At 30.4% G+C, this 72,089-nt stretch overlaps 3 protein-coding genes, 2 long non-coding RNA genes, 1 other non-coding gene and 1 pseudogene across 6 annotated transcripts; 5 read left to right on the top strand and 2 right to left on the bottom strand.

The window, feature by feature from the left end:
• The first annotated feature begins 12,705 nt into the window (after nt 1-12,705).
• LOC149494716 (uncharacterized) lies at nt 12,706-15,532 on the top strand. The gene is made up of 2 exons (XR_016321662.1): nt 12,706-13,182; nt 15,358-15,532. It is a non-coding gene; the product is annotated as an uncharacterized LOC149494716 (long non-coding RNA).
• Nucleotides 15,533-19,153: 3,621 nt separating this feature from the next.
• Nucleotides 19,154-22,017, top strand: LOC149494717 (uncharacterized). Its single transcript, XR_016321663.1, has 2 exons — nt 19,154-19,635; nt 21,811-22,017. It is a non-coding gene; the product is annotated as an uncharacterized LOC149494717 (long non-coding RNA).
• Nucleotides 22,018-25,977: 3,960 nt separating this feature from the next.
• On the bottom strand, nt 25,978-26,049 carry TRNAW-CCA (transfer RNA tryptophan (anticodon CCA)). The gene has a single exon. It is a non-coding gene; the product is annotated as a tRNA-Trp (tRNA).
• Nucleotides 26,050-27,490: 1,441 nt separating this feature from the next.
• On the top strand, nt 27,491-28,027 carry LOC149494718 (pathogenesis-related protein PRB1-2-like). Its single transcript, XM_089724415.1, has one exon. The coding sequence runs from the start codon at nt 27,491-27,493 to the stop codon at nt 28,025-28,027; it is 537 nt and encodes a 178-aa protein (XP_089580541.1).
• Nucleotides 28,028-47,350: 19,323 nt separating this feature from the next.
• On the top strand, nt 47,351-47,884 carry LOC149494719 (pathogenesis-related protein PRB1-2-like). The gene has a single exon (XM_089724416.1). It carries the CDS (start codon nt 47,351-47,353, stop codon nt 47,882-47,884), a length of 534 nt encoding a protein of 177 aa, XP_089580542.1.
• Nucleotides 47,885-50,761: 2,877 nt separating this feature from the next.
• Nucleotides 50,762-52,559, bottom strand: LOC105645037 (linamarin synthase 1). The gene is made up of 2 exons (XM_089723672.1): nt 52,037-52,559; nt 50,762-51,672 (listed from the first exon to the last, which is right to left on the bottom strand). The coding sequence occupies exons 1-2, from the start codon at nt 52,557-52,559 to the stop codon at nt 50,765-50,767; spliced, it is 1,431 nt and encodes a 476-aa protein (XP_089579798.1). The 3' UTR covers nt 50,762-50,764.
• A 16,237-nt stretch (nt 52,560-68,796) lies between these two features.
• LOC149494720 (pathogenesis-related protein PRB1-3 pseudogene) lies at nt 68,797-69,619 on the top strand (annotated as a pseudogene).
• Nucleotides 69,620-72,089: the final 2,470 nt, after the last annotated feature.

Here is a 72,089-nt window from a genome sequence, read left to right on the forward strand (position 1 = left end):
ATTATAGGTAACGATATTGCTCAGAACTGTATTGAGATAATTCACAGCGGGTGTATTCTTGATCATTTGAATGTGACTGGTTTAGTTTTGATTCCTAAGAAATCCTCCCCTAAATCTATGACTGATTTGAGACCGATTTCCCTTTGCAATTTTCTATTAAAAATCATTACTAAGCTACTTGTAAATCGTCTTCGCTCTATTCTTCCTCTTTTGATTTCGGAAAGCCAGAGTGCCTTTATTGCAGGTAGGAGCATTCAGGATAACTGTATTGTTGCTTTTGAAGCTTGACATGCATTTCATAGGAAGACTAGGGGTTCTGATTTTTCTACAGCTGTCAAAATGGACATCAGCAAAGCATACGACATAATGGAGTGGTCTTTTCTTCGTCAGATACTAACTAAGTTGGGTTTTCATGCTCTATGGATTAATCTTATCATGTCTAGTCTCACTTCGGTCAAGTACTGGATTTTGCAGAATAACAGAGAGTTTGGGCCCAATATCCCCACTCGGGGTTTACGTCAGGGAGACCCTCTATCCCCGTCCTTGTTCATCATCTGTGCTGAAGGTTTATCAAACATGATTCGACTGTCTATTCAGGATGGTACTCTGAGTGGTTTTCGGGTTTGTCGGGGTGGATCAAGGATCACGGATGGAATTATATTTTGTTGGAAACCGATTCTCAGTCAGTTGCAAATGCCATCAACAATGATAATACAAATGACTCGTCTGCTTTTGGTTTGATAATTCAGGACTGCAAATCTCTTTTGTCTGAGATACCAGTCGCAAAATGTAATTTTGTTTACAGGTCTGCGAATGTGGCTGCACATACGTTAGCAGTTGGAACACATTCCGAAGCAGGCTTGGGGGATTGGAATTCTGTACCACCTCCTGCTCTACTTGATTTCTTGATTTCATAATAAAGTTTCTCATTATAACTTCAAAAAAAAAAAAAAAAAAAAAATCTATTAAAGCATACTTTTGGGGTGAGCATGCTACTTGTTTACAATAGGTGACACAGACTAATATCCACTATTTGATTACTTGAATTGTTGTGATCTGTTTGATAAGTGTGAAATTGATGCTCGCTTGCTCATTCATAATTAGTCAAAAGGCTACCGATTGGATAATATGATTATCATATTTGTGATTATGTGGGGTGAGAGGGTTATCTAACCCTACTCATTGAGTTTAGGCACTCTTTCCTGCCTTATAATTTTTTTCCCAAGTCTTGAGAAGCAAAGAAAGTTCCATGGATCTGAATAATTTGAACGCAATTAAAGGAGAGCATTAGAAATGCGCGCGTGTGTGCCTTATAATTTTTTTCTCAAGTCTTGAGAAGCAAAGAAAGTCCCATGGATCTGAATAATTTGAACGCAATTAAAGAAGAGCATTAGAAACGCGCGCGCATTTGTGTGATCTGAGTAATTTGAACGCAATTAAAGAAGAGCATTGTGCGTGTGTGTGCGATCTGAATAATTTGACCGCAATTAAAGAAGAGCATTGTGTAAAAGTACTATAAATAAATATTATTTTGAGATTCCCTCATTAAGCTTTGGAGACACAGGAGGAATTGGAAGAAGTGTAGTGCGTGCGTGCGTGCAAATCCACAATTACATAGAAATAAGGAAAATTAAATGATGAAACTTAAAAGTACTACAAATAAATATTATTTTGAGATTCCCGCATTAAGCTTTGGAGACACAGGAGGAATTGGAAGAAGTGTAGCAGCCTGATCAACCAGTACATTCTTTCCTATGAGGACTATGTCATTAACTAATGGACTAGGAAAAATGGGGATGGTTTAATTAAAAGTCTATCCATGAATTAAACAAAATAAGTATTATTATTATTGGGTAGAAGGAAAGGACAAGTATGTATATGAACAATAGGAATTTCTATAAACTACTAAATATATTTTGAATATTGTGATAAACAGTTATAAATAAGTACTTAGAATCCATTATGATGACATGAATGTCCAAGAAATCTGGAAGCAATGAATGGATTATTGTATTGAAGCACCTAGATTTTATCCTATGAACATAAACCTAAAATTCTAGGGTAGTTCCTTTTTTAGCTCATCGAGTTTTTTGAGTTGGACGTGTCATAAATTCCAATTTAAAGGAACGCCACTTTTGAACCATAAATTATTTAACTCAAGGAAAATTTCATGATTGCTTTACATTTTTTTTTTTTTTATAACATTGAATCATATTTGGTTTAACTATTTTTCGTTTAAGTTGAACTTATATGTATTTTCAAATTCAACAATAATATTTGAGTTAAACCCTTTTGGGATTTAACTCTTGTGAGATGTTTAATGTTTTAAAGTATAAAATAGAAAATTTTAAATTTGAAAATCAACTTTAATCTTTTTGGTTTGTTTGAGATCCAACTTATTTAATTTAAAAATATGGAAGACCAAAATTTCACAAATTTTTTGAAAAAAAAGGTTTGACGTTCGAAGCAACTGTTATTTCTTAACCTTGTGAATGATTGGTAGTTAAAAAGGAAACTCTGAAAGTAGAAAAAATAGTTTTGAATGATTTAAACTTGATTTGCTCACCTTTTTAAAAATCTTTATGATTCTTTGGATTGAGAGTTTCTCAAAATTTAGTTTCTTTTTAATAAAAATGTCATACTTTCAAATTACTATAGAATGATTTGATTTGTAAATCTAGTTTACTCAATTTAAGCATTTAAATCACGATTACGCTCATTAAAAATTTTAAGTTTTGGATGACTATGGTTTCGTTGAGTTACATGTTAAGTTAAACATAAATTTGATTGGGGAAGCGATTTTAATATATTTGAAAAAAAAAATCTATATATGTTATCATGGCCATATCCTTTGTTTGTTTTAACTACCTAGTCTCAATGATGTTATAGTTTAAAATACTATTTTCTTTATATTTTGAGGGCATATCAAATATAGGAACTATTGAGGACCTAGGCGACAAATATAAAAACAAGGGCTCGGTAGGAAAGATTTGTAATAGTCAATGAATATCAATAGTTATGGAATGGTAAAGTGTTAAGAATTCAGGTGTCATGCAAATAAATGGCAAGATAAGAAGAAATGATCTAGCCCTAAGGATATTAAGAAAAACTTGTATAGGGGACTTGCTATTGGAAGAATTATGTTGAGTTTTGTTTTGAAATGTGTTTTTGATAATTGATTTTAACAATTAATTTGATTTCATAAAGCATGATTTGAGTTTTATAGACCACTAGTTTTCAAACAAGTAAGTTTATGTTCTTGTGGAATATACTTTCCTTATCTAAGTATCCTACTTGTTTTGTAAATTAACAAATAAATCAGTTACTTTAGAATCTTACCCATTTAAGATACTTCTATTTCTCTTTGAAATAAAGATTATAACAAAGTCGTTCTATCACAAAAATCCTTTAAATGGAAATTTAAAGTATTTGGAGTACAAAAATCGAATGAATCGACTACTTGAGAAAAATAGAATGACAGAAACTGCATATTTAAATTGTTGCTTAGAAGTTTAAGTTAGATAGCTATTATGTTCTAAACAAATGAGTCTTACAATTATCTTTGTTTTTGAGATTCTACAATAAAAACATTTAACAAGGTTCCTTAACAAGAATACCCTTTTTAATGAAACATTAAAGTATTTAGAGTAAGCAAAGATGTGATTCAATTACTGACGAAAAGGGTTTGCGAAACTAACTACCATTTTATTTAAAACTTTATCCTTAAATTTGATAAATAAATGCTATCAAATTGAAACTGTAATAATTCCAATAGTAGTGACCTTATTTCAGGGATAAATTAAGTTAAAACCTATGATTAGATGTGGGAGTGAACCACGAAATAGGTAATGATGATAGCAGGCAAAATCCAAAGCTCAAGGGAGGATTCCTACCTAATAAGCTAGATGATTCACAACCAATACTATCAAAAAATTTGTAATGGCAACAGGTTTTTGCAATTGTCTCTTGCAAAAAATTTTAGGAAGGGACTTTCCTGAGGATTGTTTAAGTAAGATAATGATAAAATATTTTATAGCTTATGGCAGTATTACAAGTGGACCTTGGGTCTAGCATTTTTAATTCCCTCTTTGATTAGATGAAGTGACATTGACTTTCCGCAGATAGGGAATTTAAGAATATAAATAATCCTATGAACTATCATTAATTAGTGAATGGTATGGATAGCTGCTCTAGTAGACTTGATAGCTATCATCACATCTCGAAGGTAGGCGAACATAAAATGTGATACTTAATCGGTAAGGTAGCACGAACACCAAGTGGGAGGATCCATAATCTAAAAAAAATACTAGCTCAGCTCCACCTGTAAATTGACCACTATCTTAGTGGTATTTTGTGTCTAATTTCTTTACTATCAAACTGCTTTTATTACTCTCTAGATGATCATGGCCAATTCATTTTTCCCTCCCATTTTTAGAGTTTCTCAAAGGAAGATGCATCCTCCAGAAGTAGATTTGAATGATCTTCGATAGATTCAAGAGTATGCGATAGATAATGTCATGTTTTACCTTGTGTAGGTCCTATGACTTAGAGGAGTAGTTGAAGGACTTGCTTTCTTTTTCAAGGATTGTCCTTTTATGATCACATTTACTTTATACCACTGGAGTTGGTCCGTCTTTTCAGAGAGCGTTTGACTTGTCCAACGATGAAGTTCTTGCACGTATGATGTCCCTAATGGACATCTTTGATGCCCGCCTTAATGGAATGGAGTCCATGATTACTGACCAGTTCCAGTCAATAGGGATTATGCATGGGAGCCTCGACTCTCGTATAGACACCATGCAAGGCCAATATCAGGGAATCGCTAACCAACTCCAAACAGTGATTCAATTGATGCAGCCACTTCCACCTCCACTACCTGAAGATTGATTATTTTTGGTTCTTTTTTGTTTGCTTTCTATTTTTATTTTTGTTCCTTTTATTTATGTGTATTAAGTATTTTGGATATTATATTTTCTTGTTTTTAGTGTTTTCTTTTTCATAGCTTTGATAATTTCCAGCACTCGGCTCTTCTCGTATTTTTCCTTCAATCTTATTGTATTTTTCAATACAATGATGGTAATGGTTTCTATACTCTCATATTCTTTTATTACATAATTGATAATATGATAAGTTTGGGGAATTAGTTTTTAAGCTCATTGGAGACAATGTGCTAGATTAAGTTGGGGGAAGGAAAATTTTAGTTTTCTTTGTTTCATTAGTTTAATATGGTTGGATTGATTGTAAGCAAGCTTGAAAATTATCATAATTCATTAAACTGCAATGAATTTAGTTGTTCTTTGAAGCTAGTTGCTATTTAGCTTATTTTAATTTTTTAACATAACATAATACATTGATTTAACCGTTTGTTTTTGAGATTATGAACACTAATTTTTATGAATTTTATGACTTATAGATATGTTTCATTAAAAATTTAATTAATGTTGGCATTCCTAGAACAAATTAGAATTTTCTTTGAGGCAAAATTTTAAATGCTTACATTTAGAAAGAGATGATTTAGGCATTCTTTGTTGAAATTCATATTTAGCCTAGACCACCTAAGTCAGTGTATGACTTTTGCATCCAATCTGAAACCTATATCCAAAGTTCATTGATCACCCATTAAACCAACTTAATTTCCTACCCTAAATGCAATAATGTATAATTGAAGGATTTGTATTTTATCAAAACATAGCAACAAAAGGGAGAAAATTTCATTAATATTAGCAAGTGAAGGAAATAGAAAAACTCAAAGAGAAACACCCCCTAAAAGAAGCAATCAATCAAGAATTCAAGTTTGGAGAATTAAAGCAAGGAAGAAATTTTGAAAGTACGATGAAAAGGTCTTGGCAAAGTATCTCTAATTTTTGAGCTAGTGAAGGAACTTTTAGATTAATCTCCCTTTACAAATAACAAATTTGTTTTGATATAAATGAAAATCTTGATATTATGCATTCTCTGTGCTTTTTGTCTATTTTTTTTATCTTTTTTCTTTGTTTAGCTAAAACTATATCTCTAAAACCCCATTACAACCTAAATAAAAGACCTTTTGATCTTTTTAATTGCATGCATTTCGATTGTGGAGAAGGGAAGACTAATTTTGTCTATGGGAATGTTGAATTTATATTATTAAAACATCTTACTTAAAGGTTAAATAATTTTTGTGAAAATTCATATTCTATTTTGTCATAGGTTGAATAATTATTGGTGTTGAAAATCTTATTAACTTATGCTTAAATTAAGGAATGTGTTTTATTGAAAATTAAATTTTTGCTGAAAAATAATTAGCATAAGAAACACTTGATTTATTCTCATGTTAATGATTTTGATACTTTTGAAATTGTGAATAATTATCCCCAACCATATTAAAACTAGCTTTGTTAGTTTGTTTAGCTTGTATTTTAGTTTTTAGTTTTGTTTTGTTGCTTGAGGATAAGCAATGGTTTAAGTTTGAGGAATTTTAATAAGTGTTATTTTTTATAGTATTTTTAATATAATTTTTATTAGGATTTTTAGTAGTTTTAATTACTTTAGTTAGCTTTTATTTAGTTTTATTTATATTTTTCATCAAAGCTTCCTTGAAACATAATTTGCTTGATCTTAAGGAAATTTGTAAGATTTTGGCACAGAAAAGAGCAAAATAAAGTAGAACATTCAAGCTCTAGCACGCCCAGGCCGTGCAACTCAGCACGCCCATGCTGGAATCAAGGAAAATCAGTGTGGAGACTCAGGCCCTAGCATGCCCAAGCCGTGCTATCTGACACGCTCGTTCCGCAAAAGGACATCAATCCAAAGGCGTGCTTACCTGAGCACGGTCGGTGCTGCATTCCATCAAGAAGACTCAAAGCCTAGCACGCCCAAGCTGTGCTATATGGCATGCCCGTGCCACAGATTCCTCTCTAGACGTGCCCCTGAGCACGACCCATGCTGAACCATCCTTAGAACTCAGAGGCTAGCACGCCCTAACTGTGCCGCACAGCACGCCCGTGCTGCGAATCAAGTTTTATTTTGGGTTGTAAACGCCAGCCAATCCCTACTACTTACATGGGCCCACATAAGATGATTTTCTGATGTGCAGATCAACTTCTAATCCTATTTAGGCACATGGGGGAGTTCTAATTAAGAAGAAATTCAAAGCCTAAACAATTTCCTATTTCCAAAAGGTTTCTTACTTAATGAAGACTCTATTTCCTAAACGAAGTTGGATTTTTTCCCCAAGAAGTCTATATAAAAAGAGAACCAATTCATTGTAAGGATATCTCTAGTTCTATAATCTTTTGTTCTATTATTTTTCTCTTTTTAAGACTTCAAGCGAACAAGAATTGTGTTTAGATTCAAGGAAGCCATCCACGTTATTTGACTAGTTTTTATTTCCAAACTCTTAATCTTGTTTTTAATTTTCATTATTCACATTGATTATGGAATTATTATCAAGTTTAATTGAGTTTTATTTAATTACTATGTCGAACTAAACTCTCATACTGTGGGTCCCGAATATATATGGCACAACCCAAGAGGGGGGGTGAATTGGGTTTTCTAAAAACTGAAATAAATTTTAGAAATTCTAAACAAGAATTAGAATTCTAAGTGCAGCGGAAAAAAACACAGAACTTTGTGAGAGTAGAATATGGATTAGAATCTCCTCACAATGTTCTAATTTTAGATATAGAAAGTCTGTGCAAAGTGCAGCTATTGATTAGAACAGCTTCACACTGACTTGTACAATATCAGAGCTTCTTTATGAAGGAAAGTTATTGAACTCAGAACTTCCTCATAAAGTTTGCAAGACCATATAACACTATGTGAAAGATAGTTATTAGAACTTCTTCATAGAGTCTTAATCAAATGTTAAAGTAACTTTATGATGAAGAGTTATCAGGATTAGAACATCCTCATAAAGTTTAGAAAACAAAATAGAAACCCAAACAGTGAATTATACTGGAAATAGAACAACAGTTAGAACATTGTATATTCACTATATTAGAATACCAGAGTTCTAACGTTTAGAATAGATGAAACTTATTGTCGTTTTAGAACATCTGAATATTAACAATTTCAGCGTTTCTAAAAAAAAATTAAATAAGAGTGTGAAAGAGACAGTATCAACCAAACTTCAGAAATAAAGAGATCAACACCGAGAGTTATAGTGGTTCGGCACTAACTCGCCTACATCCACTCCCCAAGACGCATCTTGAGATCCTCCACTAAGTTATCTCTTTTAAAGGGTAAGAGACAAACCAACAGTACAAGGCAAATAGATCAACAACCTAGATCTACCCTTTTGTCCCACTAGATTTTCCAAAGGTTCTAGTTAACCTCAACCCTTTCTGTTTTTGGTAGAGTACAGAAAACTCAATTCAAGACATTGCTATCCCACACATGGAGAAGGTCGCTTGATAACCTCTATCTCAATAGCTTCTAACCTAAGCTATTACACTGAAAAGTTTAACAAAATAAAGAGCCTGTCTACTGTAGAATACAGATTCTAAATAGACAGAAAGAAACGCCTATATAAGCACAGGAAAAATAGTTTTATCAGATTAGAAGGTCGATTAGAACACAGAACTGTTTTTCAAAATGTAACTGTAAAAATTCTTTTCTTCCTTAAATATGAAAACGTTAAGGTATAGAGATGAAAAGAAAAATGGGGGTAGAGTAAGTTTTGAGAGAAAAAGATTCGTTCAATGAGAGAGAGTGCTCTTAAAACAATTACTCTTACTTCACCAAATGTTTAAGGCGTGAGTGTTCCTTTATATATAGGGAACAAGGAAGCTGTCACTTTTGGAAAGAGATTGAAAACAGAATATCTTCTTTCCTTATTTTAGAAGATGTGAGAATCTTTGTTACCAAAAATTATTTCATCCTTTTTGGTAAGAGAATAAAACCCGATTTTCACTTTCCTTTAGAAAAGATTTTTGACAGCATTTATTTTGGAAAGAATTTATTTGCGGAAAGATGCACTTACCAAAACCGAAAGAGATTTCCCTTTCATTTTAAGGTAAGCGAATAACTTTGAAACACCTTAGATCTTTAAAAATATATTTCCGAAAGAGTAAATGATTTTATTACCAAAAACATTAGAGAAGAAAATCTCTTTAGTTTTTAGGAAAAATAAATCTTTTCGATTTAAAGGAATATTTTCGAAAAAATAAAATAAAAGAATTTATTTTGAAAAAATCTAATTTCCGAAAATACTTTTGAGAGAGAAAAAGATTTTTGTGCTCATATGTAACCTTTCTCTCTATCCTACAAAGTTTCCTAAATGCCTAGATTACTAGGATCTTCGAAATCTTCACTCTCAATGTAGGACTTGCTTTGTATAATTTCTTTCCAAAGAAATTCTGCATAAAATAAAATTAGCACAAATAATATAATTTAAATTTATTTGTTTTGTAATAATCATCAAAATCCGAGATAAGCATTTTGACCCTTGAGCCAACACATACTAGGGATTCGATGTAGCTTAATTTCTTTTCTAATTTATAATATTAGATTTGTTTTTCTTTGTTCAACGTATAATTTATTATTGAACTTAATGCTTCCAGGCAGAGTTTTTCCCCTGGATTGATTTATTTCATTAATCACTATCGGGAGAAGAGTTTTTTATATGAAAAAGGTAATAAATTACATGAAAATAATAACTTGATGTGGAAGCTATAAGGTTTGACTCATGGGAGGTTTTCATAAGTTAATAACCTTAAGTTATGAATTCATAAACAAACCATAAAACTTAATGATTTAATTCATGTTTGATTGTACTATTTGAAGATACGTAATTAGATCGGGTTAAAATAGCTAACAATAAACCGAGAGAGCTTGTTAGTGATTTTAGGGTTGTTTCCCCTACTTGAACAATTAAAATTGATTAACGAACTAATAAATAAATTGGATAGAATTAAGTGAAGTGAAAATCCCTAGTAGTTTTTAATCATTGATTTCTTTAATCAAAATTGCTTTGCTTGATTTCTTTTTATTATCTTTTATTTGTTGAATTTAATTTCTTAAAATAATTTCCCTAAATTTCCGTTTAAATAATAGTATATTAACATAATTTTGGTACTTAGTATACAATCCTCGAGGGAATGATACTTTACTCATTATATATTACTTGTTGTGATTTACACTTGCAAAAATCACTGTCAGTAGTAATAATTAAGTTTTGAAATGTTAAAATCTTATGTTTTAACTCAGATCAAGAGTCTAAAGTTTGTGCTCCACCCTGTGATTTGACTTATAATCACGATTATGATAATTATAACATACTTTAATTATCAGAATTGAATTAGGATAAGCTCTTCCCAAATCTCATTAAGGACAAAGTCAAAAGAGAAGGAGTCCTCAACAGTTAAGCTTAATGCAAGCTTGCAGAGTATTTGATTTCTTCTCGAATCTTTATAACCTGATTCGAAACCTATAGGATGAATTTTCTTTAAGGGGGAAGATTGAAATAACCCAAAATTTTATTTTCATAAGTTTTTGAATTAAATTTATTTAAAGATAATTTTAAATAATATTTTACTCAATGTTCCTAAATCGAACCAAAAGGAAACAAAAGAAAACTGCCTAAACCGGACTCAAGCCATCCAAAAATCAAAAGAAACCTCTCAAACCCTAATCAAATCGAACCAGGCTTGAATTAGACCGAACCGAGGCAAATAACCTATCACTGAATAAGAGAGAGTGCATTTTTCTTCCTTCTCCCTCTCTCCCCGACACCAACAACCCCATTCCCTTCTCTCCCTTTGTTCTCCGACCATCAGCTATTAAACTTGACAAGCAAGTACTCAAAACAATCTCCTCAATGATGCAAACCTGAATATAGCCTTGAATCTGACTGTGGTGGCCACGTTAAGGAGAAATGAAGCAAGAAGGTTTCAGTACTGTGGCAGTTTGATCTTCCAGCGATTCACGTCGATTCTGACAGTTCCAGCATTAAGAGTAGACACTGATCGACTCCTCTCCTCCATATGATCATTTTCCTTCTATCAACTCCTACGATGGAGCATGGGGGAAGAAACCACCATGAAAGGTGGAGATGCAGTGGTTATCGGAGCTTTTCTAACTAAACGGGCCACTAATTCATTGATTAGACATTGAAATCGAGCTCCCCGTGAAATTTTAAGCATGGGGATGTACAAATCACCCAAGTTCGGTAAAACTAGACTTTCCAGTCACAGTGCATGGTGGTTAGCAGCGGCGGTCCGGTGCCCAACCAGCAAGGATCCGGTGAGACCCCATGAGGCAGAATCTCTGTCTCCTTGATAATGTGATGATATATGGGCAAGAATGATATATGTATGTATAACTAAATATTTAATTACTTATATTAATAAGCCTAATTAAAGAAAAAATAAGTATTGATATTCTGATTGTGAAATATTAGAAATGGTGGATGGAAATTATTGTGAATTGCTTAATGGATGGGCCGTGTGAACTGCATTGATAATGTGATGTATAATTTATGGACATTCCAAATTGTAAATGAAATGCTATTGGATTTTTGGCAAAACACTTAGTAAATATCTAGATTAGTTATATCATTAATAGGAATAACTACTATAGTTATTGGTATTATAAAACATAAACTTTATTAACATTATCAATTTGAATCAATAAATAAAGAAATAGTAAATATACAATTTGATAAGTTAAGACAAGTTGCTATATTGGCCAAAATTAATAAATGAATGAGAATTAAATTTCTCGAATTAGCATTCTTAAAATTTTCTTTCTAGATGCTTATCAGGTTCTAGAATGACAAGATAAAAGCTGAAAGGGAGCAGTAATAAAAATAGTCCTGTTAAAGATGATAAAGAACTATGAGTAGAGTTAGATACTCTGTATCACTCAACCATTTTACATTCATGCATACATAAATAATATGATACCTATGTGAAGCATGCATACATGTAGTAATGTCATATAAGCGTGTGTGCCATGAACCACATTGAATGTATATTTTTATATATTGAAATATATAGGGTATTGGATTTTTTGCATTGTGTATATGATGTTAAATTTTTGTGATTGGACGTGATTTGTTTGTGATTGGACGTGATTTGTTTGTGATGTGCTATGGAGTTAGAATGATGCGGGTCACCCTGAGGTGAGAGCACAACATGGTGAGAATGTTGTCAGTAGGCCGTTAGTGGGTGGAGTGGCCCCCCGTGCACTCCTTGATTTGATGCACATTAGTGATAAAAGAAAAAAAGAAAAAGAAAGGTAAAATGAAAAGAAAAGAAAAGGATAATTTGCAGACTGGGCCCATTAAGCTTGAATGGCGGTGGGATCCCCAAATGCAATTGACACAAGGATCAAGGGATTTATTATTCTAGAATTTCTATTAAAGTATGTTTTAGGGGTGAGCATGATCCTTGTTTACAATGAGTGATTCCACATACTAATATCCACTGTTTGATTACTTGAATTGTTGTTGTAACGCCCCATTTTTCTGTGTCTAAAATAGTAAGTTACCGGTCTGTGAATAGTATCATCGGTCCGGGAATAAATATTATTTTGGTCCGGAAAAATTACTATGTATGTTTAATATTTTCTATAATATTTTTGGAGTATGTATACATTATTTTTATGGGTAGAAAGTAAATAATAAATATTTTTAGAGAATTTAGAAAATTTGTGAATAGTTAATTAAGGTGTGATATTAAGTAAGGAAAATTAGAGGCAATATTTGTATGGAGTAAATTTGAAATGGTGTTATATTAATTAAGGAAATTAGATGAATTATTTTTATGGAGTAAAGTTGAGGATTTTATTGTGTTAAATAATATTTTGAAGGAATTTAATTGGGAGAATATTTGTAGCCATTAGATTAGATTGACTCAATCCTAGCCATCCAATGTTGAGAAAAGACTAAAATACCCTTGTGCTCAATAATTTGAGCAACCACTTTCTCTCCTTCTTCTTCTCTTTGGCGTTGGCTATCTCCTTCTTCTTCTTCTTCTCTTTGTTTTTCTTCAACTTCATCCTTAGCTAAATCCATCAAATTCAACCCATTTAACTTGATTTAAGGAATCAATCCTAGAGTTTAAAGCCTGAGAAGTGATTTGTGGTGATTATTTTCAAGAAACTTGGAAAGCCAAAGGCTTAGGAAACCTCTACCAAGGAGTAAAGGCAAAGTTGGAGCTTAGAATGCTTTAATCTAAGCTTGCTAAGGCTTGTTTTAAAGTAAGTGTTCATAAATCCTCCTACCTTGTTTAAATTTTTGATTTTGTGAAGTTTCTACTATTTTGTGAAAATTGGGAATTTTATATGAAATGATTTGATTATTGAATTTTGGTGGTATAAATGTGTTCTTGGGAGATTTCTAAGCATGTTTATATGTAGAATTGATGAGGAAAACATTTTCTTCTTCATCTTCCAAAAGTGGCAGAACCTATTGATGAAAAAGGCCTTAAGATTTCTTGTTCTCTTTGTTGGTTTATGCTCTTAAGATGATGTATGATGAGTATGAAATATGTGGTAGAAATCCCTACCTTGTATATGATTTAAGTAAGCTGAAATTGGGAAAAATGTTATTGAGTGAGATTAAGGACTATTTTTCGATCCTTTTGAGTTTTCCTTTGTGTCTGAGTCCTTCATGAAAGTTATAGGTCTACTTCTTAGCTTTCCAACCCATCCTCTTGTGTCCAATTTGGATATATATAGTTCAACTTATGGCTGAAAAACCCAAACTGACTCTGTTATGACGGGCTACATGCATCACTGAATTGAGTGCCCATTTTGACCACTATAATGATAAGATTATATTCTGAGTTCTTCATGAGAGTTGTTTCCCTGTGTCTTGAAACTTCTCTGGTTTTGGATTGGTTTGATTTGAGTGTTTGGATAAGTAGGAATTGGATAAACATTGGAATTAGTGCTGCTGAATCAGGTCTGGACTATTGGTCTGTGTTCCTAGCCTTTTTTCACCATATTACAGATTGATCTGGGCTGTTGTCCCTTGATAACATTTGTAGAATTTTGTCTTAGCTTTCTAATGAATCAAACTTCACTTAATTTGGAAATCTATAACTCAAGTTATGTCCTAAAAACCCAGAAAAGGTCAAGGTGATATTAATGCTGGAAATTTTCTATGTCCTAAATCAAAGGGTTATTTGGATAAAAGTATGTATAAATCATGTGTGATGAAGTGCTCTTGATTATTTGTATGTTTTAGAATTTATTTGACAAAAATAAAACATAAGTGTGAGAAGGGTTGTTGTGGATATGATTAAATGGATATAAATTGGAAAGGTGTGGAATTGATTTAGATAATGCATGATGAGGGTTGAAATGGATACTTTTGTGCATAAGAGTTATGTTAGCATGCGTGATTGGAGAAGGAAATTCCTCCCCTTGGTACCACCTTAGTGTAGTAAAGCTTACATAATTATTATATATATGACATAAGTATGATTATTTGATAACTTTTATATGTTTAGAGTTTTAACAAAGAAATGGGTATTTAAGGTGTAAGTGCTTTGTATATATATACTATCTTAAAAAGAATGTGGTAATTTGTGTAAGTTGTAAGTTGAGAAATTTTGAAGTGATGGGTATTAAGTAATGAAGTGTTTTTGATTAAGAATTATTGCTTTTGTGCAAGAATGATTTTGATTTGGGCTCTACTATGCATGATTGAAACGTGGTATGATGAGATTGATTTTGTTATTGTGAAGCTATGATCATATGCTAGGGTTATCAGCCCTTATAAATAGGCGGACGCGCTTATTTGTGTGATGGGGGTGGTGCTTTCATAGGCCATGGTGGTGCTTTCCTAGGCCACGATTGTGTGATGGGGGTGGTGCTTTCATAGGCCACGAGTATGTGATGGGGGTGGCGCTAACATAGGCCACGATCAAATCTGCTTATGTTCATTCTGCATGAGTATGAGCCTTAACGAAAAATAACATTTTATTGTTGCTATAAAAGAATGAAGACATAGTTGCATTTATAATCGTCTTATTGTTTTCAAAGTAGTTGAATTAAACGAATGAGATCATATTATTTTAGTAAACTTTACTTTGGAAATTAATGATTATGTTATCAAATGAATTTTCAAAGCATGATATTCCGGTACAAGGTTTTAAAAATAAATAGTATATGTATTGGTATAATAAATGTGCAAGTAATGAATTTATGAGTTGAAAGAATTAAATTCTTCATGTTGTTAATTCATAGTTTATTTGATATTTCTTTTGCTATAAATGTAAATGCATGTTAATATTTGAGATTTTATGATTATAAATGATTTTACGAAATTTGTGTTTTAAGTAAGTTGCCATCGCAATTTTGGTAAGTATGTGAATTATGAGCACCACTGAGTTTTATACTCAGCGCGTCGATTTTTATCACGCGTAGGTTGAAGATGTGGTTGCTACTTGAAGAGTAGAAGCATCTTATCAAAGCAGAAGTCACTAATTTGGTAGTAGTCGATTGAGATTTATGTACTTAAGAATTATGGCATGTATAATTATTACATTTTTTGGAGATTATGTTATTTGAATTATATGTAATAATAAATTATTTTGGTTTATATATTTGGAGATAAGCATAGGATTTATTAAATGAGTGAATATGAAATATTTTAAGTCAGTTGATATGATTACTTCATTAAGACTTGATATCTATAATGAATGCAAGTAATTGATGAATCGAAAATACTATTGAGGATTTATTTAGTTATGAAAACATAAAAGTGTTGTTGTGTTATAATAATTATTTGGAGATGTTGGACATTTGGAGTTTCATTGGGAGTATTTTGTATTCACATGTTTGGCGAGCTCAGTTTTTAAAGGGATATTCTTACAGTATTTTTGTAGGATTGTTCCCAATGTATATATATTAAAAAAAAAAGATAAGAAAATGAAATGACATTTCTATTATAAAAAAAAAAGATAATATACTCGTGAAACTTGTGAATACCCAATTACTTCTAATGTAAAATTTTAGTTTTATGATTTATATGTTAAGTTAAGACGGTGTCTCCGGCACCGAATGTGGCATCCGCCGTCGAGTCTCTCGGGATTGGGTGGCGGGTGTTACATTTAGTGGTATCAGAGCATAGGTTTAGGCGATTCTAGGACTATGTGTATTGTGTAGGAATTTATCTATGTTGAAGTGAGAGTATGAGTAATTTAATTTAAGTTAAATACATGCCATATTGGTTTGAATTGGAAACAACCAGCTATTGGAGAATGGTGTTGTGGTAAGCGGAGTATGTTATTGAGGTTCCTACTGATGATTAATGGTTATATCCTTCTGGACCATGTGAATGAATGATTCTTGGAGGAATTCTTAGAGAATAAGGGATAGAGATTCGATGTGGTGGTTATTGGAGATAAGATAGTATTAAGGCGTTAAGGATTGATGTTCTTTTTCTTGAATTGATATGAGTTCCAAGTGTTAGAAGTATATTTGAGATTTGACTTGTGAAGATATGAATTTTAATTTCGAAATTGATTTGTATCCATGCTATTGATAGCATGAGTGACTTGTGAAAAGGTTTGTCAATTTTGAATCCATAAGAAGCATATTTTTTTTTATAATGGTGCTTATGTAAATGATTTTGTTATGAGGATTTTTCCCTTCTATTGAATACTGTGGATATAAAAAAAAAATTTAATTTAAGTAAATTTTCAAGTGCGGTTTTATAAAGTTTTGATAAATGAAAAGATTATTTTATAAATGAAAATGAATTCACTTATACAGATTCTTGGGCTATGAAGTATATTGGTTTACGAATTAAACATGAAAATAACATTTATATATAATATAAGTATGTAAGATGAAGTGTGAACTTGTATGGTTGTGTGCACAAGAAGATATATTAAGTTATGCCTGTTAAGATTATAAATATTAAGTTGAAGTTAAATATTTGTTGAATGTGAAATGCATTCATAAAATGCATGAATGTATGTATATGTGCCTAAGGAAGGCGTATGTTGTGAATGAGTTGCTAGTATGATCTAATAAGAGAAGTAAATGATTTGGATTTAAGGACAATAGAATCTACTTAGAGTATCGATTTTAATATATGCAATTGATGAAGTTTACATGATTTTGGTTAGTAGAATTTATTATGACTATTGAGATAGACAATTTTTTTTTTCTGGAAAGAATATGTATATTAATTGGTGTATTTACATAAATGATATTTATAAGGTTTAAATGATGAATGACTTGAGGTGATTTGCTATAATAAGGGATGATAAGTATTTTTTTTCATAAGAAATACTATTGGTGAATGAAACATTATTTAAAGCCATTATCAGAAGTGATTTTTATTTATGAAAAATAATTACTACTTGGTGGAGTAAAGTATATTGTGGTATTCATCAGCTATTTTTCAGATGTATGAACATTAGGAATAATATGAATTACTATGGTTAGAAGAAAAGTGAACTGTGATTTTTGGTAAGAAATAAATTACTTTAATCTTTATGTGCCTAGTAGTGGATCTTGTATGAATTGTGGCACCTTATGGTTTGATATGGTATAAGTATGAATTCCATTCAACAAGATTTAGTCTTTTGATGTTTAAAGTATTTGGATGTTATAAATAAGGAATGTTGTTTAAATGAGAGATTCTATGCTCCGAGAAAAAGTAAATAACTTCTATAAAGAAATCAAGATAATTATATTATATAAATATTGGACCATGATGGTTAAGTGAGTTGATGAATGACATCGGACATGGCGGAATAGTTGTCCAACTAGTAAATTGATGTTATACCAATGAATTAAATAAGTACGAATGGATCTAGTCATGTTATTGTATGAATATTAAGAAAAGAATCAATTACAGAAATGCGAACGAGTATGAATTAGTATAATTTAAATGGAATGAGAGTCAATATGTAGAGTTTTTTTTTGACAAATTAGGAATCATTGGTTATTCAGAGTTGATGGAAATAGAAGGAATGATACATCAGAGTATAGAAGTAAGAATTTCTATATTTTTGAGATTTCATGAACATATATATAAAAAAAAAAAAAAATTTGTGGTTCGTGTTGATCTCACTATGCTTATATGAGAATAAATTCGAAGCCAAAATGATTAAGAGTTTATAAGTGATCATTGTGACGATAGAAAAGATTGGTTAATAGTTAATAGAAGTATGTACAAGTCATGGATGATTTATGGATTTTTGTGAGATATCTATGATTAAAAAAAAAAAGGGTGGAATTGCTATGACTTAGTGAATTCTATTTGGATGGAACTACCAAATCGTTATGGATAAATGGTTAAGTTGGGATAGTCTATATGGCACATTGCATGGTTTGCATAACTTTGTGATGGTGTATAAATATTTTTATGTATTGAGATTTGGAACTTTGGTATTATTATTATTATTATTTTTTTCTCTTGAGTTGAACTTGCAAGTATGCATGATGTATATATGCATGACAGTGTATGAGATTAAGTATCATGCAGCAATTAAGTTATTAACACTGTTATAATAATAAGCTATATGATCTCAGGAGAATACTGTTATGAGAATAAGCTATATGATCTCAGTATATGTTCATATAATCTCATCATGCTTTATGAGAATTGACTTGATGCAAATCTTCGAATATGATATTTAATGATATACCTTGATATGTATCTTATATGATGAAATGTTTGGTATGGGAGTTATATAGGTCATTGGATTGAGTGTTAGATAGAATAAGAGATGCTTATGGAGTTTTCTTGTAAGAGAATTAAAGAGGATAGTACAGATCTAAACGGTTCATATGCAAGAGAAGTTGATGTTATAATTATGAGATTAAAGTGCTAGCAGATTAAGGAAGAATAAATGAAGTCGGAAAAATATTATGAGATTTGTAATTATTTAATTCAAGTGAATTTCGAGGACGAAATTCTTGAAGGGGGGTAGAACTGTAACGCCCCATTTTTCTGTGTCTAAAATAGTAAGTTACCGGTCTGTGAATAGTATCATCGGTCCGGGAATAAATATTATTTTGGTCCGGAAAAATTACTATGTATGTTTAATATTTTCTATAATATTTTTGGAGTATGTATACATTATTTTTATGGGTAGAAAGTAAATAATAAATATTTTTAGAGAATTTAGAAAATTTGTGAATAGTTAATTAAGGTGTGATATTAAGTAAGGAAAATTAGAGGCAATATTTGTATGGAGTAAATTTGAAATGGTGTTATATTAATTAAGGAAATTAGATGAATTATTTTTATGGAGTAAAGTTGAGGATTTTATTGTGTTAAATAATATTTTGAAGGAATTTAATTGGGAGAATATTTGTAGCCATTAGATTAGATTGACTCAATCCTAGCCATCCAATGTTGAGAAAAGACTAAAATACCCTTGTGCTCAATAATTTGAGCAACCACTTTCTCTCCTTCTTCTTCTCTTTGGCGTTGGCTATCTCCTTCTTCTTCTTCTTCTCTTTGTTTTTCTTCAACTTCATCCTTAGCTAAATCCATCAAATTCAACCCATTTAACTTGATTTAAGGAATCAATCCTAGAGTTTAAAGCCTGAGAAGTGATTTGTGGTGATTATTTTCAAGAAACTTGGAAAGCCAAAGGCTTAGGAAACCTCTACCAAGGAGTAAAGGCAAAGTTGGAGCTTAGAATGCTTTAATCTAAGCTTGCTAAGGCTTGTTTTAAAGTAAGTGTTCATAAATCCTCCTACCTTGTTTAAATTTTTGATTTTGTGAAGTTTCTACTATTTTGTGAAAATTGGGAATTTTATATGAAATGATTTGATTATTGAATTTTGGTGGTATAAATGTGTTCTTGGGAGATTTCTAAGCATGTTTATATGTAGAATTGATGAGGAAAACATTTTCTTCTTCATCTTCCAAAAGTGGCAGAACCTATTGATGAAAAAGGCCTTAAGATTTCTTGTTCTCTTTGTTGGTTTATGCTCTTAAGATGATGTATGATGAGTATGAAATATGTGGTAGAAATCCCTACCTTGTATATGATTTAAGTAAGCTGAAATTGGGAAAAATGTTATTGAGTGAGATTAAGGACTATTTTTCGATCCTTTTGAGTTTTCCTTTGTGTCTGAGTCCTTCATGAAAGTTATAGGTCTACTTCTTAGCTTTCCAACCCATCCTCTTGTGTCCAATTTGGATATATATAGTTCAACTTATGGCTGAAAAACCCAAACTGACTCTGTTATGACGGGCTACATGCATCACTGAATTGAGTGCCCATTTTGACCACTATAATGATAAGATTATATTCTGAGTTCTTCATGAGAGTTGTTTCCCTGTGTCTTGAAACTTCTCTGGTTTTGGATTGGTTTGATTTGAGTGTTTGGATAAGTAGGAATTGGATAAACATTGGAATTAGTGCTGCTGAATCAGGTCTGGACTATTGGTCTGTGTTCCTAGCCTTTTTTCACCATATTACAGATTGATCTGGGCTGTTGTCCCTTGATAACATTTGTAGAATTTTGTCTTAGCTTTCTAATGAATCAAACTTCACTTAATTTGGAAATCTATAACTCAAGTTATGTCCTAAAAACCCAGAAAAGGTCAAGGTGATATTAATGCTGGAAATTTTCTATGTCCTAAATCAAAGGGTTATTTGGATAAAAGTATGTATAAATCATGTGTGATGAAGTGCTCTTGATTATTTGTATGTTTTAGAATTTATTTGACAAAAATAAAACATAAGTGTGAGAAGGGTTGTTGTGGATATGATTAAATGGATATAAATTGGAAAGGTGTGGAATTGATTTAGATAATGCATGATGAGGGTTGAAATGGATACTTTTGTGCATAAGAGTTATGTTAGCATGCGTGATTGGAGAAGGAAATTCCTCCCCTTGGTACCACCTTAGTGTAGTAAAGCTTACATAATTATTATATATATGACATAAGTATGATTATTTGATAACTTTTATATGTTTAGAGTTTTAACAAAGAAATGGGTATTTAAGGTGTAAGTGCTTTGTATATATATACTATCTTAAAAAGAATGTGGTAATTTGTGTAAGTTGTAAGTTGAGAAATTTTGAAGTGATGGGTATTAAGTAATGAAGTGTTTTTGATTAAGAATTATTGCTTTTGTGCAAGAATGATTTTGATTTGGGCTCTACTATGCATGATTGAAACGTGGTATGATGAGATTGATTTTGTTATTGTGAAGCTATGATCATATGCTAGGGTTATCAGCCCTTATAAATAGGCGGACGCGCTTATTTGTGTGATGGGGGTGGTGCTTTCATAGGCCATGGTGGTGCTTTCCTAGGCCACGATTGTGTGATGGGGGTGGTGCTTTCATAGGCCACGAGTATGTGATGGGGGTGGCGCTAACATAGGCCACGATCAAATCTGCTTATGTTCATTCTGCATGAGTATGAGCCTTAACGAAAAATAACATTTTATTGTTGCTATAAAAGAATGAAGACATAGTTGTATTTATAATCGTCTTATTGTTTTCAAAGTAGTTGAATTAAACGAATGAGATCATATTATTTTAGTAAACTTTACTTTGGAAATTAATGATTATGTTATCAAATGAATTTTCAAAGCATGATATTCCGGTACAAGGTTTTAAAAATAAATAGTATATGTATTGGTATAATAAATGTGCAAGTAATGAATTTATGAGTTGAAAGAATTAAATTCTTCATGTTGTTAATTCATAGTTTATTTGATATTTCTTTTGCTATAAATGTAAATGCATGTTAATATTTGAGATTTTATGATTATAAATGATTTTACGAAATTTGTGTTTTAAGTAAGTTGCCATCGCAATTTTGGTAAGTATGTGAATTATGAGCACCACTGAGTTTTATACTCAGCGCGTCGATTTTTATCACGCGTAGGTTGAAGATGTGGTTGCTACTTGAAGAGTAGAAGCATCTTATCAAAGTAGAAGTCACTAATTTGGTAGTAGTCGATTGAGATTTATGTACTTAAGAATTATGGCATGTATAATTATTACATTTTTTGGAGATTATGTTATTTGAATTATATGTAATAATAAATTATTTTGGTTTATATATTTGGAGATAAGCATAGGATTTATTAAATGAGTGAATATGAAATATTTTAAGTCAGTTGATATGATTACTTCATTAAGACTTGATATCTATAATGAATGCAAGTAATTGATGAATCGAAAATACTATTGAGGATTTATTTAGTTATGAAAACATAAAAGTGTTGTTGTATTATAATAATTATTTGGAGATGTTGGACATTTGGAGTTTCATTGGGAGTATTTTGTATTCACATGTTTGGCGAGCTCAGTTTTTAAAGGGATATTCTTACAGTATTTTTGTAGATTTGTTCCCAATGTATATATATTAAAAAAAAAAGATAAGAAAATGAAATGACATTTCTATTATATAAAAAAAAATAATATACTCGTGAAACTTGTGAATACCCAATTACTTCTAATGTAAAATTTTAGTTTTATGATTTATATGTTAAGTTAAGACGGTGTCTCCGGCACCGAATGTGGCATCCGCCGTCGAGTCTCTCGGGATTGGGTGGCGGGTGTTACAGTTGTGATCCGTTTGATAGGTGTGAAATTCATGCTCACTTACTCATTCATAATTAGCCGAAGGGCTACCGGTTTGATTATCATATTTGAGATCGTATGGGGTGAGAAGGTTATCTAACCCTACTCATTGAGTTTAGGTGCTCATTCTTGCCTTATAATTTTTCCCTAGGCCTTGAGAAGTAAAGAAAGTCCCATGGATACGAATAATTTGAATTGCAATTAAAAAAGAGCATTAGAAACGTGTACATATATTTGTGATCTAAATGTATGTAGGGATTCTGCAATTGTTTTCCGAATGGGTTGTAAATGACTAAGATAATTATATATATTCTACCTCATAAAATGTAATTATAATGTATCAGTCAAATATGACAATATGTCTGTTGGATATTTGAATTTAACTGTAAATCATTGGATGAGCCTACAACCTAGTTTATATAGACTTGTTATTGGGCCATATTATGAACGATGAATTGACTTAATGAATTTAGGCCTACTACGAGCTTAGGAGGATTAAACCCACACAGGCCCTAGTGCCGATCAGCCCTTAGAAACAGGTCGTGACACATGTACATCTAAAACAATCTTGACATGACTAATAACCATAAACCTCTATATCTACAACAATCTCAACATGGTCACCTGTGGATCAATATTGATAAATGAAAAAGGATAAATTGAATAGTGTATTAGAGATAGTGTATTATGATGAATAGTGTATTAGAGATAGTGTATTATGATGAATAGTGTATTAGAGATAAGAAGAATAAATACAAAATGTATATGCTTAAGAACAAACCCGATAGAACTATATTATGATTGACCTGCGAATCAATCAATTTCACAATAAAGATAAATCTTATTTGATTACAAATAAAAAAAAAAAAGTGCATAGGAAGAAATGTAAACCATATTGAGTTATATACTAAGAAATCAAAAATTGCATTTATGAAATCATATAACATAAGTGAGAAGGAAAAATAAAATCATAGGATTAATATTAATATAAACATCCGGTTACTTTTCTGACAAAACTTTTGTGGTATTAAAGTATAATAAATAAAATAAATGAAAGTGGAAGATAGAATGTAGTATAATTTAATAAAACTAACTTATTAAAAGTTTTTTTTTTTTTTTTTTTTGGTAACACAGGAAGCAGAAAAGGATAATCTTACAAAACTAATATCATAAGCATCAGCCCAAAAAATCAAGGATAGAGAAGTAGAGTTATTAAAAATTACTTTATTATCATAGCTTATTGTCTTAAAAAAAACATCAAAATACATTGCACAAATATAAAAGTCACTTAAGACTAATTTTACAATAATAACAACAACAAAACTATAAAATTAGTTGCATAATAACTAAAATTAACCAAACAACTCTTCCTTTAATATATATTTTTAAATATAATTCATTAATAATAATATCAAGAATTAAAATACTCATATAAACTAGACATACAACTTTACTATTAGTAACTAATAGACTTTGCTGATATTTTAATGAAATAAAAGAATTCATATGCTTGTGAATAATAAAACTAAATTAAATATATATATATATATATATATATATATATATATATATATAATTTTAGATCTTTCTGCTTGGAGTTAATCTTGATAAAATATATAAATTTTCATAGCACTAATCTGTTAATTGATTTGGAAAACAAAATAATAATTTCTCTAGATCTTCTATACCTAAATTGTTTTTTCAAAACTTTGTAACATATGACGAAAGCAGATGAGTTTTCGCCACTATGCATCAATAGCATCAACAAAGAAACATGCCGTAATAAACCCTCACAAAGAAGGGACAAAGCAAAAATCGAGACGAAACAATAATAATAAAAACAAAAAAGATAGATTTGTTATAGGAAAAATAGATATGAATTTATTAAATTGAATAAAAGATTAAAGTAAAAGAAATAATAGAAGGTAAGAGTTATCATTGATAAACAACGACAACCATAAATAGAATCTAGGGTTAATTAAAAACCCAGAGAAAAAAGAAAGAAAGGAAAGAGACTAGAGTTTTCAATATAACTCTTTCTTTAACATGACAAAATGAACATTTCTTAAATTCTTATATAAAACATAATATAGATTTGCATTCTATTCACAAATATCTAAAAATCTTATTAGAAGTAATTTTAAGATTTTGGACACTATCATCTCTAGTAGTTAAGCTCATCAAAGAAAGAGTATATTGTATTGATTGATCACAAAAAAAAAAAAATAAAAAAAAAAAAGAAAAAAAGAAAAAAAAAAAAGAATGAATAGGATGAAAGACAAACTCTATTAAGCTATATATAGTACCAAGAAAATAAATGTTATGTTTATCACATAATATGGATGAGTAAATGAAAACCAAAGCTTTAATATTAATATAAAATCTAACTTAAAGCTTCTTTATTATTACAAAATCTAACTTCTTCGGTTATTAAAGTATAATAAATAAAAGAAAGTGAAAATAAAAGATAGAAAAGTAGTATGATTTGTAAAGCTAACTTATTAAAAGTTCTTTTACTGTTAAAACTTACTATCCAAAAAATATTAAAAGTACATTATTATTATTATTATTATTATTATTATTATTATTATTACATAATAACTAAAAATAATATAAAAAAATAGAAAATGCAGTTAAAAACTATGAAAAATAATTAACAGAAAATATAATTGCCACAATTTGGGCCTAATATAACTTTCATTATGGCGGGACAAAATGTTTAAAATTCCCAACAGATTAAATGCAGTAGATTTTGCCCTCAACAGTTTCAATCTTTATTATTTTCCATTAAATCCAAAATACAATCGTAATAAGTTTGCAGATTTAAATTAAGTAAATCACTATTTAGCCTTCATAATTTGGTGAAAATTTACTAATTAGCACCTCTATTCTTTAGAAACAAATTAAATAATTTCTCTATTTTCATCATTCAACTAAATAATTAATTGTGTTAATTTTTGGTTAATCAACTAAAAAATTATTTTAATCTGATCTAATCATATAGACGATTTTTCATTTCTGATAAATTTTTATTTATAAAGTAGAATTGATGATATTAGGATAAAAGAAAAAAAAAATCACGATTTGATTTGGATGTAATACATAAAAGAAAATTTCAAGTTTTGTTAGCTTAACATCTTATTACAATGAAATGGAAAAATTAATTGGAGAACTATATAATTAATAGCTATAAATATAAAATTACTATTTAATTAGTTTTTTTCTTAAATAGAAGCATAAAGCAATTGATATGAAAATTTGATAATATCATAACTAAATGAAAAAATTAATTGAAGAACTATTTAGTTAAACAGCTACAAATTATAAAAATAATTTAAGTGATTTTTTTTAAATACAAAGTGCATGGTTATTGATATGAAATTTCGATAATATCTGGAGTTTATTAATCACAGCATAGAATTAAGGGGGCGTGGCACATACAACAAAAAATGAAAAAATTAGGAATTGAACCCGACGTGAATCGAACACGCAACCTTCTGATCTGGAGTCAGACGCGCTACAATTGCGCCACGGATCCACAAGTTGAACGGCAATCACAGAATATATTTAATATCCATTTTTGTTGTATTCATGTGTTATTATTTATTCGTAATTTTTGTCAATTTTAGTTGTTGCACATTTTTAACTTTTAGATAGCGAATTAAAATTTTCAATTAATACAGTGATATATATTAAATACTTCAATTTTTATGAATCCAACAATCGCAGTCGGCCCACAGCAGCAAAGCGGCGACCAAGAGAGAAAAAAAAAAAAAAAAGAGAGGGAGAGGGTCTATCGCGAGAGGAAAAAGAGGACTAGAGTTTATAATCCTTCGTTTTTTTCATTCGCAGACTGCTTGATGTGGCAATTATTTTTTTATTGCAATTTGCAACCGAGTTTGCCAAAAAAAAAAAAAAAAACAAGCAATCACGGGTCGGTCACACTCTTCGTGGCGGGAAATCTTACATCTGAAATTTGCGACCGACTTTCTCGTCATTGTCGTACACTTGCAAAGACGATCGCAATGTATCGCACATCAATCGCTAATTTCTTGCTTCTAAATATTTTTTGCGGAAAAAATTATTAGTTGTTGTTTGTCGCAAATCGGTTGGTAATTTGCAACCGTTTCTTGTTTGTCGCAAAATGGCGAACTTTTTATAGTGATTTATTTAACGCATTTTCAATTATTAGATATACATTGAATAAGTGTGATACTTTATGTATCTTTTGATACTAATTATTGCATAGTGGATTTCATAATAAAATACTCTCTCCGTTCCATTTTATTTGCTTGTTATTCTTTTTTTAAATATTCCATAATGTTTGTAAGGTTTTTAAATTTATATATGTAACTAATTGTTTTTCCCATGATAACTTTTATAAGCGTTTATTAAATGAATGACTTTTATTAATATCTTAATGCATTAAGGATAAAAAAGAGCAAAATAATTTTTATTGACTAAATTCTTAATATACGTGTTTTTTTAAACCATGCAAACAAAATGGGACGGAGGTAGTATTTTGTCAAACCATGCAAACAAAATACAAAGGGAGTTATAAGTTTAAGGATTCAACATGTATAATTTTATAAGTTGAAGGTTTTAACAGGTCAAAGCACAAGTTGAGAATATCAATTAATTTTTTTATTTTGTGGGAAAAAAAAAAGTTTACATGTGAACTTATGTATTTGAATAATGAGTAAATTATAATTGAATGATAAAGATTGATTGGTCAATGATTGGAACTTCAATTGGAAACCGTTTTGTTAGTTAACAACAGCAAACTGTCACTAATCCTCCACATGAAGAGTAACGTGTTTTCCACCTCAAATCATCTAGAGATTGAACTACTAGCATGTGAACTGATTCTTCTTCAGCATCAAATTATTTCTGCTAATTATGTGTGTGTATATATATACACACACACACACACACACACACACACACACACACAAAGAACCTCAACGAGACATCAAACAATGGAGATGATAGGAACCTTCCTCCTCCTTTTGTCTCTCCAGCCAATACTCTCTTTCTCAGCCCTAGTCCAAGAAATTTCCTCGTCTAGACGTTTACTAGTTAATAAAAGTTCAAGCGAAAGCATAAATGGGCAATTTCTAATACCCCATAACATTGAAAGAAGAGCAAACCTTGGACTCCCTCCTCTCCAATGGAGCAACAAGATTGCGAAATTTGCGTCGACTTGGCCACGCAAAAGAGGGAAAGACTGTGCTTTCATCCATTCCAATAGTAATTACGGCGAAAATCTGTTTTGGGGAAGCGGAAAGGACTGGAAACCGGGCAATGCGGTGGCCGCATGGGCAGCGGAGAAATGTTACTATAATCATATGACAAATGCTTGTACTGAAAATAAAGATTGCTTGCATTATACTCAGATGGTTTGGAAGCAAAGCTTGGAGCTTGGGTGTGCAAGAGTTATATGTGCAAGTGGAGACACTTTTATTACTTGTAATTATCACCCTCACGGTAATGTCATTGGAGAAAAGCCCTTTTGAACCTGTAAGCTCAAAGTGTAGTTAAATAATTGGTACTAAACTTTATGCATATGTATATTAATTAATTAATATTCTCAATGTTTGCTACATGTGCTAACATATAAATATGCTAATCGTTGTAGTTAATATTTGTTGTAATGAATATGCAATTTCTGTTTCTTCATTTTGTATTCAAAGATTATTACTATAATTAGTTTATTGAGATTTGCATTTTTACTTATCCAAAAGATTCACCAACTAATACTTATAGGTTGTAGTTCAGTTGACAATACAAGCTGGATATGTAGGAATAACTCTCGGGTTCAATTCCAAGTAAATGCATCTACAAGGAGAAGCGAAGAGTCTGAACTATGACTAAATCTCGAGCTAGATTAGCCGGTTCCTGATAATAAGATTTGAATACAAGTGGTTTTACAAAAAAAAAAAAAAAAAAAAAATCACTAACTGATTGTCGGGATGACCATTTAGTCAGTTCAATTCAAATCTTATGAACTAATAAAAACTGAATAAATCAAAATTTTTTCTTAAGGTAAAATCAAATTGAACCGATTAATGTAGAAAATTAAATTCAACGAAACTGAACCGATTCAATTATGAGATTACTATTTCCTCGTCCCTATTCATGCTTGGGCTTTGGCGCACTGAATGGTTTTTTACCATGGTTTTTTTACCAACTAGCATCCATGGTTAAAATACTGGCCTTGTCGAGCTCACTGCCTAACCCTATATATGTTGGGTTTTTTTTTTTTTTTTTTTTTTTTTTTTTTTTTTTTTGTAAAATGTATTTTAATTTTGTATGGTCAAACCTAAAAAATATTTACTCTGTAGTTTAAAATTAATTATTTAATTAATTACTTAATTTATAAAAAAAATAAAATAATTCAAAAATAATATTTTCATTTTAAAAATGCCATAATACATTATTATCCTCGAATGAATCATGTTTTTATTTAAATTAATTCCAAATATATTTTAATTAAAAATTCAAGATATTTGAAATAATCCGATTTCTAAAATTCAAAAGTTTTCAATTTAATTACCAAGAATCTAAAAATATTATTTTATAATAACTAAAATTTTAAACTTTATAAAAATAAATCAAGGAAATCAAGTAACCGACCATAAACCAAGAAGGAAACTATAGATCCGATCAAAACCATTTCTAACCACTGAAAGTTTAGAAATTTCTGTCAAATCAAACCAAAAACTCATTTAAGCTTGTCAATTGGACCAAACCGCACCAAAACAACTCTTCCCCCCATTTCACGGTCTTGCTCTCCTCTCTCCTGATCGCAGCATGCGATCCTGTCTTCCCTTCCCTGATCAGCTTTCCAGCCACTGCTCGATTAGAGCAAGGTGGCGATCAGCTCACTTCGTGCTGCCAGTCTCGTTTCCGGCCTTTCGTCATGCCGAATGAACCGCCAGTAGCACGAATTGAAGCTGCATCCTTTGACAGCTTCCTCTTCTCCAGCGACTTCAATGCTTTTCCGGTGATATAATCCAACTTGGTAAGCTTAAATCACCCTCTAAGGAACTCTAAATTTGTAACTCCCGCCGTCCAGTCCCGAAAGATTAGATGATAGACGTCATATACGATGTCAGAGACACCATTCTAACTAACATATAAATCTAATAAATTACTATATGAATTAAAAGTGATTAATTATGCATAAGTCTAGCAAGTATTAATTTTTTTACATATAGAAAAATATTTTGGGAATCCTATAGAAAAACTGCAAGCTTCCCTAAAAATTGAACTTAACTAAAACTTGTGAATACAAAACACTCCAAATTCAACCTCAATCATCCAACAAAATCAAATTTAAGGCATTAATAGTCATTCAATAATAGATTCATAGTCATTCATTTCCTCATTATCACCATAATAAACATCAAATTTAAGGCATTAATATATATATATATATATATATATATATATATATATATATATATATATATAATAAGTCTCATAAAGCCAAACCATACATAATTAACTTAGGAGAAATTTCTACATCCAGATATTACATAAATCCATATTTATCTCTTTATACATATGCCTAAATAAAATATACTTCAAGCATACTTAAGTTAATTATACATATTCTGCAATGGTATTAATTATACATGTCATAAATCTTAAATACATAACACTAATTCTATAACTATCAAAAAGATCTCTTCTGCTTTAATGCTACTCCCCTGGTCTTTGAGCAACAACCATGGTCTACAACCTGCATGTGATAAAAATCAACGCGTTGAGTATAAAACTCAATGGGGCTCATAAATCACAGACCTTCAAATGTTGCGATGGCAACATACATTTAAAGCGTGAATCTTTACAAAAATTTTCATAATCATAAAACCATTTGTATATCAAACATGCATAAGTATTCATAGCACATAATATCATATTAAACTCACAAATTAATAACATTTATAATTATCATCATATCATATCATATATTCATTACCTTTGATATTTATTCTATCTATACGCATGCTAATCATTTTAAATCTAAATTTCACATCAACATACTATATAGTTTCATTTATTAACATAATCACATATTCTCAAACTAAGATTATATAATATAATCTCATTAAACCTAAGGCACCTAAACCATAGATTTCAAGGATGAAAATCATAAATATAAATTGTAGCTCACAAGCACACATATCATGAATATTATCTTATTAATTTAATTTTCTTTAAATATTTTACTTATGGGCTCATATACACTTAGGAGAAAAATGAAGCAGATAAGATTTCAAAAATAGAATTAGAATGGCTATGTAAGTCAACAGAATCAGAGGGGCTTTAAAAGCCTAACAAAAACAGATAGAGCACGTCCGCTCATACAAGAGACACCCACGTGCCTAGCATATGATCATAGCTAATATCAGAATAACATCAAGTGCCGAGCATGCTCATATAACAGAATAATCGAATCACACATCAAATTCACACAAGTATATTAGAGCCCAAATCTTTTTTTTTTCTTTTTTTTTTTCAATCTTAGATTTCTCATAGAACTTGTTATTCTTTTAGCATACTTTCATAGGTTCTTCGTTTAAATAATATTTTTTAAAAAATTATTTTAATTGCATTGTAATTAACAAATATAGTCTAATAATAAAGTATTTAATCATATTTTAAAAAATTCAGAACATAATAAATTAATAGAATTTAAGTTCCATTTTCGATAGTTGAATTAAGGTTTTCGATTTATCTTCTAAAAAGCAATATAATATGAGAACATGTGATTAAGAACATAAAAAACTCTTAATTATAAAAATCATTGGACAGTAATATTATAATATCAAATAGAGAGTATATATATATATATATATATATATATATATATATATATATATATATATATATATATATATATATATATATATATATATATATATTCTCAAATTAAAATGCATAAAAAATCTAACTAAAAGGATTGTAGACACCAAAATTTTATTAAGTTAATTTAATTATTAACTTAATTATTTAATCAGCCAAATTATTGGTTAGTTAAATAAAATAATTTATTTTAATAACCAATCAAAATATCTAAATGGTTATTAAAATAAAATTATTGGATAAATATCATTTACTGCATAAATAAATAATGTAGTAAAATCCAATAAAAATTCATCAAGTGGACCAATTAAATTGAATCTTGGCGAATAAATCAAGCGTCTAAATAAGTTAAGAGATGCAGCAACAGCCTATGAGAGCTTGCCAAGTAGACCAATCAAATTATATACTTGGCAAGGGGACTTCCTCAAATCTCTATAAATAGGAATCCTCTCTTCGTATATGGGGAACACACATTGGACATATAGAGAGAAAGACAAAAAAGAAGCCTCAAAGCTCTGTCATATACGGAAGACTATAGAAAAGAAGAGATGATCGTATTGTCATTAGTATGCTGTTTAAATACAAGAAGAGTCCTATACTAAATAGTATATGGTTACAAAATAAGTTACAACAGAAATTATCTATCCATAACAACCTAAACAAACTTTATCAATATATGTTAACTCTTATCTCCAATACTCCCCCGCAAGATAGAGAATCCATTGTGGATTCCTATCTTGGCCCGATTTTGTTGAAACTTTACCTTAGACAGAGATTTAGTTAGCATATCAGCTAACTGATCTTTGGAAGAAATGTGGGTGACCCAAATCTCACCTCTTTGGACCATTTCTCGAACAAAATGAATATCAATCTCCAAATGTTTCATTTTGGTATGAAACACTGGATTCTTACATGTATACATAGTAGAGATATTATCACAATAAATAACAGGGGTGTCTACTTCTTGTCCGAGTTCTCTTAGCAAGGATGTAACCCATTTTACCTCAGATGCTGTACTTGCAACAGCACGATATTCAGCTTCTGTGCTGGATCGAGCAACTGTCCGTTGCTTTTTAGAGCTCCAACTAATTGGAACCTTACCAAGATATAAGATAAATCCGGTTGTTGATGTTCGATCCGAAGGATCGCTTGCCCAATCAGCATCCGAGTATGCATGAAACCCAAAATCGGCTTGCTTCATGATTGAAATTCCATAATAAATTGTGGATTTCAGATACCGGAGTAGTCTCTTTAACGCCAGCCAATGGTCGGCATTCGGATGTTGCATATACTGTGATAATTTGTTCACAGTGAAAGCTATGTTCGGCCGAGTGAGATTTAAATATTGCAATCCTCCAATTAATTTTCGATAGGCAGTAGCATCAACAGGTAAAGTCTCATTTTTTGATTTTTGGAGCTGTATATCTGAAGCCATTGGAGTAGAAATCTCCTTCGCACCATCCATCTTTGCTTGCTCAAGCAATTTCCGAATATAGTGATGTTGAGTTAAGAAAATCCCTCCATTTATTTGTCGCACATCCATACCAAGAAATAATGACAGTGGTTGTGGATCTTTCAGAGAAAAACGCTTCCCAAGTGCTTGCACAAAACTCTGAACAAACCCATTGTTATTTCCAGTAATTACTATATCATCTACATAGACAAGAAAATAACAATATACACCATCTTTAATATAATAAAAGAGGGAATGATCACATGCCGATAATCGAAAACCATAGGCAACAGTAAAAGCTCTTAAAGCTTGATACCAAGCACGTGGTGCTTGCTTTAACCCATAAAGTGCTTTAATCAACTTACAAACATGTGTGGGTTTTGTTGGATCTTTAAAACCTGGTGGCTGCTGCATATAAACATCTTCTGTCAAAGGACCATGTAAAAATGCATTATTCACGTCCAGTTGAACAATTGGCCAAGCTTTAGTAATTGCTAGAGTAAGCACCAACCGAATTGTCACTGGTTTGACAACTGGACTAAATGTATCACTGTAATCAACACCAGGTCGCTGACTATAACCCCGAGCAACTAGTCTTGCTTTGTATCTCTACAAAGATCCATCAGCATTTTTCTTCACCCTGAAAATCCATTTACAACTGACCAGATTATAAGCAGAATCATATGGAACAAGCACCCAAGTATTATTATCAAGTAAGGCATTAAACTCGGATGTCATTGCCTGTCGCCAATCAGGAATAGCTAAGGCTTGTTTAACTGAACTAGGTTCTGGTAATGAAGATAAAGGATGCTTGGTAACTGAATGTAAAACTTTCGGCTTGAAAATATTATTTTTGGAACGTGTGACCATACGATGAAGATTAACAGGTGTTGGAAATGACTGTATGTCGACACTAGTAGGCATAGACTCTATCGGTGTTGGACTTAAAGACACTGGAGCAGTAGAACTTGAAATAGACTCATCCACAGACATATTCGGCGAAAGAAAAGGAACAATAGAAGTAACTGGTTCAGTAGAAAAATCATACCAACTAGTCTCAGACAAATCTGTAGCCGAATTTTTGTCAGAAAAGGGAAACTTATTTTCAACAAACTCAACATGTCGAGACTCAAAAATTTTCCCAGATTCAATATGATAACAAAGATAAGCACTTTTGCTTGGTGAATATCCTAAAAATACACAAGGAAGTGATCGATTATCAAACTTATTTTTCATGTATGGTCTGAGACATGGATAACAAAGACATCCAAATACTCGTAAAGAGGTATAATTAGGATTTTGACCAACCAATTTTTCATAGGGAGAGACTAGTTTAAGAAGATATGTAGGTAACCGATTTATTAAGTAAGCTGCAGTACGAAAAGCAAAACTCCAAAAACTCATGGGTAAAGAGGCTGTTTGTAACAAAGTAAGCCCTGTTTCAACTAAATGGCGATGACGACGTTCAGCCGCACCATTATGTTGAGGTGTGTGAGGAGGAGTTTGCAAGTGATTGATTCCCTATTGTTGAAAATATTTTTTAAGAGCAACATACTCTCCCCCCCATCAGAATATATAGTTTGAATTTTGGAGTTAAAGGTGTTTTCTACAAGCTTTTGAAAGATTGGAAAAATTTCGATAACCTGAGATTTTGTTCTTAATGGATATAGCCAAATATATTTTGTGAAGTGATAAACAAAAATAATATAATATTGAAATTCATCCAAAGAAATTTCTGGTGCAGGTCCCCATAAATCAGTATAAACAAGTTTTAATGGTTTGCTACTAACCAAAGAAGATACTCCAAAAGGTAACCTATGACTTTTATTACAACGACAAGGATCACAGACACTATCCTTAATAACAGTCACAGGAATATTAAGTTTAGACAAAACAAAATGAAGGATTTTCGAACTTGGATGTCCAAGTCGTTGATGCCATGACACAGAAGATAACCGAACATGATGACTTTCAAAAGAACCCATACTGCGAAGCTTATAAAAAGACTGATCAAGGTTGCCTTTGTACAGGATCTCCCCCGTGAACTGATCCTTAATAAAATAAAAATGAGAGAAAAATTCAATGGAAACTTGGTTAGAATCACAAAACTGAGGAACAGAAATAAGATTAGATTTTGCTTTGGGCACATATAAGACATTTTGAAGAAGACACTTTTTTGATGGTAAGGATACAATACCAGAACCAGTTCGAGTTATGGACAAACCTGACCCATCAGTTAACTTAGCTCATCTGGTCCATCATATGCCGAATGAAGAGATAAGTTATTCAAGTCATTAGTGACATGATGCGATGCTGCAGAATCAAACAACCATGGCTGAGAATTCTAGGACTGCACACTTGTAGCATTAGCTTGAGCTTTTCTAGCAATATTTGCAAAGTATCATTTGGCTTTAAAACAGTCTTTAACAACATGCCCAAATCGATCGCAAAACTGACATTGAACAGTAGAACGGGATCCAGAGAACTGAGACTGCGTCTTAACATCTAAAACACGTTCACCAGAGGAATTTCCACCAGACTGACGATAAAAATTGCCCTGTGAATTAGATCCCCTTCTAGCAGCAGTCTTGCGAATATTATTAGCAGTAACAGGAAGAACATCATAATTTGAATTAACCTGCTTCAAATACATCTCATAAGCTAATAACTTATCTTGTAGTTCTTCAAAACTAACGATTGTGTCTCTGGCATGAATTGCCGCTGCGATTGCACCGAATTCAGATCCGACACCACCAAGAACTTGAACAACAAGATCTACATCAGTCATTGGACTCCCGCACAACGATAGCTCTTCTGCAATACTCTTAATCGTTGTTAAATATTCAGAAACAGAACGAGATTCTCTCTTCGTTCTAGCAAGTTTCTCTCGCAGAGATAAAACTCTGGTGGCAGACTTATTGGCATAGGACATTTGTAGCTTTCTCCATGCATCAGCGGACGTATCAACATCTGCAATATCATTCATGATCGAAAAAGAAAGGGAGGCTCGAATAGCAGCAAGAATCAATTGATCTTGACACTCCCAAAATTCATAATCTGGATTTGAAATCTGTACACCTCCCTTATCAGCAACAGTAGCAGAAGGTACAGGTACCATACCTAGGACATATTTCATCAAGCTATGTCCTTTCAACAGTGGTACAATTTGAGCCCTCCAAGTTGGATAATTCGTAGCAGTGAGTTTTAGAGGCAGCTGTGCACCATTAATTGTTACAAGAGAATGCCCAGAAGAATGAACAACAGTGCCGCTACCTGAAGCCATATCAAAGTAAAGAGGAAGGAGATTGAAAGAAAATCAGAGATTGGATCGGAAAAAGCCTTTTAAGCTTTGTGCTCTGATACCATATACGGAAGACTATAGAAAAGAAGAGATGATCGTATTGTCATTAGTATGTTGTTTAAATACAAGAAGAGTCCTATACTAAATAGTATATGGTTACAAAATAAGTTACAACAGAAATTATCTATCCATAACAACCTAAACAAACTTTATCAATATATGTTAACTCTTATCTCCAATTCAAACTCAAAATTACAAAGCTCTCTCTCAAGTCCAAAGAATCAAAGCTCTTTCAACTCCAAGTCAAAATCAAGTCTCTTCGACCCTTGAATCGTCCAAAGTTTGTTCTACATCAATTCAACATTAAGTCCCTTCAACTGTTAAATCATATTCAAGATTAAGTCGTTTCGACTATTGAATCGTGTCTGTGACAATAAAGAGAAGAATCGGAGGATAATCTTGTTTGTAATATGAGATTTTACACTAGAGATTGTATCCACTTAATCTATAAATACGATTTGTATTTTTATATTTTTGTTTCTTAATTTCAGGAACAAATTTTACGCTTACAAGGATATTCAAAAGTATGAATAGAATCTATTTTTTCGATTAAAATGCATTAAAAATAGAACTAAAAAGGATCTTCTTATTTTCTCCAAGTAAAATGATATATTAGGAATTCCAAATTAAACTAAAGCTACTTTAGAAAATCTCATAATTTTTTCCTCTAGTCCCACATGTATGTAGATTATAGATTATAAATTTATTTTATTATCTATTAAGTTAAAGAGAGAAAAATAATGTATATAATTAATATATGAAGTATGTTATGCATTTGGCTCTAACATTTAATTTAAATCCTAAATTGAATAAAATTAAAAACATATATAGTGAATAAAAGAATTTTAATTTTCATGTATAGCCTTATTATATAACATTAAAATACTTAAAAATTTATTAAGCATAATATTTAAATTTACATCTATTTGAGGAGCGGTTTCTTCCAATGACAAAGGAAAACGTCAAGGGTGGTATGTCCCCCTAACCATTCTTTTTAAAATAATTATTTATAAAAATATTAAAATTTATTATTTTACCACAATCACATCTACCCAGCTTTCTACAGCCCCTGTGGAGATCTTCGCTCTAAAATTCCTTTTGCATTCCGCATAGTGTCGCATAAGCTTTGACCACCATATTTGATGGTTCAAGTTTTGACTCTTCAATTTTAAACTTGGATAGCATCTTCAACGGGCACACGCACAGGGCCGATCCGTTATCCACCATCACATTCCGGGTATCACACCCGTTAACGGCAAGCTGGATGTATAATGGCTTAAAGTGGTTTCTTCCTTCTGGTGGGAGGTCCGAGTCAAAGAAAGTGACTTCGCCAATTCTACGCTGTAGCACGTTGATCATGTCAACACTCTGAATCTGAGCTGGCACTCTGACAAAAGTCATGGCTTCTAGTAAAGACTCTCTATGCTGTTTGGATGCTATCAGCAAATCCCATAATGAAATATCTGCTCTTGTTCTCTGCAATTGGCTCAATACTGAACTAGCAGTTACACTGCTGGGTGCTCGATTCTGACTGCTCTCACCTACCTCGACAGTCTTCTTCTGTACTTTCACTACCTCCTCTTCTTTCTTCTTTTCTTTTGGCTCTTCAAATCACACAAACCGAACTCGTTGCTGTCATCGGTCTTAAAATGCTTAAGAAAAGCGGTCTGTAGTTTGACCCAATTCTTCTGAATCTCCTCATCTAGACTGTCGTACCACCTCCGATAGTCCTTATGTAATGTTTGCGGGAATGCTCGCAAAACATCTTCCTCATTGTACCGGTTCATCTGAGAGACCCAGAGGAATTCAGACAGATGAGAACGGGGATCGTTGTCTCCTTCGAATGTGGTATGCTTGAATGTTTTAAATGAAGTGGAGCTGGTTAGGTGCAAAACATACTCAGTTATGTGAAAGTTGGTGACCGGGTCCTTTTCCTTTACTACAGACATTTTCTCAATCCTGTCTTTCAGTTCAGCAAGTTGCTTGATTACATCATTCTCAACAGGGACAGTATTTCCCACAGAATTCTGATTATCTGAAGCAGGTTCTGGGATTTGCCTCTCTTCAACCACAGGTTGACTGCTTGAAGCGGGAGGAGTTTGATTTTGGGCCCTATCTTGGGCGAAAGCAGCGGCTACAATCTGAGCAATGGTTCTTATCTGAGCTTGCGAAAATTCGGGCTCATCCCCCATATCATCTGCCATTTCTACTGGATCTGAATCAGAATCTGAATCCGATGAACTTGAATAACTCACCGAACTAGCTGGAATAAACTCGGGGATTGGGGATGTTTGGACAAGGCGTTGACTAGGGTGTCTATTCCAAGCTCTCGAAGTAACTTTCGGGGAAGAATCAATTCTGACAAAAAACGCCAGAGTTAAAGTAGGTCCTGCATGTATGCATGTGAAAATGAAAGCACATAGGATGAGAAATGCATTTCTAATGTGCTACGACCAGCATGAAAATAAGATCTCGATTTCGACGATTGGACCAAAAATTCGGTGTGAATAATATGACAATAACTTATTTTATATTTGAACATTTCGGGCACTATCTGTCGTCGACCGTTCCTTTTGGATTTACGATCGACTATTTTCTCTCGAATCCCTAACTTTTGCCTCGGAATGAAAGAATTTCCGAGCGGGATTTTATTTTTGTTATGTATTTTTTGTATCCTTACTTTTTGCTTTGGAACATATGGCCCCAAGCAGGATTTTCGTTTTATTTTGTTACAAAATTTTGTAATCTCTCACTTATTTTCAGATAATGCGAGAAATGTAAAAATACAAAGGAATCGCAACCCCCTTATATCTTCCTTTTCTTTTGGGTATAAATTCACTATAAGTGATTGCATTCTATTATTCAAAACGAATTTGAGGTCCAGTCTCAAGACCAAGGTCAAATGTCCATACCGAACATTAGCTCTTATTAATGCATGGCTGAAAAAGAAAATGTTACATGATGCATGAATGTCACAACATATGTACAGTTTATAACAAACAAGGGAACGGGAGTTGGGAAATGCATGCGTTCCAACCTTATTTCTCCCACATGCGGATTCCATTGGTATAAATTCCGACATCTGTTTCCTAGGAATTGGTCTAATCTCGACAACCAGCAGGGGGTTTTGAGATTGACGATATCAACTCTCGAAAATGAATGCGACATAACAACAGCAAATAGAACCGGGTATTTCCTTAAGGGAAGTGACTACAATTTTAACTATGTGCATTGGCTTTAGTCTTATTAGGTTTTACAAAGTCTGGGTTCCGCAAACAGGATTCGGGCTTTGTTGGGCCTACTCCTTTTGACGCACCTTTAAGGTACTAAGCTTGCGGTTGTTAGTACTGTTAATTCTCAGATGGATGCACCTAAAACGCGAGGTTTAGGCTAGATCCACCGTCAAACTTAACACCAGTACCGAAGGGTGATATGGGTAGAATGTGGTGAGAAGAGAGAAATGCTTTATGAATGCAAAAATCCTAAAAAGAAAAATAAAGCAATTAAGCAAATATGGACGATTAACAATTTTCCATCAGCTTTTTCTAATCAATTTTATTTAGAAAGAGTAGGCTTTTAGAGTCAATTCCTAATTGGAACCACTAAATTATTAAAAACAACCGGGGATTAATGGGTGCAAAATCTCCAGCAGAGTCACCAAACTGTTTTTGCCCCTCTCCCCCATTCATACATTTTTGAGAGAGTTAAGATCCCTTAAAACCCCGAAAAAGGATCTCGGAAAACTATTTTTATTTGTTTAGAATTTTTATTGAAAAATGGTGTTAAAACCTTTTGGGGACGCGGTGCCGATAAATCGGTCTTATAAATCATTTTGAGTTGCCACCCATTATTTCGGCAATGGGACCGTTTTCCAATTTTAATTTATAAAATGACTCCATTTAACCCATTTTTTATTTAAGGCTAATTATTTGAAAAACTAGTCAGGCGCACCATATGCGATTCTAGGTAAGGGAATTGGGTACGTCGGCCCGTTGAAAGCCGACGCCGGGAAAACTGGCCTCTTTTAACCTACGATTTCTAATTGATTTTATTTTAGAAAAGCCAAATTATTTAATTAAACCCAACCCGAATAAATCGAACCGAGTTCCTATGTGGAAAATTAATTAACCGTCCCAATTAGGTTCATTCATTGCATTCATAATAAATTAATCATCACATTCACCATTCATCCACAATATAGCAAATATAATTAAAAGACCCGCTCTTGCCTTATGGTTAAAGGCGGGCCACAAACCAGATTTAATAATATAATCAACAATAAACAATAAATCCTAAAATCTTATAATCATAGTAAATTAATTGATTTGATTTGATTAGAACACAATTTGCCCATTATTGATCATTTTCCAAATTAACATTAAACATTTACTTAACCGACTTAAAATAAGATAAGAAAAGTATTCTGGGAATTTAAGACAGTTGCGTCACGCAGCTGTTCTATGAAGAACAGTCGCGTGATGGAACTCTTAGTTATTATCCTGGAACTTTGAGGCAGTTGCCTCACGCAGCTGTTCTATGAAGAACAGTCGCGTGACGGAACTCTTAGTTACGTGGCAGAACTGTTCGTGACTTTGTCAAAATCTCCAGATGTATTGATTATTTATTCAGAACATAATATTAAATAAAAATGTAAAAACGAAATAAAGACTGTGCGCACGAACAGTTGCGTCACGCGAGTGGTCCAGCCCAGGTTAAGGCCTTTTGGACATGAACAGTTGCGTCACGCAGGTAGTAGCTGGGTGACGCAGCTGCTCGGGTCCGTAACTACCTTTCAAACTACTCTTTTTACGTGTTCTTTTTGTTAACAATAGTTTAACACAACTCAGAAATGCTCAGAAATGGGCAAAGTGATGTTTAACCAATAACAAACTAACTAAATACTATGAAAATGAGATTTTTTAACAAATCAAAGACTAAAAATGAAAAGGGAAGGTTTAAGTGATTACCTAACCCTCAGATTTGAGGATTGCATACGCTTTGATTGATTCAGGGACACTGCCTCACAATCCCAGAGGTATTTGTTATCAAGTTTTGCAAAATAAACGTTTATTTTTCCTTTTCTCTCTTTTTCTCTTCTTATGTTTCTTTTTTGTGTTTTAATTTTCAATCTATATATCTAATGGCTTGATCTTCCTCAAGGTTACTCACTTGAGTTCTTGGGGAAGAAACCCTAGCCGTAAATCAAAAACCTTTGCTTAAAACGTTGAAGTCCAGAGAAAATGAGAGAGAAAAAGTCTCGTTTTGAAAACAAAATGTTGTATTTATATGGGTAGGGCAATAGAACAAAGCTGCGTCATGCAGGTAGAAGCTGCGTGATGGAGCCACGAGCTGCGCGACGCAGCTTACTTTTCGTACAGTTGCCGCGTATCCATACAAACAGTGCGGGCAGTTGCACGGGCACGCGCCAGAGGTGTCAGCCTGGTTAGAGTTGCGTGACGCAACTATGAGTGCCGTCACGCAGGTGATAGCTGCGTGACGCAACCCTAACGCGGGTCAAACTCCTTTGGGTCGGTCCGATTCAATTTTTGGTTCAAACACTTCTGGTTGATCGTGATTCTTTATCCTTTATCCTCATATCATCACCGGGTTAAGCGGGGGCATAAGATTACGCGTCAACGGTAACTATTGAATTAGTTTCCACAAAAGTTATTCGTGCATTGACTTTTGATTTTAAAATATCAAAGATAGTTATTGCTTATTAAAAGACAAATCTTATCATTTTTTACTGGATTTTCATTCCTGTTATAAAAACATTTTTCTCTCTTTCAAAATAGTTGGCAAGAGTAAGAGTCCATCGTTAAAAGTTTTAGATCTCTCAAAGTTTTATATATACTAATTGAAAGTGACCAATTTATTTGGAATTGGTATTATATCAACACGTTAAATAGCCTCCAATCCATTACTAACAAAAACAACAAAGACAAAGGCAAAGCAAAAACGACAATGAGTCAATGACAAAGACAAAGACGCAATGGGTTCTCAGCTTTTCATAATTTTAATGAGAAGTAGAGGATGCAGATGTCAAGATTTCAGTTGCTGGTAACGATTGAACAAACATTATGAATTTCAGTAGTTTAATTAATTCTTAGATAAGAGTAGCTGGTTTTGAAACAAAACTAAATTCAAACCTGATAGAGTTTATACTATTAACCATGATTTCATAGTAGTATAACTTTTTGAGTGATTATGTATTATTGAAACTGAGATTTACATTTAATAAATCATTTATGGCGTATTTTTAATTGTTTTTCTTTTATTTTATACTAGTGGATGATTTGATGCTTAGAGTTTATTTTGTACATAGAAGATTAAATCAGTTTTTTATATGAGATACAATGTCTTATTCACAACTTAAGGTGGAGTTTACAAAGCCATCGGTATGATTTTAACACAGGATTACATGTAATTTATCTTGATTATGAGAATGGTTAAACTTCAACTTCTTGTGCTGGTGCATATTGTATGTATTGAATGTGGACCAAGTAGAAAATAAGATTTTTATATTGAATAAATAAAATAAATTCTTTAGTTCATTAATAATTATATTTATCACTCTTAATCATGATTTAGTTGTTATAAGCAATGTATGTTGTCTATTATTTTGATTCATTAAAATAATGAGTTTCATTTTGGAGCAATAACCTCAGTGAAATATCAATTCATTGATAGAATCCGTGTCTCTATATAGAGATTGATGATACCCTTTGAGAAATTTATAAGTTTTCATTGTGTAAGACCCTGTAGGTAGATTTTGAATCCGACACATGAAATAAATTAAGCGGAATTCTTAAAAAGTTAAATTATCAATTAAATAAAATAATTTGTAGTATAATTTAATTGACAGATACTATAATCTTAACACGGGGATTTGTATATTTTAATGTTAGGATTAATCTGGAGTTTAATTATGAATTTTAGTGGAATAATTTATAATTTATTATAATAATATTTTACAGATTGTATAGAAACATTATTCTAATAAGGCAGCCTTATTAATTTTATTCCTATAAGTCTCTGTTGTGTCTATGTTATTTAGAGCTGATTGAGAGGTTAATTAAATATAATATTAATATTGCAAAACGATATATATATATATATATATATATATATATAATTTTATTAATATTTATTTTATTAGAAAAAAAATATATAAGAGAAGCTTAAACTAAACTCGCGCATTAGTTTTTATTATATCAGTTTTTCCGTCTCAATAGTCGTCTGCTCACACAGACAGTTCTAAAAGAATAACCTAGGTCACACAATAGAAGCCCACCGAGAAAACGATTGTGGTTTTGGTATAGCAGGAGCTGTCGGTGCAGCAGCTATTGGTGTGAAAGCAGCAATCAAAATCAATGTTGATTTCATTTGTTCTAGAGGTATTTATGTTTCTATAACTTCGATTTCTGTTTTCTATACCTCTATATGATTTGTTTGTATGTTATGCATATGCGATCTTGTGGCTTCCGTTGTATGTTTTTTTTTTTTTTTTTTTTCAATCAATATCTACATACTTGATTTTTGTGTTTTGATGGAGAAAAAGAAAAAATTCTAATGAAGAAGAACAAGAACAAGAAAAAGAGAAAACCACTAGAGTATTTATTCTTTTATGATATGAATCCACTACATATGTAATCATTAACTAATAAAATGTAAATTGAGATTTTTATTCTTTGGCAAATTTAGATGTATTTATCCGAGTAGGAATGTCTACAAAGTTGTTATTTATGGCTTACTATGAGCTTTGGTAGACTTAAATTTAATCAAATCTTAGTATTGGTTCGATCCATGGGTTCTAGTTATGACGCACTCACCCTTGTCTCACTTTATTTTTTAGGAAACAGTTTCTTTTTTTGGGTACATTTCGCACCCGATATTCTAACACCATGTTACCACGGGCCACGACTAATCCAAGCTCAAGAAGTTGTAGGACCTGAAAGGCAGAATATTTCCCTAACAAGTATTTAACGATGTTGCATTCTTAGGAAGCAGTTTCTTCCCTCCAGTTGAATACTACTCTATTCACCTTCTTCATTGAGCATAATGTAATATCTAACTATAAGGACTATTATATTCCTTATGATGCGTGCTTATTAAATCTATTTGTTAGTAATTCCGCAATTATAATAAATGTTATTGGGAGTAAAATTATAATATAATTGTGTTAAATTGTATCTTCCATGAATGCTTGATAATGAGTCGCCAAGTCCATAACTGTAATAACATGCTTGCAGGGGCGGAGCCAGCTCCGTTAATAAGGAGGGGGCAATGATGTTCTCCCTTAAGTATACTAGTCTTTTTTATGACGTGCATTGCACGTTGACTATGCTCGTTATATACTCATTTTTTGTACTTTGTTAATGTTTTTTATCTATGTAATATTAAAGCATAAGTTTTTATATTGAAATAAATAAAAGTGGCTAATATATACTTTGACATACAAACTACTTGTAATGCTACTTCTTTAATCAATACCTAATCCTTTAATCTCTAATTTATAAATGTGAATTCTTAAAACCCTAATAGGTGCAGAAAAAGAAAAACAAGCCATCACTTATCTCCAACCCCCTCTTCTTAACTCCAAATCAATATATATATATACAACTATAATGAAAAATAATAATAAATTATTTTTTACTGCTAGGTAAAAGAAAAAAATGAGAAAATGATTTGCATTAATAATTGTAATCACTTTGTCCGCAATGGCAGTATTACTTACCCAGTACATTAAAGAAAGAAATTTATGCACATACACACAAATTCTTGAAACCCAAAAAGTGACCCAAAACATAAATATATAGTTCTAGTTTTTTCCAGTTTCCTAAATACTATTTTCTTTTAAGTCAAACAGATTTAGGATATAAGAGAAAAAATTATCAAAAAAATTAAAAATATTTAATCATCAAGAGGTCTTATATTTATTGTAAGAGAGATATAAATCTCTTACTAAATTAAAATGATAGTAGTTACAAATTATTCAGTAATGAAAAAGAAAATAAAAATTATTATTAAGAATAAACTCTTTTCAAAACTCATCTAATAAAAAAATTTTAATGTATATAGATATATAAATATATGAAAAATATTGCATATATTTTTTAAATTAAAATTTTTAAATATTTTCCATCCCAAATTTAATTATGTAAATTCTATTTAAAAATATATTTTTAAAAAATATATCCAATCAAACCATATAAACATAAAGAAAAAATATTAATAAAAATATTTTTTTTCTTTTATCTCTCTCCTACATAAAATATTATGTATATTCTATTTGAAAATTTATTTTTTAAAAAATATATCCAATAAAATCATACAAAACATAAAGAAAAAAGATCTCTCTCCCGAATAAACTAATTTAAATATGATCAAAATAGAATCAAATATTTAATGAAAAAAATATAAAAGATTTTCAAATGTATCATTATTATATATATTTATTAAAAAATAAATTTAGAAAAAGTAAAACTTAAAATTATGAAATACTTAATTATCTATATGTATTTATTTAAAAAATTATTTTTATAAACATATTCAATCAACTAATAAAATATAATTTTTCTAATTGGCTATGACTAATGTTATCTTAGGATATTTTAAATTTTATTAAGGGGGCTATTAAAAATCTCATTATTTTTCCATATTCTGACATTTATATATAGTTTAAATGGATACATTATGTCAAAATAATGCTAAACGTAAAAACAATTAATTATAAAAATATTTCAAAAATGCAATAATAAAAAAAATAAATTAAGAATATCTATCAATTTTAAGGGAAGCAAAACAATTTTCGAATTCAATAAAAAAAAATTAAGGAAAGAAAAGAATATCCAATTCTAATAAAAAATGAGAATGAAAATCTAATAAGGAGGTACACTACGTTCTTTTAGATCATGGAAATCATTCATGATAGATTCTATACAAAATTTCACAGCAATTTTTTTGTCAATATAAGTCAGCAATGAGTCAGATAGAAAACTGTCTTCCATTTTACTATGCAATCTTATTTTAATTAATTTCATAGCAAAAAATGATCGCCTTACTCTTGCTGTGGCAGCTAGAAGAGTAAGCACAAGGGTTATCAATCTATATATAAGAGGATATACTTGTGATTTTCTTGTTTTCATTAATCACCGATGATAGGTGTTATTTTTATAGTATTTTTAATATAATTTTTATTAGGATTTTCAGTATTTTTAATTACTTTAATTAGTTTTTATTTAGTTTTATTTTTGTTTTTGTTCAAAGCTTCCTTGAATCATAATTCACTTGATCTTAAGGAAATTTGTAGGCTTTTGGCACAGAAAAGAGCACAATAATGCAAAACACTTGGGCTCTAGCACGCCTTGCCCGTGCACATCAGCACACTTGTGCTGCATTTTGGAAAAAATCAAGTGGAAACTCAGACTCTAGCATGCCTAAGCCGTGCTATATGGCACACCCGTGCCAAATGAGGACATCAACCCAAAGGCGTGCTTGCCTAAGCACAGTCCGTGCTGTATTTCATCATGGAGATTTAGAGCCTAGCACGCTCTAACCGTGCTATGTGACACAACCGTGCCACAGAGTCTTCTCTAGACGTGCCCCTAAGCACGGCCCGTGCTGAACCTTCCTTAGAACTCAGGCTGCGGCACGCCCGGACCGTGTTGCACAGCACGCCCGTGCTAAGAATCAAGTGCTGTTTTGAGTCGAGAATGCCAACCAGTCCCTATCACTTACATGGGCCCACCTAAGATACTTTGGTGACATACAAATCAAGTTCTAATCTCATAATAGGTCAATGCACAAGTTGAGAATATCAATTAATTTTTTTATTTTGTGAAAAAAAAAAATTTACATGTGAACTTTTGTTTTTGAATAATGAGTAAATTATAATTGAATGACAAAGATTGATTGGTCAATGATTGGAACTTCAATAGGAAACCGTTTTTTTAGTTAACAACATCAAACTGTCACTAATCCTTCACATCAAGAGTAACGTGTTTTCCACCTCAAATCATCTAGAGTTTGAACTATTCGCATGTGAACTGATTCTTCTTCAGCATCAAATTATTTCTGCTAATTATGTAAATATATATATATATATATATATATATATACAAACACACAACCTCAACAAGACATCATTCAATGGACATGATAGGAGCCTTCCTCCTTTTGTCTCTCCAGCCAATACTCTCTTTCTCAGCCCCAGTCCAAGAAATTTCCTCGTCTAGACGTTTACTAGTTAATAAAAGTTCAAGCGAAAGCATAAATGGGCAATTTCTAATACCCCATAACATTGAAAGAAGAGCAAACCTTGGACTCCCTCCTCTCCAATGGAGCAACAAGATTGCGAAATTTGCGTCGACTTGGCCACGCAAAAGAGGGAAAGACTGTGCTTTCATCCATTCCAATAGTAATTACGGCGAAAATCTGTTTTGGGGAAGCGGAAAGGACTGGAAACCGGGCAATGCGGTGGCCGCATGGGCAGCGGAGAAATGTTACTATAATCATATGACAAATGCTTGTACTGAAAATAAAGATTGCTTGCATTATACTCAGATGGTTTGGAAGCAAAGCTTGGAGCTTGGGTGTGCAAGAGTTATATGTGCAAGTGTAGACACTTTTATTACTTGTAATTATCACCCTCACGGTAATGTCATTGGAGAAAAGCCCTTTTGAACCTGTAAGCTCAAAGTGTAGTTAAATAATTGGTACTAAACTTTATGCATATGTATATTAATTAATTAATATTCTCAATGTTTGCTACATGTGCTAACATATAAATATGCTAATCGTTGTAGTTAATATTTGTTGTAATGAATATGCAATTTCTGTTTCTTCATTTTGTATTCAAAGATTATTACTATAATTAGTTTATTGAGATTTGCATTTTTATTCACCAACTGATACTTACAGGTTGTAGCTCAGTTGACAATACAGGCTGAACATGTGGGAATAACTCTCAGATTTAATTCCAACTAAATGCTCCTACAGGGAGAAGCAAAGAGTCTTAACTGTGACTAAATCTTGAACTGGATTAGCCGGTTCCTGGTAATAAGGTATGAATACCGGTGGTTTTACAAAAAAAAAAAAAAAAAATCACCAACTGATTGTCAGGATGAGCATTTAGTTAGTTCAATTCAAATCTTATGAACTAATAAAAACTGAATAAATCAAAATTTTTTCTTAAGGTAAAATCAAATTGAACCGATTAATGTAGAAAATTAACTTCAATGAAACTGAACTGATTCAATTATGAGATTACTATTTCCTCGTCCCTATTCATGCTTGGGCTTTGGCGCACTGAATGGTCGGATGGTTTTTTACCAACCAACTAGCATCCATGGTTAAAATACTGGCCTTGTCGAGCTCAGCCACTGCCTAGCCCTATACACTTAGGACAAAAATGAAGCAGATAAGATTTCAAAAATAGAATTAGAATGGCTATGTAAGCCAACAGAATCAGAGGGGCTTTAAAGGCCTAACAAAAACAGATAGAGCACGTTCGCTCATACAGGAGGCATCCACGTGCCTAGCATATGATCATAGCTAATATCAGAATGGCATCAAGTGCCGAGCATGCTCATATAACAGAATAATCGAATCACACACCAAATTCACATCAAGTATATTAGAGCCCAAATCTTTTTTTTTTCTTTTTTTTTTCAATCTTAGATTTCTCATAGAACTTGTTATTCTTTTAGCATACTTTCATAGGTTCTTAGTTTAAATAATATTTTTTTAAAAAAAATTATTTTAATTGCATTGTAATTAACAAATATAGTCTAATAATAAAGTATTTAATCATATTTTAAAAAATTCAGAACATAATAAATTAATAGAATTTAAGTTCCATTTTCGATAGTTGAATTAAGGTTTTCGATTTACCTCCTAAAAAGCAATATAATATGAGAACATATGATTAAGAACATAAAAAACTCTTAATTATAAGAATCATTGGACAGTAATATTATAATATCAAATAGAGAGTATATATGCATATACATATTTTCTCAAATTAAAATGCATAAAAAATCTAACTAAAAGGATTGTAGACACCAAAATTTTATTAAGTTAATTTAATTATTAACTTAATTATCAAAAGATGAACAAAATATAATACTCCCTCCATACCAAAATATTTGTCCATATTTTCATTTTTAGATATCCCAAAATATATATCTAATTAACTAAAGAGATATTTACTTTTCCTTTTACACCATCTTTATAACTAATTTTAAATTCTAAAAATAACCATTTTGTTTTAAACTAAGAATATTTTGTATGATGTGACACTATAATTATTGTGCTTCTTAAACTTTATGCAAAAGTCAGCAGTACCAACGATTTGGGAGAGAAGGAGTATATGTTTTGCTATAACAATATTAATAGCTAAAACTTATCCCAAATTAGCAAGGGTTGGCTATATAAATCATTTATTTCCATTTGACTCTCTTTTTAATTAAGTCCACGCTAACATTTTGGTCTACCTCTTACCCTAGAACCATCCATCATTTATTTCTATTTTCACATTTAGGTCTACCTCTTACCCAACCATCATCAATGTGATATATTTTGAGGAAAACAATAAATAACTTAAAATTTTACTTCCTCCGTCCTAAAAAGATAGTCCATTTTTCCTTTTTGGTTTGTTCTAAAATATAGTTTACTTTCCTTTTTTACATTATAGTTAATCCTTAAATTGTCTATTATACCCTTATTAAATTTTACCTTATTTTCAATAACCCTCATTAATTTCTTAGTTATTATTCTAATATAATAATTACTCATGTGTTATTTAAGATGGACATAATAGGAAAATTATATGAATAAAATTATCTTTTAATCATATTTCTTAATATGTGTGAAAGTAGATAGTAGACTATCTTTTTGGGACGGTGGGAGTAATAGATATTTTTTTTTTCCTTTTTGCCTCATTTCTTCTCATCAAAATTAAGGGTGGAAGTTGGGCGAGTACCATAAAAATTGCACTACCCACACCCAAACTTGCTTATAAATTTGAATATCCACATCCATTCCAAATTCGTTTAAAATTCCTTTTGTAATACCTATATCTACACCCGTTTGAAATTTTAATACTCGCACCCGTTCTATACCCATTTAATTAATACTTGAATTTGCTTGTAATGGATTGTGATTGGTAAGATACCACGAAAATCCACTCCCCTTATATTGATGTTCGTCAAACCTAGGAAGACGGAGATGAAAATAAACAATAGAGTAGAAAATGAAAAGTATTAGTGAAATACAATTCTAAAATTCTAGTCGATTAATATTTTGAAGTAATTAATTTTTTTGGTGTTTGATGATATTAGAGTTTTTAATTTATAAAAGTTTTAGCACAATATTAAGCCCAATATGCATTTAAATTTTCACTTAAATTTATTATATTAAATATTTTTAAATATAATAATGGATCTTGGTAGATAGAAGGTACCCACAGCTTTAAATCTATACTCAACCCAAATCTACTGTAAATAATTAATTTGATATTAAATATTGATATTGATACTCAACCCACCCCGCTTATATCTCTAATTAAAATGAATCTCTCAAATCACTGTATGAAGAACCACCAGCATCAATAGCTTTCTCTGCTTTCCTCTTCCATTCCAAAGCCTTTTGTTTCATTTTCTTGCCGTTATCATTTTCCATCATTTCCTTAAGCAAAGCCTCAATTTCATAACTCTTCACATCTCCATTCACTTCCAAGCCAATCCCCCAACTAGTACAAGCAAATCTACAATTTGTTTGTTGCTCCGCAACAAATGGCCAACAAATCAAACGCACGCCTCCGCAAACACTTTCCATCGAAGAATTCCACCCACAATGAGTTAAAAAAACACCAATAGATGGGTGCGAAAGTACTTGATCTTGTGGACACCAACTTGCTAAATATCCTCTGTCTTCAATCTCTTCAAGAAAGTCTTCAGGTAATATTGCAGAATTTCCCATGACAACATCAGGTCTGATAATCCACAAAAATGGGTATTTACTATTTGCTAGTCCCCATGCAAATTCTTTTAAGTGTTGCTCCGTCATTACAGTCACACAACCATAATTCACGTAAACAACTGAATTGGGCTCTCTTTTATTTAGCCATTCAAGACAGTTTGAGTCTTCTTTCCATAGACTTGGCCTTAACGACTTGAGTTCGGTCTCGGGCAAGCGCCTTTCGAGCAAGGTAAGTGGGCCTATTGAGTAAATGAGAGGAAACTTGGCTGAAATTGCAGCTAACACTTCATGTTCAAACTCTTCGAAAGTGTTGAAGATAATTGCAGAAGCTTTTAAGCAGTTTTCTGATTCTGATTTCAGGTAATCAAATAAGATGTCTTCAATATTTGTGGTTCTAACAAAACTTGGTATATCTTTAATGCGGATATTACTCATGCCTGGGATCCAATCTATTGGAGTATCAAGTGTGCCATCTGTAAGAAAGCTTTCATCTGAAAAGAAAAAATAAAAGAAAAGAAAAATGTTTATGTTATTATCAGGCTATCCTTTACTAATTTGAAGAGTTCATTTTGATTTTTGTTTTGGAAAACATCCATTTTCCTAAAATTTTGGGTGTTAATCCTTATATCGTTTAATGAAATTTATAAATTCGGATATTTATTTTCAAAAATAAATTAAATAATCCCTTTATTTTATTATCATTGAACTAAGTTTTCTTTTTGGCCTTTAAAACTAATTTAACATATTTCTCAGTTCTTTACTACATAATAAGAACAAAAAAACATTGCATGAAATACAAAGAAAAGTGGAAGAAGGGAAATAATAAATGGACAGAATAATAATAATAAAAAGTACCTTTAAATGGAATAATCCCTCTCTTAATAAATTCACCATATTGCAAATATCCCATTAGGCCACAGGCCGAGGCTGTCCAGAACTGAACCGCAGGTATGCCTAACATTTCTCCTGCTTTAATACAAAAACTCATGATACCATCTGAAATTATGCAGCTAACTTTAGGCACTTGAGAAGAAGAATTGAGCTTAGATAATAGCTCCAAAAAAGGAACCAGGCAATTCTTTCGGATCGAATCGCACAAAGCCGCAGGATCTTGAGTAGCATCTTTATCAGAAGGTGGCAATCCTTCAGGTATTGTTTCGTAGCGAAAATCAGGCAAGCCTTTCACAGCTTCCTGTCCTTTGGATCGAACTAGTCGGTTGTGATTGAACTCAGTGTTAAAAAAGGTTATGTAGAAACCTTTTGAGTGTAAAAGCTTGGCCAATTGCATAAAAGGGTTTATATGACCTTGTGCAGGGAATGGGACTAGGATTACATGAGGCTTAATAGCTCTTTCTGAATCCATCTTTATAACGTGCATTGCACGTTGTTTTATTTGTTATATACTCGTTTAATTTTTTTATTTATATAATATTGAAGTATAAATTCTTATATTTAGATTCAAATAAATATAATGAACATTTTTTTTTAACATGTCCTACAATGTAACATCTAATTGAAGAGAAAATAATATTTTTGCTTCTTTATTTAATAAAAAAAATATAACATGCATTGCACGTTGATTTTACTTGTTATATACTTGTTTAATTTTTTTTTATTTATATACTATTAAAGTATAAATTCTCATTTAGATTAAAATAAATATAATGAATATTTTTTTAACATGTCCTACAATGTAACATCTAATTGAAGAGAAAATAATATTTTTGCTTCTTTATTTAATAAAAAAAAATATAATGTGCACTGCACGTTGATTTTATAACGTGCATCGCACGTTGATTTTACTTGTCATATACTCATTTAATTTTTTTATTTATATAATGTTGAAGTATAAATTCTTATTTAGATTAAAATAAATATAATGAATATTTTTTTAACATGCCCTACAATGTAACATCTAATTGAAGAGAAAATAATATTTTCGCTTTTTTATTTAATAAAAAAAATATGACTTTGTTATTAATTAATTATGTAAAACAACTAAAAATTTACATTTACCATATTGCAAAAATATTTTATAATTTGGCGATACTATGACATTAATCTAATAAATCAAGACTTGCTTTATGTAACCACAATATAAAATATAAATTTAATCTTCACGTTAATTATTTTTGTCAGATGAAATTAAATTGAAATTTTCAATAGTACTAATGCAAAAGTGATCTTGGAAAAATACAACTTAACTTTATTGCTTACTGAACTAGTCATATATATACAATTTGATAAGAAATCAATTTACAAAGCAACTAGTTACTTTGACAAGTATGCAATATTTTGAACTCCATGTATTTTATACAAAATTTAAAAATAAATTATTTAAAGTTTTGAGCTCCATATAAAGATCAATGTGCAAACAACAATATTGGTAATGAAAGATCCTTTCTCAAGTTTATATATATATAAATGACATTAAATTGAAAATTTTCAAAGTCCTATATATTTATTTTAAAAAAACTAAAAAAAAAATCTCAAAGGTCTAATTATCTTTATATCTATTTAAAGATTATTTTAAATCATAGAAAATTAAATGAAATTCGATAAATTTCAAAAAAGCAGAATAAAATATTGAATAAGAAGAGAACTCTTGAATTTTCTTTTTATTTCATCTTTAATATATAAAAGCTGAAAATAAAAATGATGGCAAATATGCGTAAATAGTCATTTTTCATTAATTCAAACTTTTATAGTCTATTTTAAAAAATTCAGAACATAACATATTAAAAGAATTTAAGTTTCATTTTCAATATTTGAATTAAAGTTTTCAATTTATCCCCTAAAAAGCAATATCACGTGAGAACCTATGACTAAGAACATCAAAATCTATTAATTATAAAAATCATTGGATAATAGTACCGCAAGATAAAATAGAGAATATATATATATATTCTCGAATTAAAATGCTAAAATATAAGTAAAAGTGTATTCAAAAGGACAAATGGAATATATTTTCTCAACTTAAAAGACATAAAAAGGTATAATTAAAAGAATCTTTAAAAGTATAAATCAACATATTTTCTCTAATTAGACTGCATTGAATATCTAACTAAAAGGATATTATTAGGAATTTTAAACTAAACTAAAGCTAGTAATAGGAAATCCTATTATTCTCGCATTTATATATAGTATAGAAATTATAGATACATAGATATCTCCGAGTGCTATAATATATACACCTTTTCTGTTTATAGAAGAAAATCGTCTGATCGGTTTTACAAGAATTGAATATGAATATAATATGATATAGTGACAATCAATATTTACAAAAAAAGAAAAAAAAATTAAAATGTTGCCTTTATAAATAAAAATATTGAAAAACTTAGATATAGATAAATAGATATTAAAATAAAAAAAATTTAAAATTTTAAAAGTGATATATGGTGTGTGCGTGTGTGTGTGTGTGTGTGTGTGTGTGTATATATATATATATATATATATATATATATATATATATATATATATATATATATATATATATATATATATATATTGGTGTAAACCATTGTTATCCGACCCTATTACCAGGGACCACCTAATCCGACTCGGGACTTAGTAATAGTTAAGGCTCTTCGCGCTCTCCCTGCAAGTGTGTTTAGTGGGTAAAAATTAATTTCCTAATTAATCAATCATTGAAAATTCAATTAGCATAATATGTTAAATTAATAATATTAAAATAATATAATAATAAACTTTTTTAAACAATTAATAAAAATTATTAAAAAATATAACTGATTAATAATTTAATATTATAATTTATCAATTATTAAAAAAATAAATTATTTAACAAATTCAAATTATTACCATCAATTATCAAAAAAGGATGTCAAAAAAAGAGTGTTGTGCATTGCGCGGTTGCTTTATTATTTTGGCATTATAAATTATATTATATGGTACTTTTTTACTGTACATGTAAAAGTAAATTTTTATAAAAAATAAATCCTACCACTTGATAGAAATAAAAAAAAGCAAATAAAAAATTATTAAAGATGTATATATAAACTAAAATAAGGTAAATACATTCAATACATTGTAGAATGACTTCAATAATAAATGGAAAATTTAATAAGAATTACTTAAATTGTTTTTATAGTATTATAAATTTGAAAGACATATAGAAAAATTTCATCTATAAATGAAGATATATAAATGTAAAAGTAGATAATTATTATACATAAATGGACACAAAAAATTAAACAATCTGTCGGCTCTAGGGTCAATTTTATCTTGAGATTTTGATGATTATGCAAAACAAATAAATTTAATATTCTTGTATGTGCTAGAGTTATTTTATGCAGATTTTTTATAAGAAAATTGCTAAAAAGGGTAAGTTCCTACAGTTCGAGATTCTTTGAAGACCATGAAGATTTGTCTAGTGGTTAGTATCTTAGGATATATTGTAAGATAGAGAGAATATTCTTTTATAAGCACAAAGATATTTTTATCTCTCTTAAAAATCATTTTCAAAAAATTACCTTAAAAAGAAAAGCCAAATCTTTGCTCTTTTAATTCCACTTACCTAAATGAAAAAGATTTTGGCTTATTTATTTTTGGCAACAAATAATCGAGTATTTGCAAAAGATTCACTTATTTTTTATTTTCGAAAAGTCAAAGGTATTCTTTAAAGCAAAGGATCAACGTCTTTTAAAATGAGATTTTTATTCCTCTTATAAAAACGTTGCTTCTTCTTTTGAGAATGTAGTTTTTGCAAGATTAAGAGTTAATTGATTAAAAGTTTCAGATCCTTCAAAGCTCTCTCTTCAACCCCCCCCTCCTCTATTTTTTTTCATCTATTTGCTTCAATAGATATTTTTCAAAGAGAAGAAAATTTGATAACAATATTTTCTGAAGAATAGTTTTGAACTTTATTTCTGTTTTCAAAATCTGTTTTATGTCCTTCCTGTGCTTATAGTTGTGTTTTCTGTCTGTCTATATAGATTCTTGTAATCTGTTGTAGGCTAAAGGCTTTTAAATGAAAAACTTTTGTGTGATAGCTTAAGTGAAGAGCAATGGTGTAAAAGGTTATCAAGCGACCTTCTCCTTGTGTGAGATTCTAATGTCTTGATGTGAGTTTCTGTTCTTTGCAAAAACAGAAAGGGTTGAGATTGACTAGAACCTGTAGAAGTCTAGTGGGACAAAGGTTAGATCTAGGCGTTGTGTTGGCTCAAGGGTCAATATTAATCTTGAGATTTTGATGATTAAAACAAAACAAATAAATTTAAATTATATTATTTATGCAAATAATATTTTATGCATAATACATATGGAAAGTAATAAATGAACAAGGCAAGTCCTACAAATTCAAGGATTATGAAGACATTCGAAGACCCTAGTGATTAGACTTTTAGGATTCATTATAGGATAGAGAGAACATTCAATTATAGGCACAAAAATCAATTTTCTCTTAACAAAATTATTTTTCGAAAGTATTTCTTCAAAATAAATCTTTTCGTTCCTTGATTTTTCGTTAAAATTATTTTTCGAACTCTCTTAAGATTCGAAATATTCAAATTACCTAATCCAAAAAGACTTTGTCTCTAGTAATTTTGGTAATAAGAATAAAGATCTTATGTACTTCATTTTCGGAAACAAAATTTTTTTAAGATCCAAAAATCTTGAATTTATTTTCTTACCTAAACGAATAAGATCTTATTTTAATTCGTTTTGGTAAGTAAATCTTTTCGAAAAAGATTTTTTCAAATAATTGCTTTCGAAAATCTTTATTTTAAAAGAAACAAAGATTGTCTCTTATTTACTTACTAAAAAGATAAAATGTTGACTTAAAATTTTTGGTAACAGAGATTTCCATATCTTCTAAATAAGGAAAGTCAATATTCTGATTTGAAAAAGAGATTTTCACTTTCTAAAAACGAGAGTCACAGACCTCTCTATAAAAAGGCGTTTTTCGTTCTTGAAAAATGTGGAAGAAAGAGTTTTCGTTTTAAGAGTATTCATCTATTGATCATATCTTTTATCTCTCAAAACTTACTCTCTACCTCCTAATTTCTTTTCATCTTTATACCTTACGTTTTTATCTTTAAAAGAGAAAAGAAAATTTTATAACAACTTTTTTTGAAAAACAGTTCTGTTTTCTAAACGATTTTCTAGTCTAAAAAACTATTTTTTCTATGCTTATATTTGCATTTCTATCTGTCTATTTAGATTCTATAATCTTTAGTAGACAGGTCTTTATTTGATAAACATTTGTGTAATAGCTTAGGTGAGAATCTATTGTGAAATAGGTTATCAAGCAACCTTCTCCGTGAGAGAGATTCTAATGTCTTGAATTGAGTTTCTGTACTCTGCCAAAAACAGAAAGGGTTGAGGTTAACTAGAGCCTTTGGAAAATCTAGTGGGACAAAGGGTAAATCTAGGTGTCGATCTATTGCCTTGTTTTGTTGGTTTGTCTCTTACCCTTGAAAAGAGATAACATAGTTGAGGATCTCAAGATGAGTCTTGGAGAGTGGATGTAGGCGAGTTAGTGCCGAACCACTATAAATCACTGTGTTGATCTTTTTATTTTCTGAAGTTCTGCTTGATAATATTTTACTTACACTTCTGTTTATACTTTAGAAATGCTAAAGTTATTAATAGTTTTGATGTTCTAAAACTGAAATAAGCTTTATATTTTCTGAACATTAGAACTCTAGACTTCTGCTAAGTGAATATACCAAGTTCTAAACGGTTCTTCTACTTTTAGTATATTTCACTGTTTGGGTTTCTAATCAATTTCTAAACTTGATCAAAACTTTGTGAAGCAGTTTAGATTTCGATAACTGTCTCTCACACAGTGTTTTATGTTCTTCTAAACTTTATGAGGAAGTTCTAATCACAATAGCTTTCTGCCATAAAGCAGTTTTGATATTAAATAAGACATTGTGAAGCATTTCTAATTGATAGCTGCACTTCGCAAAGTCTTTCTATTTTCTTTGAATAGAACATTGTGAGGTAGTTCTAATCTATAACTTATTTTCACAAGTTCATTAATTTTCCACTGCAAAATAGAATTCTGAGTTTTGTTTTAAAAGTTAAATTTTTATTTTTAGAAAACCCAATTCACCCCCCCCTCTTGGGTTGTGCCATACATATATGGGACCCACATGTTGATCTATTTTCTTGTAAAGTTGGTTTGTCTCTTACCCTTGAAAAATGATAACATAGTGGAGGATCTCAAGATGAGTCTTGGGGAGTGGATGTAGGCGAGTTAGTGTCGATCCACTATAAATCTCTGTGTTTATCTTCTTTTATTTTCTGAAGTTCTGCTTGATCATATTCTATTTACACAACTGTTAATCTTTTCAGTTCTAAACATGAATAAGCTTTATCTCTGTAGAATATTAGAATTTTGGATTCCTGTATTGTGATTATACCAAGTTCTAATCTGCCCTTCGACATTCAGTATAAATCACAATATGAGTGATAATCAGTTTTCTAATTTTGCTGAAGCTTTATAGAGTAGTTCTAAATGCAATAATTATTCTTCAAAGGGTCTTTCTAAATTTGCTTAAGTTTTGTGAAGCAATTCTAAACGCAATAACTATTCTTCACAAAGTCTTTCTAAATTTGCAATAAGCTTTATGAGGAAGTGCTAAACTTGATCACTAACTCTCATAAACGCTTTCTAATTTCGCTACAACAAAATTTTGATGTTGCGTTTTGAAAGTCCAATTTTTAGAAAATCCAATTTCGCCCCCTCTTGTGTTATGCCTTAAATAAACAAGACCCACACAATCCAATCTAAAAATAAAAATAATAAATATAAAAATATAAAAATAGTTATTTGTTATAAATAAATAATAATTTTTAAACTTAAAAAAAGTATTTCAAATGATCTAATAAAAAAATGAAAATTCAAAACTGAAATATAGATATAGATTTTTATTGTAAATGTATATTAATTTTTAAAATATAATTATTAGATATATGATAACAAAATTTAAATACTAAGTGTTAGCTTAAGGTCAATTTTATCCTAAAATTTTGATGGTTATGCAAAAGGAATAAATTTAATATTTTTATTGTGCTAAAGTTACTGCATGCAGAAATTATTATTGAGAAGCTTTGAAGATCTTATAATCTAAGACTTTTATTTGAAGATCATAAAGATCAATGAAGATATTTTGTTTGGTTAGTATTTTAAGGAGTCTTAGGAAATTAATGTAGGATAGATAGAAAATTTCTTTATAAACACAAAATATCTTTTATTTTTCTTAAAATTATTTTTGAAATATTCCCATTAAATGCTTGAAAAGGAAAAGCCCAAATCATTGCTTTTTTTTTTTTATCTACGCATACCTAAGTGGAAAAGATTTTGCAAAAAATATTTTTAGTCACTAGTGAATTAGTTTCCACAAAAGTTATTCGTGCATTGACTTTTGATTTTAAAATATCAAAGATAGTTATTGCTTATTAAAAGACAAATCTTATCATTTTTTACTGGATTTTCATTCCTCTTATAAAAACATTTTTCTTTCTTTCAAAATAGTTGGCAAGAGTAAGAGTCAATCATTAAAAGTTTTAGATATCTCAAAGTTCTCTCTTTAACCCTTTTTATTTCTTTTCTTCTCTATTCTTCAAGAAATATTTTTAAGAGAAAAGAAATCTAATAACAACTTTTTCTAAAGAACAGTTCTGAACTTTATCTTTGTTTTAAAAATCTGTTTTCTGTTCTTTTTGTGTTTATAATTGCATTTATCCCTGTCTATATAGATTGTTGTAATCTAGTGTAGACTAGAGGTTTTTTAAACAAAAAACATTGTGTAATAGCTTAGGTAAAAAGCTATGGTGAAAAAGGTTATCAAGCGATTTTCTCTTTATGTGAGATTCTAATGTCTTGATTTGGGTTTTCTGTTCTCTACAAAACAGAAAGGATAGAGGTTGATCAGAACCTTCAGAAATCTAGTAGGACAAATGTTAGATCTAGGTGTTGATCTATTTCAATGTAAAGTTGGTTTGTTTCTTACCTTTGAAAAATGATAACATAGTGGAGGATCTCAAGACGAGTCTTGGGAAATGGATGTAGGCAAGTTGGTGCTGAACCATTTTAAATCTCTGTGATTATCTTCTTTTACTTTCTGAAGTGTTGCTTGATTATATTCTGTTTACACTTATGTTAATCATTTCAAAAATGCAAAGTTATTAATGAATTTTTGTTTCTAAACGTGAATAAGCTTTATCTTTGTGGAACCTTAGAACTCTAGATTTTTGTATTGTGTTTTTACCAAGTTCTAATCTATCCTTTTATATTTAGTAGAAATCACAATTTGGGTTTTAATCAGTTTTCTAATCTTGCACAAGCTTTGTGAAGTAGTTTCTAAACATAATAACTATTCTTTACGGAGTCTTTCTAATCTTGCAAAAGTCTTGTGAGGAAGTTCTAAGCTTGATAACTGACTCTCACAAACGCTTTCTATTTCTGCTGCAACACAATTCCGATCTTGTGTTTTAAAAATTAATTTTTTTTAAATTCACCCCCTCTTGGTTTATGCCATACATAACGGGACCCATAATAAGAATATTATTTTAATACAGGCGAAAATGTTCAAAGAGATTTCTCTTGGCAAAATAATAATTATAACAATAATAATAACAATAATAATAATAACAAATAAATAAATAAAGATTATACTTACATTTTTCTACCCAGTTTTAGCAAAACTCTTTCAAAACTCAAATACTCAAATCATGGAACTTCCTAACTCAATAATTGTAGAATAAAAAAATATAATTATAATTATTATTATATGAATTAAAAATTATAAATAAATAAAATTTACATATATATGAATATGAGGCGATGAATAAAAAATTTAAAATTTTCTATGATCCGCTAAAAATATAATAAATTTTAAAAAATACATAAATGGATTAACAATTAGTTTTGCTTTCCTTCACATCTCCGTCAACATGATATTTCTCATACCTGCATTTATACACATACGACACATATGATTGTGACTGATAATAAAGAAAATATTACTAAAGAAATAAAGATTAAGGAGAAGAGAAATCACGGGATGCATAGAAAAAAAAAGGAAATCAAAAATTGCACAGAAAAAATAAAAATTTGAAAAGGAAAAAAAAAAAAAAAAAGGAAAGAAGAGATCAAAGAATTCATATTATCACAGTCGAAGAAACGACAATGGTATATCTGGATTAAAGTTGCAAAACAATAAACTACATATAAGGAACTCAATCAAAACTCAGAGAATTGAAAAGCAACAAAAAAAAAAAAAACATTATGGAGAAAATCATTGGAAATATATATATATATATATATTCAAAACTGAAATACTCAAATCATGAAATATACTCACTCAATATTGTAGAATAAAAAAAAATATTATTATAATAATAATTATATGAATTAAAAAATTATAAATAAATAAAGTTTATATATATATGAATATGAGGCAATGAATAAAAAATTTATAGTTTTCTACGATTTGCTAAAACTATAATAAATTTAAAAAAGATACATAAATGGATTAATAGTTGGTTATTCTTTCCTCATCTTCATCAACATGATATTTCTCATACTTGCACTTACACACATATGAAACATACAATTGGTGATAGATAACAAAGAAAATATTACTAAAGAAAAAAAGTTTTAAAGAGAAGGTAAGTCACGGGATGCACGGAAAAAAAAAAGAGACCATAAAAATTGCACAAGAAAATAAAAATCTGAAAAGGAATAAAAAAGAAAAAAGAGATCAAAGAATTAATATTTCCTCAGTTGAACAAAAGGCAATGGTCAATATGGATTGAAGTTACAAAATAAAAAATCACACATATATACAAATAAAGAAATAAACAAAGAATTCAATCAAAACTCAGAGAATTGAAAAATAACAAGAAAATAAGAAAAAAACCATTATGGAGAAAATCATTGGAAATAATTAATATTGAGGTATGTATATAAAATAGATAAGAAAAAAAATTAAAAGTTTTAATTTCAAAATTAAAATGAAATTCAAAAGTTTTAAAAGTTTTAATTTTAAAGTTCAAATGTTTTAAAGTATTAATTATTTAAAATTTTAGATATATGTATATGTTAGATTAGATATAGGTAAATAAATATTTAAAAATTGATTTTTAGTTTTCTATCAAAATGACTTTTTGTTTTCCCTTCACGAAGATAGAACGGGTTTTACCTTTTAGCTTAAGGGCATGTTCGACTTTTTACGCTCTTCTAACAGCAAAAAGGGCTGAATTCGGACGGAAGGACCAATGATTGAGACAGAACCAAATATCCAGGACTATATATCTAATATACTAAAATACGAGGATGAGATAATTAATTTTGTAAAACTTCAGGAACGTTTTATTATTTTCCCTAAAATGATAAAAAAAAAAAAAAAAAGTAAACGACTCAAGCAAAGCAATAAAATATCATAATGTTCTTCTTTGAACCGGCAATAAATTGAAGAAGTTAAAGTAAAAAATTGATTTAAGCTTTTAATAATAGAAAGAAATTTAAAAATTAAAAAAATAAAAATAAAATAGTGAACAAAAAGAGAATCTTGAACTTTCTGTTTAAATACGACGATATATAAATATTTAAATTTTCAATCAGCAAAAAAAAATTAAATTAAAAAAAGCAAAACCACTAATTTCATATCAATCCAATTCTTTGAATTTTAAATCAAAGAAAAAAAAAACTACATAGGTAGTCTTTTCATGATAAATTGGATATAGTCATACAAATAATAAATTAAATTTAAAGATCTCAAATATTATTGACTTGAAAATATTCAACTCATCATCTTATCTTATTGTTTTTAAACAGTATAAGACTATTTTCGAACGATGATAGATTACTTATCATGAGAAGAAAAATAAAATTTATACCTAATAATTTACTCAAACATTAAAAATTATTACCAAACAAACCAAAAATAACATGTATTTTTGAAATACATGGTTTTTTTTAACATTTTTCAAATTATTAAATTTTTAAACATACTATATTTGATTTGAAGTTTAGACTACATAAAAATAATTGTTTTTATATTTTTAAATTATGAAAATTTAAAGTTTTAGACATTGTATTGTTTTTCTATCACATATTTGATTTCTACTAAAAAAATAAATAGCATATTTGATTTCAATTTAAAAACTAATAAAAAATCTCTCTCTCTCTCTCTCTCTCTCTCTCTATATATATATATATATATATATATATATTGCCATAATTAAATGAATTTAAAATCATAAAAATGAAAAGACAATTAATTATTGAAAAGTCAATGATGTGAAAGAAAAAGTGGATAAAAAAAAGATGCTCAAAAAATTCACAAAAAAGATAAATCACAATACTTAAATATTAGGGGTTTCACTTTCTTAAGAAAGTGCCACATCAGCATATAGAAAAATAAAATATTTTTCCTTTATATACATATATATATACTAATTGAAAGTGACCAATTTATTTGGAATTGGTATTATATCAACAGGTTAAATAGCCTCCAATCCATTACTAACAAAAACAACAAAGACAAAGGCAAAGCAAAAACGACAATGAGTCAATGACAAAGACAAAGTCGCAATGGGTTCTCAGCTTTTCATAATTTTAATGAGAAGTAGAGGATGCAGATGTCAAGATTTCAGTTGCTGGTAACGATTGAACAAACATTATGAATTTCAGTAGTTCATAATGTTTATCCTAGGTCAGACAGTTCTAAAAGAATAACCTAGGTCACACAATAGAAGCCCACAGAGAAAACGATTATGGTTTTGGTATAGCAGGAGCTGTCGGTGCAACAGCTATTGGTGTGAAAGCAGCAATCAAAATCAGTGTTGATTTCATTCGTTCTAGAGGTATTTATGATTCTATACCTTCGATTTATGTTTTCTATACCTCTATATGATTTGTTTGTATGTTATGCATATGCGATCTTGTGGCTTCCGTTGTATGTTTTTTTTTCAATCAATATCTACATACTTGATTTTTGTGTTTTGATGGAGAAAAAGAAAAAATTCTAATGAAGAAGAACAAGAACAAGAAAAAGAGAAAACAACTAGAGTATTTATTCATTTATGATATGAATCCACTACATATGTAATCATTAACTAATAGAATGTAAATTGAGATTTTTATTCTTTGGCAAATTTAGATGTATTTATCCGAGTAGGAATGTGTACAAAGTTGTTATTTATGGCTTACTATGAGCTTTGTAGACTTAAATTTAATCAAATCTTAGTATTTGTTCGATCCATGGGTTCTAGTTATGACGCACTCACCCTTGTCTCACTTTATTTTTTAGGAAACAGTTTCTTTTTTTGGGTACATTTCGCACTCGGTATTCAAACATCATGTTACCACGGGCCACGACTAATCCAAGCTCAAGAAGTTGTAGGACCTGAAGGGCAGAATATTTCCCTACCAAGTATTTAACGAAGTTGCATCCCTAGGAAGCAGTTTCTTTCCTCCAGTTGAATACTGCTTTATTCACCTTCTTCACTGAGCATGATGTAATATCTAACTATAAGGACTATTATATTCCTTATGATGCGTGCTTATTAAATCTATTTGTTAGTAATTCCGCAATTATAATATATGTTATTGGGAGTAAAATTATAATAGAATTGTGTTAATTTGTATCTTCCATGAATGCTTGATAATGAGTCGCATAGTCCATAACTGCGATAACATGCTTGCAGGGGAGGAGCCAGCTTCCTTAATAAGGAGGGGGCAATGATGTTCTCCCTTAAGTATATTAGTTTTTTTTATGACGTGTATTGCACGTTGACTATGCTCGTTATATACTCATTTTTTGTACTTTGTTAGTATTTTTTATCTATGTAATATTAAAGCATAAGTTTTTATATTGAAATAAATAAAAGTGGCTAATTTATATGAAACTTTGACATACAACTACTTGTAATGTGAATTTATATGAAAAATAACTTCTTTAATCCTGACCTAATCCTTTAATCTCTAATTTATAAATGTGAATTTTTAAAACCCAATTAGGTGCAGAAAAAGAAAAAAAAGCCATCACTTATCTCCAACCCCCTCTTCTTAACTCAAAATTAATATCTATATACAACTATAATGAAAAATAATAATAAATTATTTTTTACTGCTAGGTAAAAGAAAAAATGAGAAAATGATTTGAATTAATAATTGTAATCACTTTGTCTGCAATGGCAGTATTACTTACCCAGTACATTTGAGAAAGAAATTTATGGACATACACATAAATTCTTGAAACCCAAAAAGTGACCCAAAATATAAATATATAGTTCTAGTTTTTTCCAGTTTCCTAAACACTATTTTCTTTTAAGTTAAACAGATTTAGGATATAAAAGAAAAAATTATCAAAAAAATTAAAAATATTTAATCATTAAGATGTCTTATATTTATTGCAAAAGAGATATAAATCTCTTACTAATTTAAAATGATAGCAGTTACAAATCATTCAGTAATGAAAAAGAAAATAAAAAATTATTATTATGAATAAACTCTTTTCAAAACTCATCTAACAAAAAACATTTTAATGTGTATAGATATATAAATATATGAAAAAATATTATATATATTTTTTAAATTAAAATTTTTAAATATTTTCCATCCCAAATTTAATTATGTAAATTCTATTTAAAAATTTATTTTTTAAAAAATATATCCAATCAAATCATACAAACATAAAGCAAAAATATTAATAAAAATAGTTTTTTTTTCTTTTATCTCTCTCCTACATAAAATATTATGTATATTCTATTTGAAAATTTATTTTTTAAAAAATATCCAATAAAATCATACAAAACATAAAGAAAAAAGATCTCTCTCCCGAATAAACTAATTTAAATATGATCAAAATAGAATCAAATATTTAATGAATAAAATATAAAAGATTTTCAAATTTCCCATTATTATGTATATTTATTAAAAAATAAATTTAGAAAAAGTAAAACTTAAAATTTTGAAATACTTAATTATCTATATGTATTTATTTAAAAAATTATTTTTATAAACATATTCAATCAACTAATAAAATATAATTTTTCTAATTGGCTATGACTAATGTTATTTTAGGATATTTCAAATTTTATTAAGGGGGCTATCAAAAATCTCATTATTTTTCCATATTCCAACATTTATATAAAGTTTAAATGGATACATTATGTCAAAATAATGCTAAATGTAAAAAAAAAATTAATTATAAAAATATTTCAAAAATCGCAATAACTAAAAAATAAATTAAGAATATCTATCAATTTTAAGGGAAGCAAAACCATATTCGAATTCAATAAAAAAATTAAGGAAAGAAAAGAATATCCAATTCTAATAAATGAGAATGAAAATCTAATAAAGAGGAACACTGCGTTCTTTTAGATCATGGAAATCATTCATGATAGATTCTATAAAAAATTTCACAGCAATTTTTTTGTCAATATAAATCAGCAATGACTCAGATAGAAAACCGTCTTCCATTTTACTATGCAATCTTGTTTTAGTTAATTTCATAGCAAAAAATGATCGCCTTATTGTTGCTGTGGCAGCTAGAAGAGTAAGCACAAAGGTTATCAATCTATATACAAAAGGATATATTTGTGATTTTCTTGTTTTCACTAATCACCGATGATAGGTGTTATTTTTATAGTATTTTTAATATAGTTTTTATTAGGATTTTTAGTATTTTTAATTACTTTAATTAGTTTTTATTTAGTTTTATTTTTGCTTTTGTTCAAAGCTTCCTTGAATCATAATTCACTTGATCTTAAGGAAATTTGTAGGGTTTTGGCACAAAAAAGAGCGCAATAAAGCAAAACACTCAGGGTCTAGCACACCCTGCCCGTGCACATCAGCACACCCGTGCTGGATTTAGGAAAAAATCAAGTAGAGACTCAGACTCTAGCACGCCTAAGCCGTGCTATATGGCACGCCCAAGCCGTGCTATATGGCACACCCGTGCCAAATGAGGACATCAAACCAAAGGCGTGGTTGCCTAAGCACAGCCCATGCTGCATTTTATCATGAAGACTCAGAGCCTAGCACGCCCTAATCGTGCTATGTGGCATGCCCGTGCCACAGATTCTTCTCTTGACGTGCCCCTAAGCACGGTCCGTGCTGAAACTTCCTTAGAACTTAAGCTCTAGCACGCTGGCAAGCCCGGACTGTGCCGCACAGCACGCCCGTGCTAAGAATCAAGTGCTGTTTTGAGTCAAGAACGCCAACCAATCCCTACCACTTACATGGGCCCACCTAAGATACTTTCCTGACATACAAATCAAGTTCTAATCCTAGTGAATTAAAAGTGTTGGATTTATTCTTAATCTTCTCAATTTTAGTTGTTGAACATTTTTAACTTTTAGATTAGCGAATTAAAAGTTTCAATTAAAACAGTTATATATATTAAATACTTCAATTTTTATGAATCCAACAGCCGCAGTCGGCCCACAGCAATAAAGCGGCGACCAAGAGAGAAAAAAAAAAAAAGAGAGGGAGAGGGTCTATCGCAAGAGGAAGAAGAGGACCAAAGTTTATAATCCTTCGTTTTTTTCAGTCGCAAACTGCTTGACGTGGCATTTTTTTTATTGCAATTTGCGACCGAGTTTGGCAAAAAAAAAAAACAAGCGATCATGGGTCGGTCGCATCCTTTGTGGTGGGAAATCTTACATCTGAAATTTGCGACTGACTTTCTCGTCATCGTCGTACAATAGCAAAGACGATCGCAACGTATCGCACATCGATCGCTAATTTCTTCCCTCCAAATATTTTTTGCAGAAAAAATTATTAGTTGTTGTTTGTCGCAAATCGGTTGGTAATTCGCGACCGTTTCTTATCTGTCGCAAAATGGCGAATTTTTTATATTGATTTATTTAACGCATTTTCAATTATTAGATATACGTTGAATAAGTGTGATACTTTATGTGTCTTTTGATACTAATTATTGCATAGTGATTTTCATAGTAAAATACTCTCTCCGTCCCATTTTATTTGCTTGTTATTCTTTTTTTTGATATTCTATAATATTTATAAGGTTTTTAAATTTATCTATGTAACCAATTGTTTTTCCCATGATATCATTTATAATTGTTCATTAAATGAATGACTTTTATTAATATCTTCATAAATTAAGGGTAAAAAAGAGCAAAATAACTTTTATTGACTAAATTCTTAATATGCGTGTTTTATCAAATTATGCAAACTAAATGGGACGGAATTAGTATTTTGTTAAACCATGCAAATAAAATACGGAAGGAGTTATAAGTTTAAGGATTCAACATGTATAATTTTATAAGTTGAAGGTTTTAATAGGTCAATGCACAAGTTGAGAATATCAATTAATTTTTTATTTTGTGAAAAAAAAAAAGTTTACATGTGAACTTATGTTTTTGAATAATGAGTAAATTATAATTGAATGATAAAGATTGATTAGTCAATGATTGGAACTTCAATTGGAAACCGTTTTGTTAGTTAACAACATCAAACTGTCACTAATCCTTCACATGAAGAGTAACGTGTTTTCCACCTCAAATCATCTAGAGATTGAACTATTAGCATGTGAACTGATTCTTATTCAGCATCAAATTATTTCTGCTAATTATATATATATATATATATATATACCTCAACAATACATCAATTAATGGAGATGATAGGAACCTTCCTCCTTTTGTCTCTCCAGCCAATACTCTCTTTCTCAGCCCCAGTCCAAGAAATTTCCTCGTCTAGACGTTTACTAGTTAATAAAAGTTCAAGCGACAGCATAATAAAACAGAATAATGTTTTTGTTATGTTCTTTCCTTTATTGTAGACTTTCATTATCTGTTATTTTTTGTATATTAGTTAAGATATTGTCTCAGGTTGTTGAGTTCTTTACGGCTGCTAGTAGTCATCATCTGTTGTATATATATTTCTCAGTTTTGGCAATATACTTCAAGCCTTCATTTTACAATCTGTTAAAACTTTACATAAATGGGCAATTTCTAATACCCCATAACATTGAAAGAGCAAAGCTTGGACTCCCTCCTCTAAAATGGAGCAACAAGATTGGGAAATTTGCGTCGACTTGGCCGTGCAAAAGAGGGAAAGACTGCGGTTTCATCCAATCCAATAGTAATCACGGTGAAAATCTGTTTTGGGGAAGCGGAAAGGACTGGAAACCGGGCGATGCAGTGGCCGCATGGGCAGCGGAGAAATGTTGCAATAGTCATATGACAAATACTTGTACTGAAAATAAAGATTGCTTGCATTATACTCAGATGGTTTGGAAGCAAAGCTTGGAGCTTGTTTGTGCAAGAGTTATATGTGCAAGTGGAGACACTTTTATTACTTGTAATTATCACCCTCACGGTAATGTCATTGGAGAAAAGCCCTTTTGAACCTGTAAGCTCAAAGTTTAGTTAAATAATTGGTACTAAACTTTATGTATATGTATATTAATTAATTAATATTCTCAATGTTTGCTACATGTGCTAACATATAAATATGCTAATCGTTGTAGTTAATATTTGTTGTGATGAATATGCAATTTCTGTTTCTGCATTTTGTATTCAAAGATTATTACTATAATTAGTTTATTGAGATTTGCATTTTCACTCATCTAAAAGATTCACCAACCGATACTTACAGGTTGTAGCTCAGTTCACAATATAGGCTGGATATGTGGGAAGAACTCTCAGATTCGATTCCAACTAAATGCATCTACAGGGAGAAGCGAAAAATCATAACTGTGATTTAGATTCCAACTAAATGCACTACAGGGAGTTTGAATACCGGTGGTTTTACAAAAAAAAAAAAAAAAAATCACCAACTGACTGTCGGGATGAGCATTTGGTCAGCTCAATTCAAATCTTATGAACCGATAAAAACTGAATAAATCAAAATTTTTTCTCAAGGTAAAATCAAATTGAACCGATTAATGTAGAAAATTAAATTCAACGAAACTGAACCGATTCAATTATGAGATTACTATTTCCTCGTCCCTATTCATGCTTGGGCTTTGGCGCACTGAATGGTCGGATGGTTTTTTACCAGCCAACTAGCATCCATGGTTAAAATACTGGCCTTGTCGAGCTCAGCCACTGCCTAGACCTATATATGTTGATTTTTTTGTAAAATGTATTTTAATTTTGTATGGTCAAACTTAAAAAATATTTACTCTGTGGTTTAAAATTAATTATTTAATTAATTACTTAATTTATAAAAAAAAATAAAATAATTCAAAAATAATATTTTATTTTAAAAATGCCATAATACATTATTATCCTCTAATGAATCATGTTTTTATTTAAATTAATTCCAAATATATTTTAATTCAAAATTCAAGATATTTGAAATAACCCGATTTCTAAAATTCAAAAGTTTTCAATTTAATTACCAAGAATCTAAAAATATTATTTTATAATAACTAAAATTTTAAACTTTATAAAAAAATAAATCAAGGAAATCAAGTAACCGACCATAAACCAAGAAGGAAACTATAGATCCGATCAAAACCATTTCAAACCACTGAAAGTTTAGAAATTTCTGTCAAATCAAACCAAAAACTCATCTAAGCTTGTCAATTGGACCAAACCGCACCAAGACAACTCTTCTCCCCATTTCACAGTCTCGCTCTCCTCTCTCCCGATCGCAGCATGCGATCCTTTCTTCCCTTCGCTGATCAACTTTCCAGCCACTGCTCGATAAGAGCAAGGTGGCGATCAGCTCACTTCATGCTGCCAGTCACGTTTCCAGCCTTTCTTCATGCCGAATGAACCTCCAGTAGCGCGAATTGAAGCTGCATCCTTTGACAGCTTCCTCTTCTCCGGCGACTTCAATGCTTTTCCGGTGACATAATCTAACTTGGTAAGTTTAAATCACCCTCTAAGGAACTCTAAATTTGTAACACCCGCCACTCAGTCCCGAAAGATTAAACGGTATACGCCACATATGATGCCAGAGGCACCATTCTAACTAACATATAAATCTAATAAATTACTATATGAATTAAAAGTGGTTAAGTATTCACATGTCTAGCAAGTATTAATTTTTTTACTTATAGAAAAATATTTTGGGAATCCTAAAGAAAAACTGCAAAAGTTTCCCCTAAAAATTGAACTTAACTAAAACTTACGAATACAAGACACTCCAAATTCAACCTCACTCATCCAACATACTCCAATAATCAACTCAATACAAAATCAACTTCTATAGATTCATAGTCATTCATTTCCTCATTATCACCATAATAAACGTCAAATTTAAGGCATTAATGTATATATAACAAGTCTCATAAATCCAAACCATACATAATTAACTTAGGAGAAATTTCTACATCCAGATATTACATAAATCCATATTTATCTCTTTATACATATGCCTAAATAAAATATACTTCAAGCATACTTAAGTTACATATACCCAAATAACATATTCTACAATGGTATTAATTATACATGTCATAAATCCTAAATACATAACACTAATTCTATAACTATCAAAAAGATCTCTTCTGCTCTAATGCTACTCCCCTGGTCTTCGAGCAACAACCATGGTCTACAACTTGCATGTGATAAAAATCGACGCGGTGAGTATAAAACTCAGTGGTGCTCATAAATCACATATCTTCAAATGTTGCAATGGCAACTTACATTTATAGCGTGAATCTTTACAAAAAGTTTCATAATCATAAAACCATTTGGATATCAAACATGCATAAGTATTCATAGCACATAATATCATATTAAACTCACAAATCAATAACATTTATGATTGTCATCATATCATATCATATATTCATTGCCTTTGATATTTGTTCTACCTATAAGCATGCTAATCATTTTAAATCTAAATTTCACATCAACATGCTATATAGTTTCATTTATTAACATAATCACATATTCTCAAACTAAGATTATATAATTTAATCTCATTAAACCTAAGGCACCTAAACCA

The sequence above is a fragment of the Jatropha curcas genome, chromosome 7 (genome assembly GCF_041381405.1).
Source record: "Jatropha curcas cultivar XTBG-Jc1 chromosome 7, XTBG_Jcur_1.0, whole genome shotgun sequence".
In the NCBI taxonomy this organism is placed as follows: Eukaryota; Viridiplantae; Streptophyta; class Magnoliopsida; order Malpighiales; family Euphorbiaceae; genus Jatropha; species Jatropha curcas.

Coding starts and splice junctions, on each gene's coding strand:
- LOC149494719 (XM_089724416.1), top strand. CDS start 47,351: ATGGACATGATAGGAGCCTTCCTCCTTTTGTCTCTCCAGCCAATACTC.
- LOC149494718 (XM_089724415.1), top strand. CDS start 27,491: ATGGAGATGATAGGAACCTTCCTCCTCCTTTTGTCTCTCCAGCCAATA.
- LOC105645037 (XM_089723672.1), bottom strand. CDS start 52,559: ATGCACGTTATAAAGATGGATTCAGAAAGAGCTATTAAGCCTCATGTA. Junction 51,673..52,036: donor AGGGATTATTCCATTTAAAG/GTACTTTTTATT, acceptor TTTTCTTTTCAG/ATGAAAGCTTTCTTACAGAT.